Source organism: Jaculus jaculus, chromosome 14, assembly GCF_020740685.1.
Source record: "Jaculus jaculus isolate mJacJac1 chromosome 14, mJacJac1.mat.Y.cur, whole genome shotgun sequence".
NCBI classification, from domain to species: Eukaryota; Metazoa; Chordata; class Mammalia; order Rodentia; family Dipodidae; genus Jaculus; species Jaculus jaculus.
Genome location: NC_059115.1, coordinates 10212828 through 10284916, shown reverse-complemented (window position 1 = coordinate 10284916; position 72089 = coordinate 10212828). Strand labels below are relative to the sequence as shown.

Genomic DNA, 72089 nt, shown 5'->3' with positions numbered 1-72089 from the left:
CCGGGGCCTGAATGCTTTGCAAACATTTGCCTTTAACTGCTGAGACACCTCCATGGCCTCCTGTTTCTTTCTTTCTTTTATAACAATAGTTTATTGATTGTTTGATTGATTGATTTGCAAGTAGAAAGAGAATGAGAAAAGAGAGGGATTGGGCATGCCAGGGTCTCCTTTGCCAGAACCTCCTGACTGCAAAGAAATTCCAGATCTATGTGCCACTTTGTGCATCAGGTTTACATGGGTACTGGAAATGGAACAGGGAGAGGGGCGGGGTGCTGCAGGCTTTGCAAGCAATCGTCTTTAACCGCTGAGCCATCTTCTCAGCCTCCTGTTTCATGTTCTTTTATAAAAAATATTTATTTAAAGCCGGGCGTGGTGGCGCACGCCTTTAATCCCAGCACTCGGGAGGCAGAGGTAAGAGGATCACTGTGAGTTCGAGGCCATCCGGAGACTACATAGTGAATTCCAGATCAGCCTGGGCTAGAGTGAGACCCTACCTCGAAAAACCAAAAAAAAAAAAAAAAATTATGTATTTATTTGCAATCAGGGAGAATAAAAGAAGAGAGGGAATGGGCGTGCCAGGGCCTCCTCTGCCAGGATCTCCTGCCACGGCAAATGCCGTCCAGATGCAAGTGCCACTTTGTGCATCTGAGGAATGGAATGTGGGCTGTCAAGGCATTGCAAACAAGTGTCTTTAACGGCTCAGCCATCTCTTCAGCCCCCCTTCTGCACCCCTTTCCGCAGTTTTACTTTCTTTCCTTTAATCTTTCAATGAAACTTAACAAAGAGACATCCGGTACTCAGCCCGCTCTCAAGGCTGATTGTAGCCATTATGATTTACATTGTTTAGTGAAGGAAGAGTTAGGGAGATGGCTCAGCAATTAAAAGGTACTTGCTAGCAAAACCTGGATTCAATCCCCCGGTTATCCACATAAAGCTAGATGGGCATTTATTTGCAGCAGCAAGAGACCCTTGCACACCTATAAATAAAATAAAATAAATTTAAATAAAGGTTGAGAGCAACTGAGGAGAAAGACAACATTGACCTGTGCTCTGCACACACACACACACACACACGTGCCTATTCACCTGCCCACACACATTGAACACACATACATGCATATACATCACACACACACACGCCAAAAACATGAAGTTGAACAATTAAATACTTTGGACTGGGAATGTGGCTTAGTCAGTAGAGCCCTGGATTTGTTTGCTGCATAAATTGGTGTTAGGTGCCTGCAATCCCAGCACCTGGGAGGTTTAGGCCAGAGGATGACGGTGAAGGATAGCCTACATAGCAAGTTAGAGGCCAGCCTGGGTCATGTGAAACCCTATCTCAAAAATGAAATTTGCTGGGCGTGGTGGTGCGCATCCCTTTAAATCCCAGCACTTGGAAGGCAGAGGTTGGAAGATCACTGGTGAGTTTGAGACCAGCCTGGAGCCATGGAGTTCCAGATCAGCCTGAACTAGTGTGATAGTCTACCTCAATAATAATAATAATAATAATAGTAATAATGATAAAACTAAATTAAAATAAAACACATTGCATTCTATGTTGTCAAAAAAATAAAAGCAAACAACGGAAGCATATAAGGATCTTAAAAATCTCAAAAGAGGGCTGGAGAGAGAGGGCTTAGCAGTTAAGGTGTTTGCCTGGGAAGCCTAAGGACCCAGAACCCAAGTAAGCCAGATACACATGGTGTGGCACATGCATCTGGAGTTGGCTTGCACTGACTAGAGGTCTTGGTGTGCCTGTTTGCTTGCTTGCTTGCTTGCTGTCTGTCTGTCTGTCTTGCTTTGTGTTTTTTTCAAGGTAGGGTTTCACTCTAGCCCAGGCTGACCTGGAATTCGCTATGGAGTCTCAGAGTGGCCTCAAACTCATGGCAATCCTCCTACCTCTGCCTCCTGAGTGCTGGAATTAAAGGCAGGTGCCACCATGCCTGGCCTCTCCCTCCCTTCCCTCCTTTCTCTCTTTCTTTCTCTCTCATAGAAGCCAGTGTGGTGGAACACGCATTTATTCTCATTACTCAGAAGGCAGAGGTAGAAGGATTACTGTGAGCTCAAAGCCAGGCTGTGACTACAGAATGAGGTCCAGGTCAGCCTGAGCTAAAGTGAGATCCTACTTCAAGAACAAACAAAAAAAAAAAAGTGAAACAATGTTATATAAATGTTTTTCCTTTTTTAAAAAAGCTATTTATGCATTTGCAAGTACAGAGAGAGAGCAAGAGAATGAGAACTGGCCTGCAGGACCTGGTGCCAATGCAAATGAACTCCAGACACATTCACCACTTTGTGCATCTGGGTTTATTATGTGAGTACTGGGAAATCAAACCGGGGCCTTCAGGCTTTGCAAGTAAGCTCCTTTAATCCTTTAATTCTAGTCTAGGCTGACCTGGAACTCACTCTGTAGTCACAGGCTGGCCTTGAACTCTTGGAGATACTCCTACCTCTGCTTCTCAAGTGCTGGGATTAAAGCCTATACCACCACACCCACACAAATAAACATTTGCATTTATTTTTTTGGGGGGGGGTTTCAAGGTAGGGTCTCACATCAGCCCAGGGTGACCCGGAATTCATTATGTCGTCTCAGGGTGGCCTTGAACTCATGGGATCCTCTTACCTCTGCCTCCCACATTATGGGATTAAAGGCGTGCACCACCGCGCCCAGCTTGTATTTATTTACTTTTAAAAACGTTTGTGTTGGGGCTGGAGAGATGGCTTAGCGGTTAAGCGCTTGCCTGTGAAGCCTAAGGACCCCGGTTCGAGGCTCGGTTCCCCAGGTCCCACGTTAGCCAGATGCACAAGGGGGTGCACGCGTCTAGAGTTCGTTTGCAGAGGCTGGAAGCCCTGGCGCGCCCATTCTCTCTCTCTCTCTGTCTGTCTTTCTGTCTGTCTGTCACTCTCAAATAAATTAATTAATTAAAAAACGTTTGTGTTTATTTCTGTTTGCTTGTTGGTGTGGGTGTGTCCCTGTCAGTGCGTGTGCAGTGGGGGCAGAACACCAGGTCTCTTGCAACTGCAAATGAATGGCTGTCCAGCCTTCCATGGATTAGTAGGGCTCTGCAAGCAAGCACCTTCCACCAGGGAGCCTCTTCCCCAGTCAGTGGCTGGGGAATTGAATCCTGGCCATCATGCTTTGCATGCAAGTACCTTTAACCTCTGTGCCAGCTTCCTGAACCCCCCCATAAATGTTTTCTGATCCTACTAAAAATAACTATTTTCAAACCAATTGGTAAATCTGCCCATTTCTCCAGGCAAATGTAGCTTTACTTTATGAAAATATGAAACTTGATCGGTCGGAAGGAATACCAACACAAATAACATTTTTAAACTGAAGTATTTGCTGTTGACATATTTTACAGCCAATCCTTTCCCCAGAATTTTACTGTCTAGGTATGCAGGAAACAACGCACACTAGAATTTGGCTTTCAACCCCTTCTGTATAGCTTTCCCCCCCAACCCCCCCCACAAGACTTGGAGGATTTCAACATTCAAAATTTTGTCTGTGAGATGGAGAGATGGCTAAGCAGTTTTCCTGTGAAGCCTAAGAACCTAGGTTCCATCCCCCAGTACCTGTGTAAGCCAGATGTAAGGAGGCACATGTGTCTGGAGTTCGTTTTCAGTGGCCGGAGGCCTTGGTTTGACCCATTTCCTATGTGCTTCTCTCTCTTTTCCCCTCTATGTATCTATCTCTGCCTCTTTCTCTCTCAAATAAATACCTTTAAAAAAAAAATGTCTGCAAGATTTTGTTGTGACTTGGGGATTTTTAGATGTTAGGACTTCCTATCTTTGGAGATTACAACCTTTGGGACTATTAATTATGACTGTGTCTGTTGGGATTATGATGAACACTGGTTCCAAATATGATCACATTCTAAGATCCTGGGGGCTAAGACACGCTCGTATGGATTTCAGAGACCAGAATTCAACCTGGAACACCAGTTTGCCAGCTGTGGCAGCACATGCCTATAATGCCAGCATTTAGGTGATAGATAAGGGAAGAGGAGTTTAAGGCCAACCTGAGATACAGAGTGAATTTGAGGCCAACTTGGGCTACATAAGTACCTGTCTTAAAAATAGAAGTAAAATACTAACCTGGCAGGGGAGATGCTAAGATCACGAAGGTGGTTTTTCCAGGGCGAGGCTTACCCATTGCACTCCGGATGTGCCGAGCCCCGTGATTTCCCCAAATGCGGGAAACTTGACTGCATAATTCGTGCTAGTGGGGGACTGCGTTCGTGCTCTCCCCTGAAAAAAGGGAAAAAATAAAAAGGAGAGGTGGGGAGGGCAAGAATAAGAAGAAAAGGAAAAGAGAGAAGGATGAAAGAAGGAAGACAGTAGTTTGGTGTGATGGTGCGCGGCCGTTCCTGACAGTACTCAGGAGACCAGGCTAGGAGGATCGCTGTGAGCTGGAGGCCAGCCTGAACTAAAGCGAGACCCTATCTCAGAAGAAGTTGTAACTGCATCTGGTATTCCCAGTATTCAAAATGTTGAGGCAAGGGCTGGAGAGATGGCTTAGTGGTTAAGGAGCTTGCCTGTGAAGCCAAAGAACCCAGGTTTAATTCCCCAGGACCCACATAAGCCAGATGCACAAGGGGGCGCATGCATCTGGAGTTCATTTGCAGTAGCTAGAGGCCCTGGTGCGCCCATTCTCTCTATATCCCTCTTTCTCTCTATTTCAAATAACTAAATAAAATGTAAAAGAAATATGGAGGCAAAAGGGTCAAATTCAAGGTCGTTCTGGACAACATAATGTAATCCTGTCCAAATAAACAGAAAATAAATTACATAAAGAAATTTAGGCCGCAACAGGAGGGTTTTTTAATTTATTTACTTATTTTCAAAGAGAGACAGGGTGGGAATGGGCGTGCCACGTTTAGCCACTGTAAACAAGCTCCAGATGCATGCGCCACATTGCGCAGCTGGCTTTCACGTGGGTGCTGGGAAATCAAACCTGGGTCGAGAGGCCCGGCAGGCAAGTGCCTTAACTACTGGGCAATCTGAAATCCTGCTTATTTTTTAGGCTGCGCACTCAAGTAGACCGGGCTGACCATCTCACTGTGTAGCCTAGGCCAGTGTGGGACTCAAACCAGCCTGCCTCTGCCTCGAGCACTGGGATTACAGGGTCAGCTGCCACACCCAACCACGGGCACGCCTGTGGTGGCTCCCGATCTAACCACGCCTTTAACTGAATCAGGGACCCTGGTCCTATAAAAGGGAGACACACTTTGGGAAGGTCTCCAGATCAACCTGGAGTCGAGAGCCAGGCACATCTTAGCTCAGCATCCTCCCTGGAAGTGCGGATTTAAAATTCAACCGAGCAGGAGGTAAGCTTCTAGAACCTTCTGTAACAGCGAGAAATATCCCACCTTTAAGTGTGGATATGTGTGTATAGGAATAGTTGTGCGGGAGGGGGATTTCTTGTTAGAAATGCACAGGGTCTCTCAGGGTTCCAGAGTGTGGACTTTCGTGGCAATTAGTCCTCTTAAAGGGCCTGCTGTTTAGAAGATGGTAGGAAGGTCTAGACTTACTGCAGGAGACTTCTGTGTCTTGTTAGGTAATGTACTGAGCTCAGCATACAGTTTGTTTGCTTTGCTATTTATAATATTTACTGGAGAAAATGAGAAAGTATGGTGTGTTGGGTTAAACGGCCACTACAAACAAACTCCAGACAAATATGTCACTCTGTGTGTCTGGCTTTTTGTGGGCACTGGGGGATTGAATCCTGGTGTGAGACTCTGCAAGCAAGTCTTTAGCCGCTGAGCCACCTCTCCAAGCCTTGCTTTGTTTTTGCCTTAGATTTTAGCAGCCTCCGAATGCTATTTCTTTTTTCTTTTTCTTGTTTTTCCCCCCAAGGTAGGGTCTCACCCTCCAGCCCAGGCTGACCTGGAATCCACTCTGTAGTGTCTGGCTGGCCTCAAACTCACAGCGATCCTCCTACCTCTGCCTCCCGAGTGCTGGGATTAAATGATTCCCACGCCTGGCCTACTCTTTCTCCTTTCATTGGCAGGGTAACTGAACCTAGCCTGTTGGGTTGCACTGAGGCATCTCCCCAGACCCCTCTTGATTATTTTATATCTTGTTTTTTGAGGTAGAGTGTTGCTCCAGTCCACGCTGACCAGGAGTTCACTATGTAGTCCCAGTGTTACCTCAAACTCATGACAATCCTCCTACCTCTGCCTCCCGAATGCTGGAACTAAAGGCGTGGGCCACCACACCTGGCTTTATTTTTTGACAATTATTTGCTGCAATGCTCTTAATCCTCAGCCTCTTCAGGGCTGGGATTAAAGGTGTGGGGTACGTTCCCTGGATTGTTGTTTGTTTGTTTGGGTCTTTAGCCCAGGCTGACCAGAAAACTCACTCTGTAGCCCAAGCTGGCTTTAAAATCATAAAATCCTCCTACCTCAGTTTCAGTGCTACGATTAAAGGTGTGTGCCACCACATCCCATCTACTGATATTTTTCAAATGTTGACATTTGATGTATTGAGAATACTGATATTTTCCATTAAGTTTTTGAAGACCATGGTTAACCTTGGGTAATTTAAATTGGAATCCAGGCCCAAAGGTAGTACAGAACTGTATTTTTATTTGTTTGTTTATTGTGTTTTGTTTTGTTTTTCAAGGTAGGGTCTCAGTCTAGCTCAGGATGACCTGGAATTCACTATGTGGTCACAGGGTGGCCTTGAACTCATGATGATCCACCTACCTTTGCCTTCTAAGTGCTGGAATTAAAGGCGTGCAGCACCACACCCAGCCATAACTGTACTTAGCATTGCCCCACTGAGTGCTTAGCCTGTGTCAGTAACTTGCCCATGTGCTTTTTGTTTTGGTTTGGTTTGTTTTTATTTTGTTTTGTTTTTCGAGGTAGGGTCTCACTCTGGCTCAGGCTGACCTGGAATTCACTATGTAGTCTCAGGATAGCCTCGAACTCACGGCGATCCTCCTACCTCTGCCTCCCGAGTGCTGGGATTAAAGGCGTGCGCCACCACGCCCGGCGCAAGTATATTTTTGTATATTATTCTGAGCTCCCACAATTCCGGTAGCTGGTTGGATTTTAGAAATTAGAGCTCCCAACCTGGGTGTGGTGGTTCACACCTTCAATCTCAGCATTTGGAAATCTGGAGTAGGAAGATCACCATCACTTGTAGCCAGCCTGGGCTACAAGTGAGACCCTATCACAAAAAAAAAAAAAAAAAGAAAGAAAGAAAGAAACAGAAATCAGAACCCTCACAACTTAGATAAGGCCTGATGGGTAATGTACCTGGGTCACATGTGTTTTCTTATTTGCATGCAGAGAGGCAGAAGAGAACAGAGAGAGTGCAGGTGCTTTAGGGCCCCTAGCCACTGTAAACCAACTTCAGATGTATGCCTCTCTTTATGCATCTGACTTTACCTGGGTATTAGGTAATCGAACCCAGGTCATTAGGCTTTGTAGGCAAGCCCCTTAACCGCTGAGTCATCTCTAGGCCTTGGGTCACATGTCTTATAATGTTAGAAACAAAAGTAAAACTCTTGCCAGCTTGTTTTGGAATTCCAAAATGTCAGCCAAAAAGGCTATTCAGCCTTGTCCATGTGGGACTGAGGGGCCTTTCAGAGTATATGCTCTGTGGGTTACTAGGTACAGAGCCAAGTTATTTCAGGAGGAAAGAACTCTTTGAATAGAATAAGATGAATTCCTTGTAGCACAAAGAAAAGATGATTACTTTTCCCTGAAGCAAGTAATAGGTGTGACATGGGCAGTTAATATTTTGTGGCTGTTTTTCAGGACAGCCTAGATGAGAGTGAGACCCTACCTCACAAAACAAATCTCACTTTAGCAGGGTGTATGTCTTTCACCCCAGCTCTTGGGAGGCAGACGTAGGAGAATCACTGAGTTCCAGGCCACCCTTAGCTACCGAGTAAATTCCAGGTCAGCCTGGGTTAGAGTGGGATCCTACCTCAAAAAAATGTATATATGTATGTATACAGATAGATGATAGATAAATTGACTTTTTTTGTTTTTTAAAGGTAAGGTCTCACTCGTATCTAGCTCAGGCTGACCTCAAATTCACAGTGATCCCCCTACCTCTGCCTCCCAAGTACGTGGATGAAAGGTATATACCACCATGCCCAGATGAAAAATAAATTAAATAATTTTATTTATTACAGAGAGAACAGTAGATATAAAGAGTGACTATATGCTTGCCAGTGCCTCTTACCAGTGCAAACAAATTCCAGCTGTATGTGCCACTTTGTCAAACCCAGGTCATCTGACTTGACTTCCCAAGCAAGCCCTTGAGCCATCACTCCTTCCAATTTTCTGCTCTTTTTCAAGGTAGGGTCTCACTTTAGCTCAGGCTGACCTGAAATTCACTATGTAGTCTCAGGCTGGCCTGGAACATATGGTGATCCTCCTACCTCTGCCTCCTGAGTGCTGGGATTAAAGGTGTGTGCCTCCACGCCCAGCTTAATTTTTTTTAAAGGTTTTTCTTTCAAGGATTAAAGATTATCCCCTCTCTTCCACCCCCATTCAATTGAGGGCTCTTCTCCATGATCTCATCCCTGCTGTGGTTAAAGGCACTTGCTTACGAGCAGGACAGCCTGAGTTCAATTCCCAAGCACCCATGTAATGGTGAATACAAAGTGGTATACTCATCTGAGATCCCAGCATACCTAACCAGGAACTAGGAGAATCTTGTGGGTATAAAGTATGACATACATGCGGAGGCAAGACAGTGAGACACACTGCCTCATAAGGAAGAAGGTTGTCCTGACCTCCATGGTGTGCATGTACACACATCATAAACACACACACACATGCACACACAAGTAAACAAAAAGTGTAAGGCTGGTTATCAGGAAAGTACAGACCTTCTTAAGTTGGGTAGTGTTTTTTTCTATTCACTGAGAAATTTTGAGTGAAAGTAGAGTGATTTATTAAATGTCTGCACTGGGCCAGGCGTGGTGGCGCACGCCTTTAATCCCAGCACTCGGGAGGCAGAGGTAGGAGGATTGCCATGAGTTCAAGGCCACCCTGAGATGACAGAGTTAATTCCAGGTCAGCCTGGACCAGGGTGAGACCCTACCTCGAAAAACCAAAAAAAATAAAAATTTTAAAAAAATGTCTGCACTGGCTTAGCAGTTAAGGCACATGCCTGCAAAGCCAAAGGACATAGGTTCAATTCCCCAGGACCCACATAAAGCAGATGCTCAAGGTGGCACATACATCTGGAGATAATTTGCAGTGGCTACAGGCCCTGGCTTGCCCATTCTGTGCTTTTCTTTTTTTCCCTCTCTCTCTCAATTAAGTAAATAAATAAAATATTTTTCAAAAATTAGAATGCACCCCTGAAGCCATCTGTGACTAAAATTTTAGTTAATTTGTTTATCTTTAAGCATATGTTTCTTCTATTTGTAGCTTCCAGATTTTAATCACCCACCAATTGCTGAAAGGATCCCAGAGACACAAGAAAGCAGTCATTGAATGGTCGCAGTTGAATCTTTCTGAGAGTTCTTGCTAAGAATGGCTTTAGACCTTAGCAAATCCTTTGATTGTGGCCCATCTTCAAGTGATGTTAAATCAGAATGTGTGGAGTCCGAGCCCACCCCAAGTTCTCCTGTACAATCCCCATCAGGAGTAAAGGTGTCTGAGTTCCCAGGTGCTCAGCTCAACTCATTTCAACCTGGGAATGGCTCATGTGCAAAACAGGAGCTGCAAAGACTCTGTGAGATCTTTAAGGCATGGTTGCAGCCAGAAAAGCACAGCAAGGAAGAAATTATTTCTCAGTTGGTCATGGAGCAATTTCTTCTTACTGGACATTGCAAGGACAAGTCAGCTTTGAAGGCAAAGTGGGAATCTAATGGAAGAAACATGAAGAACTTCATGGAAAGTCTGACTGATGATTGCATGACGACCCCTGTCTTGGTGAGTGTGGGGTTCTGACCTGGGGTGGGCACCGGAGAAATACTAACTCCTCTGTGGGAGCTGCCTGGACGTAGAAGGAAAAGGTACCATACTAGTCAGATCTCACTTTTCATATCACTCTTCCTCACTAGGGAGAATTTCTACTCCCAAGTAAGCAAGAAAAGAAACAAATCAAGAAAGGCACTGTTGATTATTTGGAGCTAATTAAGTTCAGTTTTCATAGTTGCAGACGGCCTAGCTGAAAAGTTAATTTAAATTTAAGCAGAGTAGGCCAGAGAGACAGCTTAGCAGTTAATGGGCTTACCTGTGAAGCCTAAGGACTCTGGCATGACTCCCCAGAACCCACCTAAGCCAGATGCACACAGTGGTTTATGCACCTGGAGTTTGTCTGCAGTGGTGTACCCGTTCACTCTCTCAAATAAAAAAATAATAAAAAATAAAATTCTTAAAAATAATTTCCTTGACAAAGGTTTGTTTCTTCAGAAAACTACTGTACAATTTTTTATGTTTTTTTGCAAGCAGAGAGAGACGGAGAGAGAGAGGGAGAGAGAAGGAGGGAAAGGGAGAGAATGGGTACCCCAGGGTCTCTAGCTGCTGCAAATAAGCTCCAGATACAGGTGCCACTTTGCATGGGTTTACGTGGGTACTGGAGAATCAAACCCAGGTTGTTAGGGTCTGCAGACAGGTGTCTTTACCACTTAGCAATCGCTCCAACCATACAATGTAATTTTTAACAATCAGGAAAGATATGCTATATATATATAGGTAATTGCAATGGTGATTCAGATTCAGATCTTTGCAAAACTCAGTCACATGACACATCGTTGGTCATTTACACATGTGTTCATCTGAGGTCCATTGCCCCAGCTGAGGCTGAACACATACACGCTCACTTCCTGTTTTAGTTCCCTCACTCTAAGCGAGTTGTCCAATTAATGGTATATTTCATCCTGCATTTTCAGAGTCTGGATTTTTTGTTGTTGTTGTTGTTGTTGTTATTGAGAATTACATTGTTGGGCTGGAGAAATGGCTTAGCGGTTAAGCGCTTGCCTATGAAGACTAAGGACCCCGGTTCGAGGCTCGGTTCCCCAGGTCCCACATTAGCCAGATGCACAAGGGGGCGCACGTGTCTGGAGTTCGTTTGCAGAGGCTGGAAGCCCTGGCGCGCCCATTCTCTCTCCCTCTATCTGTCTTTCTCTCTGTGTCTGTCGCTCTCAAATAAATAAATAAATAATTTAAAAAAAGAGAATTACATTGTTAAAACGGACATCCAAGGGTGGGAGAGATGAGTTGGTGGGTAAGAGTGAGAACTTGAGGGCCTGAGAGGGCCTAAGATAGCCTAGCCTAGGTTCAGTCCCAAGCGCAAACGGTTAAAACAAAATGTTCCCGGGCGTAGGGTGTAGTTGTGCACGCCTTTATATCTCAGCACTTGGGAGGCAGAGGTAGGAGGATCACCTTGAGTTCAAGGCCACCCTGAGAAGACTACCTAGTGAACTCCAGGTCAGCCTGAACTAGAGTGAGATTCTACTCTGAAAAACCAAAAAAAAAAAAAAAAAAAAAAAAACCAAAAAGTTGGTGTAGCCACGCAAGTCTGTAATCCCGGTCCTGGAGCCCAGAAAATCTCTGGGGCTTGATGGTCTGCCCCAGCAAAACAATGAATATAACGAGAGCTCCGGGCTTGGTGAGCAGTAGAGGAGGACACCCGATGTTCTTTAGCCTCGGCACATGCATGGGCCTCTTCACACTCACGTAGACACACCATGCACTTTCTGGCAATATAATCAATTAATTAATTAGAATGGCATCCAAATATAGCGATGCTTTGCGGTTTACAAGTGTTCCTAAGTGAGAGGAAGTTGTTAGGTCCCTTATGAATATATCGTGCGTTGGGTATGTTTCATTCAGGCATGGGTTACAGCACTGTTGGCCATGAGTTCTGTGCTAGCTAATCAATCATACCTAAGTAGAGACACATAAACTAAGGCCAGTTAATGACAAGGTTGTGGGCAGAATCTCCAAGAAAGCTAACTTTATGAATTGTGAGTGCCATGAGAAACAAAGGCTAGATTAGAGGTGACTGCTCATATTTGAGGGACTCCTGTATACGCATGCTGAGGCTAGGTGTTCAAACCCATTTTCTGATAAAACAGTTATCTGGCTTTATTTACAGGTCCATGTCTGCATGCAGGGACGGGAGGCCCTTTTTTCTGAGAACATGTCTTTAAAGGAAGTCATTATGCATTTTAAAGAAGAGCCATCAGAAAAAACAGGAGAGAATGAAAGACCATTTTTCCTGACTCAAGATGAGCCCATGGAAACAGGTAAGTCAGGTACATCTGTAAACAGGGGTGTTTTGTGGAAATCCCTTCTTGGGCATAGCTTTATAGATTGGCTTATTTCCACTGTTTCCACAGGAGATCAAGATAAAGAAGATGGCTGCAGTGGATCATGGAAAACTCCCAAACTAAGTGATAGTATCGGTGCTCAAGAAAATCAGATAGATTCCCTGCTCATTATCCAAAAAACTGATTATTCTAGTCCAGAAGAGGGAGATGTTTCTTGTGGAAACCCACCCAGCTCCAAAATGCCCAGGGAAAACACCTTTGGGTCCCAGGAAAAGCCCGTAAATCAATATAGGCCTAAGGAGGAAAAACCAGAATCTATCGCCAGACCAGACCAGTTTTCCTCTGAGCTTGCCCCTATAGCAGATCCAAGCAATCAGGCAAAACCTGTACATGAGGAATACCAGAAAAAAGTCCTGATAAGCAAGCCATACAAATGTGAAGAATGTTCCAGGTTCTTTAGGTATCCTTGTAACCTTTTAGCCCACCAGCGAAGACATAGAAATGAGAAGCCCTTTGTCTGTACCGTATGTTCCAAAGGCTTCTTTCAACCGTCAGACCTACGAGTTCACTGCAGTATTCACACAGGAGAGAAACCTTTCACATGCAGTACATGTGAAAGGGCCTTCAACCACAAGACCAACCTCCATGCTCATGAGAGGATTCACACTGGAGAAAAGCCCTACAAATGTCCCGTGTGCAAAAACCGCTACCGCCAGTCATCCACATACCACCGTCACCTGAGGTCTCACTACAAGAAGAAGTAGAAGACGTTCCTTCCACACAAGACGCTTCTACAGCAGTCCTTAATGTAACATCTGTCAATATATTTTGACAGATCCATGTGTGTTCTTGATTCGTGAAGAATATGCCAGATATTTTCTGGTTATATTTCTGCTTAATGTCCTAGGCCACTAACATGCCAAAAATGGCCTGAAATTGACCATTTTTGTTTAATAAAGTGTTCCAACTACCAAAACCATGCCTGATACTTTTTTGTGGGTGGGAAAGTTTATTCTGCTTTTATGTATGATTTTTTTTTTTTTTCTCTAAGCAGGTTCTCACTATCACCCAGGCTGGCCTTGAATTTGGCAATCCTCCTACATATGCCTCCTGAACGCTGGGATTAAGGGTCTATACAACTAGCAACACTGAGTTTTTAAAAACTGGAAATGGGGCTGGAGATTGCTTAGTGGTTCAGGTGCATGCCTGCGAAGCCTAAGGACCCTGGTTCAGTTCTCCAGGTCCCACATAAGCCAGATGCACATGGTGACGCATGCATCTGGAGTTCATTTGCAGTGGCTGGAGGCCCTGGTGTGCCCATTTCTCACTCTCTCTCTCTCTCTCTGTGTCTCTAATAATAAATAAAAATAAAATATTTTTTTTTAAAAAACTGGAAATGATGGCAAAAAAAAAATGAGGTGACTGTAAGTGACTAAAACCTGCAGAGTGCCATATATTAGCAGTAAGCCGGGTTCTTAGGATTTGCAGGCCTTACCTACTTAAACTTCTGTTGGTCCTCATCTCCTGAGTGTTGGGATGAAAGTTGTGTGTAACCATGTCTGGCTCATTTCACCTTATCCTAAGTCTCTTGAACTACTCTCAGTGAGACTTTTGCTCAACATCACTATAGTTTTTAAGAATGTTTAAATTAAATTAAAAATATTTTACTTATTATTTATGAGAGAGTGAGTATGGGCACACCAGGACCTTCTGCCCTTGCAAACAAACTCCAAAGCCTGTGCCATCAGGCTTTACAATCAAGCGCCTGTAACCACTGAGCAATCTCTCCAGTCCCTAAATTAATTGTTTTTTGTATTTGACTAGTTGCATTGCAGAAAATACTTGAACACTAGTATTACTTTATTCAGCTGTTTAACAAATCACAAGTTTATGAGATAGTAATTAATTTAGAAATCTAAATCACTACATGGAAGCTTGAGAATTAAAATAGAAACTTATTAAAGCCACAAAAGAATATATATGGGACCAATGACATTTTCTCCTGATAATCTAGCTAGATTAAGACAAGACAAATATTTCGCCTCATCCTGGTGTGTATTTTTTTTCAATAAAAACGTAGCCCTTAACTTGATATATCCCAATTTACTTGTCACATACAAGGCTCACAGATGTCACCTGTGATGTGGAGACGTGTGCCTCATCTACTTCTGCAAAATATATGTGAATATAGACCGAGACCTTACCTTGAAAAAATGCCTTTAAACTTCCAACTATGTTGATTAAGTGGTAATTTTTTAAACATCTGCCAGAGGTTTATTTGTACAAACATCACAAGAAGACACTGGCCTAATGTCACATTATTTCTTTGTCATCATATTAGCAAGACAGGCATTTATTATGGGACCATCATGGTTGCCTGGGCACCCTTGTGTGCCTAATTCAGAGTCAGGACTGAAGAGTATATGGACTTGCCACCTGGTTGTGCATCTTGCCTTAAACTTTGGCCTTAGTCTTTGGTCAACAGGACCTGAGGCCCTTGGCACTGCAGCTATGAGTGTACTTCCTGAGCTTGGGGCAGGTGATGTAAGTAAGGGATTATTGAACTTGATGCTAATACTCTCTGGGAATTTGGGCCTAATCTCCTGGGGCTTTAGGAGCACTTTGGTGGCTTCAGCATGTGCCCTCATGGAGTTGACACAGTTCTCCAGAGCCTTCTCCTTATTCTCCATGGAAAAGTGAATTTTCATCAGTAACGTAGAGTCTACACACCCAAGGGAAACATGCCTTTGTGATCAGGGTTTTTGGTGACACCATTTTACCATCTTTGGGACTTGTATGCAGTGTGGTTCTTGGATTGTCTGTCTTCACGGGTTACTCATGGGTCCCAAAGTGCCTGGTCGGAGGCATGATAATTTTTTTTTTTTTTTTTTTTACATATCTACTATTTACTTACTGTTCTCTTGCTCACAAACATTTTTATTTTCAGCAACCCTTGCATTTTGACTGTATCTTTTATATGGCAGGATCTTTAAACAAATACTATAATCATTTGTTATAGATGCAAAGGTGTGTGAGAGAGAGATTTTATCATTGTTCCTTAGAGAAATGAGTCTATGAATAATATTTTGATTTGATTAAAAAAAGAAAAGCTGAGCCAGGTGTGGTAGCACATGCCTTTAATCCCAGCACCCAAGAGGCAGAGGTAGGAGAATTGCTGTGAGTTTGAGACCACCCTGAGACTACATAGTGAATTCCAGGTCAGCCCAGGCTAGAGGGAGACTACCTTGAAAAACCAAAGAAAGTGGGAGTGGCTGGACCAGAGATGTGGCTTAGCAGTTAAGGCACTTGCCTGTGAAGCCAAATGACCTCTGTTCGATTCCCCAGAACCCACGTAAGCCAGGTGCACAAGGTGGCCCTTGTGTGGTGGGATGATTCAGGTGTCCCATATAAACTTAGATGTTCTGAGTGCTATGTTCCCACTGGAGGCAGTGTGTTGTTGGGGGTGGGCTTATGGATGCTATAGCCAGTGTCACCTTGCCAGTGTTTGGCACATTCTCCTATTCCTATTGTTTACCTTACATAAGCCAGGGGGTGATGTGCACCCTCTGCTCATGCTATCAGTTTTCCTGCCATCATGGAGGTTCCCCTTCGAGCCTGTAAGCCAAAAATAAACCTCTCTTTTCCCCACAAGCTGCTCTTGGTTGGGTGATTTCTACCCGCAATGCAAACCTGATTGCAACACCATGCATCTGGAATTTGTTTGCAGTGGCTGGAGGCCTGGCATACTCAGTCTTTCTCTCTCCTTCTCTACCTCTTACTCTCTCAATAAAAAAAGGAAAACTAAGCTGAATGCTGTGGCACACACTTTTAATCCCATCACTCCGGAGGAAGAGGTAGTGTATCACCAGGAGATCGAGGCTGCCCTGAGACTGTATAGTGAATTTCAGGTCAGCTTGGGCTAGAGCCAGATCCTACTTTGGAAAAAAAGAAAAAAGAAAAAACTAAAATATATAAATGTATGACAAAAATATTTGAATTAATAGAAATTTTAAAACAAGAGTGAAATGTCTCCATTACTAAACCTCATGAAATATATAATATGCATGATTGATAACATAATGTGTATTGACACAAGCAACAAACATTTAGAATATATTTATCTTTAGGAAAGTTTGTAAATATGATGAAGAGATAAACATATTTGAGACACCTTAGAAAAAGTAATATATACTTGTAATTTGCTGTACTGCGCCTGACAACCATACAATATGATTCCTAAGAACTTGGCTATGGGATTTTATTCTTCTCTTAGATTTCAGTGGGCATGCTAGGAAATTTTCACTTCCCTTTCATTTCTTCTCTGTATTCACTGCAAAAAACTGGAGGCCCAAATACGTGATTAATAAGCACTTGACTTTGTCCAACACCATGCCTATTATTTTGGCAAGAGGAATTTTTCAGACAATATCAGAATTTGGGTTGAAATATTTCCTGGGTAACATTGGGGTGTAAACTTATAGTCTACCTTTATTGAAGAGTCTGAGGAATTTCCCTGTGTAGCATTTGTCTCATGAGTTGTCTCTGAGCAATCACCATTAGCCCCAGCCAGAGGAAGAGGATGAACCTTCAACACAGAGGCACCAAGTGCATCAGTCCCTCCTCCCTCAGCTGGCTTCTAAACATCATAATTACTCTGAGAGTGACTGGCTCTTCTAACAACAGGAATGTAATTATGGCAGTAAATTTTGGCAGGTGCTCAGGGCTGGCTTCTGATAAAAGTGCAGCTTCATTGGACATATTCTTGCTCACTTTCACCAATGTTCTGTGTTTAGGGCTCATGGCTTGGACCGGAGGCTCCATGGTGAGCATCCTCCAGTACCTCCACAGCACCCAGCACTCACCCAGAGTCTCCCCTGAGACCAGAGCCACCCATACCATCCTGATCCTAGTGTGTACATATGTCACCTTGAACCCACTTTTATTTTCATCGCAGTGCTTTATTCTGCATTCTTCAGCAGTCCAGTTATGGATGGTAACCACCTTTGCATTTTTGGAAACATGCTTTCCTACTTTTTGCCCCTATGTTCTTATCAGTAACAACTGTGGCTAGTCTCTTATTTCCTTCCTTGAGGGTGGGGGGAGGCAAGTGCTTTACCACTAAGCCATCTCTCCAGCCATAGGTCATTTCTAAATTTGTCATAACTTCTGATGATTCCCTGATACATTCTTATGTTTTTCCATCTATTATGTAAATCTAAGCCTCACTATGGACCATAAACTATTATGCAATTCAGTGGCATCAACCTGTTAGACAATTCATGATCGTAAATTCTGTCTGTTTATGTGAGAGAACCCCAGCAGCCCAGCACTGAACTCATCATTCTATTCCTATGGCAACAGAAATAATACGCTCATGAGGACAGGATCATCAAAACCCTCTTAAGAGTCACCATTCCTGGAGTGTTCACCGCTAAGTGAGAGCACACCCTCCAAGGCTCAGGGACCATTGCAGACCAGGTGGTGGAAAGAATGGAAGAGCCAAAAGAAGGGGAGGATTGCTTACAATGCTGTAAACTCAAATGTAGGAAATTTTATAAAATTTAAATCATGAATCAATACATCTTAACTTTTTGCATGTGCGTATGTGTGAGGTATGCATACATGGGTGTGTGTTCATATGTTCACGTGCAGGTGTTTGCCCCTCCAAAACTCTTGTTGAAATTTGTCACTGTGATGGTACTGTGTGTGAGTTGTCTCTTCCCGTGGGAGACAAAAACACACATCTGTTCACTCCAGATAGGGCGCAGACAACAGACCAAAGCACGATCGCACCAAGACCAATTCTAGTGAACCAGTGAGTTTACTGAAGTTATTTGCAGAGCACAGTGAGGGTTGCTGCCAAGAGCATAGGGGACCCACTGGCAACTGCGTTACCAAAAAGCCTGCTTCAGCACAGGTAGCGACTCAAGGAAGATGCATCACTGGAGCACAGGGCAGGACTTGTAGTTGCACTGGCCAAGCCCCTTCCTGCAGCTGTTGTTTACTTCAGGGAGGCATATTGCAACCTTTCAAATTTCAGCTCTCCCAGACATGAACTTAGTCTCCTAATCCCACCCCCAGGAAGGAATGTTTCAGTTCAGAGAAAATGGCTGCGCAACGCTGGTCAGAGAAAGTCTGTCCTCCGACAATTGTTTACTGCTCCTATAACCTTGGAGAGCTGTCCTGTGACCTTCTAAGTTGAAGATTTCTAAGACTTACTGAACTTCTAACTCCTCACTCCAGCAGAGAATATTTTATTTTTATTTATTTATTTATTTTTGGTTTTTTAAGGTAGGGTCTCACACTAGTCCACACTGACCTGGAACTCGCTATATAGTCTCAGGGTGGCCTTGAACTCTCAGCGATCCTCCTACCTCTCCTCCCAAATTCTGGGATTAAAGGCAGACGCCACCACACCCAGCTCAGCAGAGAATATTTTAATTTTGAGGCAATTTCTGTAAAACAGAAGTGGTTGGCTCTTGTTTTGTTTTGTTTTTCGAGGTAGGGTCCCACGCTGGCCCAGGCTGACCTGGAATTAACTATGTAATCTCAGGATGCCCTCATACTCACAGCAATCCTCCTACCTCTGCCTCCCTAGTGCTGGGATTAAAGGCATGCACCACCACACTTGGCCCCTTTTTAAAACCTTTTTTGACAACTTCCACAAGTATAAGCAATATTCCATGATCATAATCTTCTCTCACCACCCTCCCTTTTCTCTTCACAAGTCTCCTTTCCAGTGAAACCCTTCTTTCCAACTGGTCTTTCTTCTATCATCATCTTTGTGTTTTTGTCTCCTATTATGCAGGTCTTTTGTAGGTGTCATCAGCCACTGTGAGGCCATGAATGTAAGCCACTTTATATGAGGAAGTCAGCATTGTAAGCAATCCTCCCCTTCTTTTGGCTCTTCCATTCTTTCCACCACCTGGTCTGCAATGGTCCCTGAGCCTTGGAGGGTGTGCTCTCACTTAGTGCTGAACACTCCAGGAATGGTGACTCTTAAGAGGGTTTTGATGATCCTGTCCTCATGAGTGGATTATTTCTGTTGCCATAGGAATAGAATGATGAGTTCAGTGCTGGGCTGCTGGCGTTCTCTCACTCAACTCTGAGCTGTCTCTCCTAGAAACTTTCTTTCTTTCTTCTTTATTTTTATATTATTTATTTTTGTTTTGTTTTGTTTTGTTTTTCTGGATAGGGTTTCATTCTAGCCCAGGCTGATCTGGATTCACTATGTAGTCTCAAGGTGGCCTCAAACTCATGGCAATCCTCCTACCTCTGCCTCCCAAGTGCTGGGATTAAAGATGTGCGCCACCATGCCCCGCTCTCTCCTGGAAGCTTTCTCTGGGTGCTGTGGTGGTTTGAATAGAATATATGGCCCCCAATATATTCAGTTGTTTATTTGTTTGTAGTTTGCATCTTTAGCCACCTGGCTGGAGGCAGTGTCACTGGGTGGATCGTAAGGTGTGGTGGTGGGTTTCAAGTTTCAATCTAAAGATATGCAAAGTGTGCCTAGCTGGAGTTTCTGAAGTGTGCTGTGGCTTTTGAACTTTTGGCTTATATTTCTCTCTCTCTGCTTGGTCCTGTGAAGGCAGGCCAGCTTCTTCTGCCATTTATGGAACTTACCCTGGATCTGTAAGTTTCAATAAATATCCTTTCCTCCATAACTGTGCCTGCTCTGGAAGTTCATCTCAGTGAACCTGAAGCTGTCTGCTACAGGTACTTTCCACTATGTTAGGGTTGTAGCAAGAAGACCGTCAGCAGATGCAGCCTCTTGATATTGAATTTCCCAGACTCCAGAGCAGGGGCCAAATGCACTTGGATTTATTATTTTCCCAGTTTAGGGTATTCTGTTATAGAAGATGAAAAATGGACTAAATGACCTCAGGCAAACTTCTTTGTGTTGCATTTGTATTTCTGACAACACCAGGGTTTTAAACACTTATTTATTTTTTATTTGCACATATATTTGAGAGAGAGAATATGGGTATGCCAGAACCTCTGGCCACTACAAAGGAACTCCAGATGTATATGCCACCTTGTGCACTTGGTCTTACGTGGGTACTGATAATCAAACCTGAGTCCTGTGGCTTTGCCAACAAGTGCCTTAACCACTAAGCCATCTCTCCAGCCTGAAGTTGCTTAAGTTGCTTGTTGTCAAGTATTTGGTTACAGTAATGGGAATAGCAACTAACACAGTAGGTCTTTTGAAATACATATATTATTTATTTATTTATTTATTTATTTATTTATTTGAAAGATAACAACTGTCAACCAAGGTTACTTAATCCTGCAAAGCTATCCATTCAAATAGATGGAGAAATAAGGACATTCCACAACAAAAGCAGGCTAAAGGAGTATTTGAAGGCAAAACCAGTTCTACAGAAAATACTTGAAAGAATCCTCCATGCTGAAGAGAAAGAAAAGCAGACATATAAGGAACCTGGAAAAAACAAACAATACTCAAATACTAGTTAACACAAGAGAGCAAAGGTAAAACTGGAAGAACTACAAAAAAATAGCAAAAATGAATACACTCCTATCAATAATATCTCTTAATATCAATGGCCTCAATGCCCCAACCAACAGACATTCATTTGTAGACTGGGTTATAAAGCAGGATACTACAATTTGTTGCCTCCAAGCAACCCACCTTTCTATAAAGGATGGACACTATCTTAGGGTGAAAGGTTGGAAAACGGTGTTTCAAGCAAATGGGCCTAGAAAACAAGCAAGGGTTGCTATCCTAATATCTGACAATGTAGATTTCAGTCCAACATTAGGTAAGAAAGATAAAGAAGGTCACTTTATATTGATTAAAGGCACACTCCAACTAGAAGACATTACAATCCTAAACATATATACACCTAACATAAGGACTCCAAATTCATCAAACAAATGCTATTAGAACTAAGGTCACACATAACACGAAACACAGTTGTAGTGGGTGACTTCAACACCCCACACTCATCAATTGACAGGTCATCCCAGGAAAAAATAAACAGAGAGGCATCTAGACTAAATGAGGTCATAGAAGGAATGGACCTAACAGATATATACAGGACATTTCATCCAAATGCTGCAGAATATACATTCTTTTCAGCAGCACATGAAACATTCTCTAAAATAGACCATATATTAGGACACAAAGCAAACCTTAACAAATACAGGAAAAGTGAAATAATTCCTTGCATTCTATCTGACCACAATGGTATTAAACTATCAATCAATATCAAGAAAAGCTATAGAGCATACACAAAATCATGGAAACTAAACAATATACTACTAAATGATGAATGGGTCACTGAAGAAATCAAGAAGGAAATAAAAATATTCATAGAGTCAAACGATAATGAGAACACAACATTCCAAATTCTCTGGGACACAGTGAAGGCATTTCTAAGAAGTAAATTTATACCTTTAAGTGCCTATACTAACAAATTAGAGAAGTTGCAAGTAAATGACCTAATGCTTCAACTTCAAGCCTTGGAAAAAGAACAAGACAAACCAAAAATCAGTAGATGGCAGGAAATAATAAAGATTAGGGCAGAAATTAATGAAATAGAAATTTAAAAAAAAACCCAGGCTGGAGAGATGGCTTAGCAGTTAAGCAATTGCCTGTGAAACCTAAGGACCCAGGTTCGAGGCTTGATTCTCCAGGACCCACATTAGCCAGATGCACAAGGAGGCACATGGGTCTGGAGTTCATTTGCAGTGGCTGGAGGCTCTGGTGCGCCCATCCTCTCTCTTTCTCTCTCTCTCTGCCTCTTTCTCTCTGTCACTCTCAAATAAATAAAAATGAACAACAAAAAAACTTAAAAAAAAATCCAAAGAATCAATGAAACAAAGAGCTGGTTCCTTGAAAGGATAAACAAGATTGATAAACCCTTAGCAAATCTGACCAAAAGAAAAAGAGAAGAGACACAAATTAATAAAATTACAGATGAAACACAACAGACAGCAGAGAAATTTAAAAAATCATAGGGACATACTATAAAAACATATGCTCCACTAAGTATGAAAATCTGAAAGAAATGGATGATTTCCTTGATTTATATGACCTACCTAAACTAAATCAAGATGAGATTAATCACTTAAATAGACCTATAACAAACATGGAGATCCAAGCAGTTATCTAAAATCTCCCAAGTGAAAAAAGCCCAGGCCCAGATGGATTCACTGCTGAATTTTTCCAGGCCTTCAGGGAAGAACTAACACCATTGCTGCTTAAGCTTTTCAATAAAATAGAAAAAGAAGGAATCCTACCAAACTCCTTCTACGAAGCCAGCATCACCCTGATACCAATGCCAGGCAAAGATAGAACAAACAAAACAAAAATAACAGACAAATCTCACTCATGAACATAGATGCAAAAATTCTCAACAAAATGTTGGCAAATGGAATACAAGAATATATCAGAAAGATCATTCACCCTGACCAAGTAGGCTTTATACCAGATATGCAGGGATGGTTCAACATATGCAAATCGATAAATGTAATACATTATATAAATGGACTGAAGGACTACAATCACATTCATCTCATTAGACACAGAAAAAGCATTTGACAAAATCCAACCTCCCTTCATAATAAAAGTCCTACAGAGACTGGGAATAGAAGGAACATATCTCAATATAATAAAGGCTATTTATGACAAGCCTACAGCCAGCATATCACTAAATAAGGAAAAACTGGAAGCTTTTCCACTAAAATCAGGAACAAGACAAGGGTGTCCACTGTCCCCACTTTTATTTAATATAGTACTAGAAGTCTTAGTCATAGCAATAAGGCAAGAGACACACATAAAAGGGATACAAATTGGAGAGGAAGAGATCAAGTTATCATTATTTGCAGATGACATGATTCTATATATAAAGGACCCTAAAGACTCAACTAGCAAACTGTTAGAGCTGATAAACACCTATACCCATGTAGCAGGATACAGAAATCAGTAGCATTCCTGTATGCTAACAAGAAACACACAGAGAATCACTCCCATTCACAATTGCATCAAAAAAAAAAAATAAAGTACCTTGGAATAAACTAACCAAGGAATTTTTTAAAGGATCTCTACATTGAAAACTTTAAAACACCAACCTAGAAGTCCTTCAAGTGATGAGTGGATAATGAAGATACGGCACATTTATACAATGGAGTTCTACTCAGTGGTAAAGAAAAATGAAGTTATGAAATTTGCCAGAAAATGGATGGATCTGGAAAGGATTTTATTAAGTGAGGTAAACCAGGCCCAGAAAGCCAAAGGTTGCATGTTCTTTCTCATATGTGGATCCTAACTACAGATGATTGGGCTTCTATGTGAGAAGAAAAAAACTCAGTAGCAGAGGTCAGTAAGCTAGAAAAGAGATATAAAGGGAAGAGAAACAAAGGGAGAGGAGTATTTAATGGGATGGTATTGTATATATGTAAGTAGAAGAACAGATTAATGGGGGTGATAAGGCTGAAAGTGAGGTCAGGGGAAGAGATCAAGTAAAGGAATGGTGGAGGAGGGCTAATCAAATTCTAAGAGGATATAAATACATCATCCTACTTTTGGGGGCAATGGAACACTGAGGAGCCATAGACTGTTGCTAGAAAATTTTCAGTGCCAGAAATGGGATACTTTCCACTGAGTTGTTGGCCCCTGATGTCCCCAAAACGTTATAGGCCATTGCCAAAGCCCTTGGTTTCCCACCAGAAATCGATGGTAAGACCCTATTGCTGAAGACTCCACATACTTGGGCTGCAAGGCCACTGAGAAATCCTGCTGGAGCTGAGCTTATAATTCCTCCATGTAGATCAGCTGACAGAAAGCTGGAAAAAGCCATTCTATATGCAGTTCAATGGGAGAGAGAAATAACCAGTGAAGATACTCCACAGTGGACACTGCAAGCTTTATATTTGGCCAGCCATGAGTGCAATAGTGGACATCTGTTATGGGGGAACCCAACTGCCCTCTAATTGGAATGGAGGCCTGCTCCATGGGAGGAAATACATCCCTGCTACTGAAAACTTAAAACTGGGTTTGTCATGAGCCCTAGGGGTATAACATCTGCTGCCATCTGGCTAAATGTATGAAATACGCTTATCCAACTGCACAGTAATCACTTCTATTAATGTTCATACACTTATATTAATGTTACTCTCACTTTTGGTAAAGAATCTTCTCTTTTCAGATGGCAGTGACCTTGGGACGACTCAGAAGGCATCATGGTGCTGGAAAGATGTGACCACAGTGGTCAGTACTACAATATCTCTATCACACCTTCCAAGCACAGGGTCTAATGTAGAAGAGGTGGCAGAAAGAATGTAAGAGCCAAAGTAAGGGTAGGATTCCTTACAACGTGCTCCCTCCAGACACAAAATGGCCTAGTCCATGACCTCACAGTGCCTGATACTACCTACACAAGTTCATCATAAGAGAAGGAAAAGAGCATGACATCAAAATAAAAGAGAGACTGATTGAGAAGGGGAGAGGATATGATGGAGTTTCAAAGGGGAAAGTGGGGGGAGGGAGGGTATTACAATGGGATATTTTTAATAATCATGGAAGTTGTTAATAAAAATTAGAAAAAAAATCTTTTTAAGTACTAATATCTGGAAAACTTACTTTCATAGTTTCCCATTGAGGCAACCAAGTCAAGAATAAAATGAAAAAATCAAGACCTGGTGAGATGACAGCAGTTAAGGAGGCCTGGGTACAAAGACTGACAGCTGGGGCTTAATTTCCAAGCCACACACATAAAACTGGAAAGGCATTTGATTGCAGTAGCAAGAGATCCTGTATATATATATATATATACACAATATATACATACACACATGCAAAGAAAGAAGACAAGTAATGAAGGAAGAAGGAAAGAAGAAAGAAACAAAGACAGACAGAGGGAAGAAGAAAGGAAGGAAGGGAGGGATGGAGGAAGGAAGGGATAAAAGGAGGAAATGGGAAAATTTAATGCTACATTTTAAAAAAAATTATTTATTTTTTATTTTGAGAGAGAGAGAGAACGGGCATGCGTGGACCTCTAGCCTCTGCAAATGAACTCCAGATGCGTGTGCCACTATGTACATCTAGCTTTACATGGGTACTGGGGAAGAGAAAATGGGTTGTTAGGTTTTTGCAGGCAAGAGCCTTAATGCTGAGCCATTTCACCAGCACTATGGTAGATCTTTTGCAAAGATTAAATTTTTCAGTGGCCAAAGCTAATAAAGAAACCTTGCAGCTTCATAATATCTCAGGATAATGCCTATGAAAACAGGATGAGCTTAATTTACCCAACACATAAACAGAAATAATTAAAAATCCCGCTGTCTGGCTGGAGGCATGGTTTAGCAGTTAAGGAACTTGCCTGTGAAGCCTAAGGACCCAGGTTTGACTCTCCAGATTCCACGTAAGCCAGACACACAAGGTGACACAAGCCCAAGGTCGCACGTGTACTAGATGGAGCACGACTCTGGAGTTCAAATGCAATGGCTGAAGGCCCTGGCACACCAATTCTCTGTCTTACTCTGTCATAAAAAGACAAACTTTAAAAAAATATTTTAAAACAAAGAAAAAAAAGTTATGTCATCACCATATGCCACAAGGACACAGATCCATGAGAACCTGCTGATGTTGCTACTGAAAGTGCTGCTGTGATCAGTTTCAAAATCTCTGCAGGGATAGACGTCCCAAAGCACAGCAATGCTTCATGCCTCCCTTGCCTTCCAAGTGCATGCACGGATGTACCAATGTGCAACTACAAGACAGCTCATAGTAAGTGCCTTCATAAGCGCTTCTATTATGAGGAGGCCACCAGTCATCTCTGTAAAATTTTATGTTTTGGGCTGGAGAGATGGCTTAGCGGTTAAGCGCTTGCCTGTGAAGCCTAAGGACCCCGGTTCGAGGCTCGGTTCCCAGGTCCCACGTTAGCCAGATGCACAAGGGGGCGCACGCGTCTGGAGTTCGTTTGCAGAGGCTGGAAGCCCTGGCGCGCCCATTCTCTCTCTCTCCCTCTATCTGTCTTTCTCTCTGTGTCTGTCGCTCTCAAATAAATACATAATTTTTTTTTAAGTTTAAAATTTTATGTTTTTCTATATACGTATTACTGCTATATTTAATATATAATATTTTGTATATTATTGTTAAATAAATGTATTTTATTCTGTATTGTGGTAATATACTAATATTTTCTTATATATCATTACATGTAATTATAGGTTTTTATTATTGAAATATGTCATATATGTGATTGTTTTATTGAGTCCTTCACAGCATGAAAGTGAACAAACAAGCTATACACCAAAGATGGATGAATCTTTTGGAGCGTGTTGGTAGGAAAGATGAAAAACAGGAAAGATCCATGGCATGTCCTTCCCACCTACCCCTTAGTATGGGATTTTTTTTTTTTCAGATATTTAACTTCCTCCGTTTTAGACGGTAGGGAAAGGCTGTCTCAAGATGGAGTCATGTAACTATCTCGTCCTTTTGTCGCACTGGATTTCTCTTTCTTCTGCACTCCTCTCTGTGACACTTTGAGCATCCTCAAGACTCAGAAAAGTTCTCATCCCGACCCCTAATTGCGTCTTCCCATTTGTTCATGTTATTTTATACTTGCTTTTGATGACAGGAAATTGGAACACCAGTGATTAAAAGTTTGCTCTCAAGCCCTTGTGAAAATGTTGTCATGGGTCTGGGATTGAGTTGAAAATCACTAGTCTGCTGGGAAACGGAGCCAGGGAATCATTACCCTGCAAGACAGGGAAAGTGCCCGTCTCAGTTCTGCACCAGCCTCAGCCTCTCATCGTGCCCTTCCATCGCCGTGTCGCAGAAGTGAGTGTCTTCTCCCTTCAGAGCCCTGCACAGGTAACAAGAACTCAAGACTCATAGACAGGTAAGGAAGACGGAAGTTGTTGCTGGTGTTAGAAGAGGGAACCTGAATGGGATTTTGTTACAGGAGTGTGTGTGTGTGTGTGTGTGTGTGTGTGTGTGTGTGTGTGTGGTCAAGTGCATGGCGCAGTGCATGTGGAGGTCACGGGACAACTTTGGGTGGTGGTCCTCACTTTCCACCTTGTTTGAGGTAGGGTGCTCATTGTTCACTACCACATTGGCTAGGCTGTCTCACCTGTGAGCCGGCTGGGATTAGTCTCCCACCACAACATCCAGCTTTTATGGATTCTGAGGATGTGAACTCAAGTACTCATGCTTGCATGACAGGGGCTTCATCTACTGAGCCATCTCCCCAGCCATTAATTGGCCTTCACATGGTATCAGCTGTTTTCATCTCGGGGCAGCATGGACTGTGTCTGACCTTCACACGCACTGTAAACCTGATTTCTCTCAAACACTGCGAGAGATTCTCCATTATAATTAAATTTCCTTCTTTTCTTTCTCCCTTCCTTAACTTAGTCTCTTAATTCTTATCTTTAAAAAAAATGTGTTTACTTGAGAGAGGGCTGGCAGGGGAAAAGAGAGAGAGAGAGAGACAGAGAGAGAAAATGGACATGTCAGGGCCTCTAGCCACTGCAAACAAATTCCAGACACATACACCACCTTGTACATCTGGCTTAAGTGGGTCCTGGGAAATCCAACCTGGGCCCTTTTGCTTTGCAGGCAAGCACCTTAACTGCTACAGCCATCCCTCCAATCCTGAACTCTTACGTTGATTAAACATTGCTAGCCATAAAATTACTAGGAGAAATTTGCAAATTTTTAGATTTTTAAAATATTTTCTTATTTATTTATTTATTTGCAAGCAGATACAGAAAGAAGAGGGAGAGAGAGGAGGTGGGCATGCCCGGGTCTCTAGCCACTGCAAACACACTGCAGTCGCCTGTACTCCTTGTGCTTCTGGTCTGGGGAATAAAACCTGGATCCTTTGGCTTTGCAGGCAAGTGCCTTAAACACTAAGCCATCTCCACAGCCCACACTGAGTCATTTTTACCACTCTATTGTGATGATTCTCTTTTAACAACAATCTCTTTGTCACTGTGCCACAAAAATTATGGCTGTTCTATTATTGGCAAGCAGTAAAGTCAGGGTTTCTCCTTGAACTCACAGAACTCCTCCTACCTCTGCCTCCTGAGTGCTGGGATTAAAGGCGTGTGCCACCGTATCCACCTACTTCTTTTTTTAAATATTTTTTGTTCAATTTTATTTATTTATTTGAGAGCAACAGACACAGAGAGAAAGACAGATAGAGGGGGAGAGAGAGAATGGGCGCGCCAGGGCTTCCAGCCACTGCAAACGAACTCCAGACACGTGCACCCCCTTGTGCATCTGGCTAACGTGGGACCTGGGGCACCGAGCCTTGAACCGGGGTCCATAGGCTTCACAGGCGAGCACTTAACCGCTAAGCCATCTTTCCAGCCCACCACCTACTTCTTAATCTCTATATGTTGAGGAAAAAAATTGAACTGAAATTTGATTTTGATCAGAAAACACAAATCAAGCCTGGATAATATTGAGCTCATCTACATTTGGACTTTGCTGAAGGAGAGAGGACAAAAAAGTTATCATATTAAGAGAGAGGCTACGTAGAAAGAAGAATGGGGTTTAGTAGGAGGGGGCAAGAGAAAGGGAAAAGAAAGTCATAGAAGAGCATTATGACAAAATTACACTATGCTCCTGTGTGAAAAGTCTCAATAAACAGAAAAAGGGGCAAAGGAGATGGCTCAGTGTTTAAAGATGCTTGCTTGCTTATAAAGCCTGGTGGCCTGGATATGATTCCCACATAAAGTCAGGTGCACAAAGTGATGTAGGTGTCTGGAGTTTGTTTGCATGAGCAAAAGGTCCTGGTGCGCCCAATGTGTCTCTCTCTTTGCAAACAAATAAAAATATGTTTAAAACAAAGAAAAGGAGAAAACTCAACTCATTAGTGCTTTCCAAGTAAGTAAACTATCATTGTAACAAGGTCTCAAACATAGGAGTTCTAGAAATATGCTAAATTTGAAAGCTTATATCAATGATCTAACACAGTTCATGTTTTGAGTTCTTCTGCTTTTCTTCTGTCTTCATGTTGGTGGACTGTATGCTTCTCTTTTACTTTGCATTACTCCTTTGTTCATTTTCTTGACCTGCACTAACAGCTAATCACAAAAGAGGTGTTAAATGAGTATGCAGCCTTGTACTAACCTTCCATTTATTGAGAAGGGAATCTGCAGTCATTTCTTTTTTGCTTTTAATTATTTTAATTTTAACTTGTTATTCATTTATATATTTAAGAGAGAGGCACATGAGGGAATGGGCAAACCAGATCTCCAGCCACTGCAAAGGAACTCCAGATGCATGTGCCCCCTTGTGCATCAAGATTCTGTGGGTTCTGGGGTCCTTTGGTTTTGCAGGCAAACTCCTTAGCTACTGAGCCATCTTCTCCAGCCTGCAGTTATTTCTTGGATTGCATTCTTCTTCATGTAGATTGGCTTGTAGCAAAGTGATGGGGTTTTTCATTGCTTTCAGGAGGGTAGCCTGGATGTTACAAACACACCTTCTCTCTCCACATATAACATAGTTTATGTAGTTGACGTCTCATTTCTTGAGTGTGCCAGTTTTACCAAACTTATCAAACCTAGCCTTTGTAACTCACTTACAAGCATGCACATTTATTTAACCACTGAGAAATCTCCCCAGCCCCAGTTATAGACTGTGTTTTTGTATTAATTATATGTGTATTACTATATTCTAAAAACTCTTGGTTATGTCTTCACCTTGCAGAGATCTGGAAATGATAATACATGTGGCCCATATGGGAGAAGTTCTCTGTTCAGACACTACAAATTGCATGGAAGACGGTGAATGTTTAATCTGTGACAGCAAACATGTTGTGAACTTGGCATCTCTATGGGGAAAAAAATCAAAGACGTAGAATAAGATCTAAAGATACTTTGTCCTCTCTTTTCGAATATAAAAAGGTAAAAAAATAAATGATTGTAGATATCAACTGATTTGTTTCAGAACTGAAATACGCTTTTTGATTTATTTTTCCCAATTTATGCAGCTGCCATGTAATCTAAAATATCTTTTTAGGCTCAGGATGACACTCAGGGCCTTGCATATCTAGGCAAATACCATCTTGCTGAGCTACATTTTCCTTACTGAGCTACATTAACATGATTAAGGTTTTTATTTGGTATATATGTGAGCGATGTGTGCATATGTGTGTGTCCCTGTGTGTTAGTGGGGGCACAGGTCACATTGTGTGTGGGGCACTGCCAGTCCCAGCCTTCCATCCTGTATGAGGTAAGGTCTCTCACTGTCTTTGCTAATCACAGCTTTGTGTGCCAGGCAAGCTGGTCCACAGGCTTCTGAGAAATACTACTGTCTTTATCTTCCTCCTCAATGTAGGCACTTGGGATCCTAGAAATCTGCTCCAGCTTCTAGCTTTTACATAGGTTCTGGGGCTCAGAGTTACACAGCAAGCACTTTACCCATCGAGGTACCCCCAGGCCCTTATCTTAGATATCTTGAAGTAAAATACCTTTACTCTTTTCATTCCACTTAGTTGCTAGCCATGTGCTCCTGGAACCCTTTTACATTCTATTTTTGTGTCTCAGTAACTGGGTCACAGGCTGGATAATAGTTAAATAAATTATTTCACACATGGTAGAACCATAGGAAGATTATCCATTACATTATTAAATAGAGAATTTCATGTAAGCTGAGGAATTAGACTGAATAGCTGTACAAGTTATTTAAAAGGTCTTAACAGGTCAGGTATATGATTTATATCATGCTACATTAGCTCTTCTGAGATATGACTGACATTTTGCTCACTCTACTTTATTTTCACTAAAATAAACCCCTGTAGGTTGATATAAAGATCCTAATTTACTTGTCATCTGCAAGAGCACACAAATATTGCTTGTTATGGTATGGGGCCATCAGCTTCTAAAAAACACAAGTGAGTATGTTTGGCTTTTGTCATTCCTCATATTACGGTCAAGATTCATACTTTTAGCAGCTCTCATATGGCATTATCATGTCAGGCATTACTGTGGCTAAATGAAAGTCAAACTCTACCATAGTCCTACCTAGTTGCTTTCTAAGAATTTTCTACAGACAAAAATCCAGTTCATCATTGTGACCCACAGTTTGGTACCACTAATGGATGAACCTCAGTCAGAATCATCTCATTTGTCATCATTCTGTGGTATGCAACACAGCAAGACCTCTCAATTATTTACCCAGTTGTCATAGATTTTGAAATTGTACCATGAAATTGAAATCATCATGCAAAACATTTTTTTACTTTTTATTATTTAGTGTGTGTTTGTGTGTGCGTGTGTTAAGTCAAGGCTCCTTACCACTGCAAACTGAATTCTGGTAATCAGTGTCACTTTTTGTGTCTGTCTTGGGTATTGAACCAGAGCCAGCAGGCTTTGTAAGCCTTTAACCCCTGAGCCATCACTTCCCAGTGTCCTCTTTGTACTTTGGATTTGCATTCCCTTAACTGTCAGTGACATTAAGCCTCATTTTATATAGTTTCAGGCAAATTTTGTCTTGTATGAAGAAATTTAGGTAAGTCATGTGTCCACATCACAGTTTTTAAGTTTAGTTTTAAATATTTGTTGCACATTTTGAATGTTGACCATTCAACAGAACCATTATTTTCAAATAATCCCAGCAGTTACTCTTTTTTAATATTTTATTCATTTATTTATTGGATAGAAAGAAAGAGAGAGGGACAGGCACATAGACAGAGACAATGATGTGTCGGGGCCTCTAGCCACTACAAATGACTCCAGACGCATGCATCACCTTGTGCGTCCACTTTATGTGGGTGCTGGAGAATCAAACTCATGTTCTTTGGCTTTTCCAGAAGCACCTTAACTGCTAGGCTATCTCTCCAGCCCCATTATTCTCTTGATAAATTTTTATTTCTAGCTCATATGAATTTCATATATAATTGGATATTTCAAAAAAAGCTTTGAGAATTAATTTGAGAATTTCACTTAATGTAGAGAATAATTAGTAATACATTGAATTATTGATAAGAATGATGGGCCAGTGAGATGGCTTAGTGGTTAAGGCATTTATTTGCCCGCAAAGCTAAAGAACTCAGATTCTATTCTCCAAGACCCACATAAGCCATATGCACAAGGTGACACATACATCTGATGTTCTTTCAGAGTGCCTAGAGGCCCTGTTGTGCCCATTCTCTCTCTTTCTGTGTCTCTCTCTTTCTCTCAAATAAAGAATTAATTTTTTTATCATTTTTTGAGGGAGGGTCTCACTCTACATCAGGCTGACCTGGAATTCATCATGTAGTCTCAGGGTGGCCTCGAACTCACAGCCACCCTCCTACCTCTGCCTCCCGGGTCCTGGGATTAAAGGTGTGTGCCAACACAAGTGGCAAAAAATAAAAATTTTTAAAGCCTTAAAAAGAATGAAATTTCATATCCAGTAATATGGCATGGTACTTTGTTTCCTTCATTTCTCCTTTTATATTTTAAATAATACTTACATATTTTAAATAATACTCTAAATGACAGACATATTTATTTTACTCAGAATTTAAACAATCTGTTTAAATTGATGTACTGTATTGATTTACAGTGAAATATATTCATACCAATACTAAATTTATTAATTTCAACTGTTAGTTAATTGGATTTAACAGTGAAATTACATAACCAGTGTGGCAAATTAAAAATATATTAGTTTAAAACATTTAGCTTTACTTACTGCTTTCCATAGTTATGACATGGAAACATTAGTAACTAACTATAGTTTCAACAACTATTTTGTTTCCTACGTACATTAGTTATTTCCTTCAAAATCATGATATAGAAAATGTCTTGAACCCTATAAAATATTTTTGATAGAAAGTCTTTAAATTTGTAACAGGCTGGAGAGGTGGCTCTGAGATGATGGCACTAGCCTACAAAGCTATGACCTCGATTTGATTCCCCAGTACCCTTGCAGGGCCATATAGACCAAGGGGTGATTCCCCAGGTCGTTTGTAAACCAGATGCACAAAGCAGCACATGCATCTGGAGCTCATCTGCAGCAGCTGTAAGCCCTGTCAGGCTCATGTTCACTCATTCATTCCTTCTCTCTCTCCTTGGAAATTAATAAATAAAATATTTCTTGAAAACTTGTAACCATAAACATAAAAATGTAAAAATTTATTTTGTATCATGGGCAATGAAATAGTAAGTACAATTAATGGCATTTTAAATCTTGTCACAAACATTTGTTTTAAGGGGCAAGGAATGAAAAAAAAATTTTTTTTTTGGTTTTCCGAGAGTGGGTGTCACTCTAGCTCAGGCTGACCTGGAATTGACTTTGTAGTCCCAGGATGGTCTCGAACTCATGGAGATCCTCCTACCTCTGCCTCCTGAGTGCTGGGATCAAAGGCTTGGGCCACCATGCCTTTCTCAAATTTGAAAATTTAATGTCATTTATTTAACTTTCAATTAGGTTGGTGTTATAGCTTGGTCAAAGAGGGTTTTCGAGACCACATGAATTCTTTGTTTATTTTTATTTATCACTTGTTTATTTATTTATGAGGGGGGAGAAAGAATCGGTGCCCCTGCTCATCTAGCTACTGGAAACAAACCCTAGATCCACGTTTCACCTTGTGCATTTGGTTTACAGGGGCTCTGGGGGATCAAACTTGGGTCTTTAGGCTTTGCAGGCAAGTGTCTTAACTGCTAAGCCATTTCTGTAGCCACTATGTCAGTCCTTCTCTTCAACCAAATTCAATGAAAATATTCAAAGTCCTTTTTGTTAATTTTAAGATCGATTTCATTATTGACAGCTTCCATAATTATAGACAATAACCCATGATTATTCGCTGTCCCACCTCACTTTCCCTTTCACAACTCCACTTTCTATCATCAACATTCTTCAATGTACACAAAATAATCTATTGGACTAACATAGAATATGTACTGATGTAAACTAGCTTTTAGATAATATTTATCCTAGGAATGCTATGTAAAGATAATGACATAATAAATGTTTGATTTAAGCTACCTTTTAAAACTTTGTTTGCAAGAATAGTGAAAATGAATGATAAGAGTGGACACAGGAGGACCTCGATCCACTGCAAAAAAATCTCAGATGCATGCGCCACTTTGTGCATCTGGCTTTACATGGACACTGGAGAACTGACACTCAGTCGTTAGGCTTTGCAAGTAAATCCTTCAACCACTGAGCCAAGTTAAGCAAACTTTCATAAAGATAATTAACACTCACAATAGTCTATCCCAAGTCTGTTGATGAAAATAAATTTATTTATTTGTTGAATAGGAATGAAAATGCTTCCTGAAAACATGGCAATAGGAATTTTCTTATCTTTGCAGAATGCATTAGGGATCCTGGGCAATTCCTTAATACTTTGTCATTATGTCTTCTTGGTGTTCACCAGAAAGAATTTGATGCCCAAAGACCTCATTATCCGACATCTGGCTTTTGCCAACTTCTTCTTGATTATCTCTAAAGGAATTCCACAGACAATCTCAGAATTTGGGTTGGAATATTTCCTGGATGACATGGGGTGTAAATTGGTAATGTACATTTACCGGGTGTCCCGGGGGGTTTCCCTGCACAACACGGGCCTCCTGAGCTGCTTCCAAGCCCTCACCATCAGCCCCAGCAACAGCAGGTGGGGGAACCTTAGATACAGCGCCACAAAGCACATGTCTCCCTCTTGTTTGCTGAGCTGGCTCCTGCATCTGCTTCTAAACGCCATGACTCCAGCTAGAGTGGCAGCCCCGAGTTACCACAAAAATGGCACCAACACAGGGGATTATGGGTACTGCTCATGGTTTCATTCTGGCACCATGGCAACGATACTGTACATGGCTGTGCTGTGCATGTCTGATGGTCTGTGTCTGGCTCTCATGGCCTACTCTAGTGTCACCATGGTGAATATCCTCTACAGACACAGGAGACAAGTCAAATATATTCAAACTGCCCAGCACTCCCCACGAGTCTCCCCTGTGGCCAGAGCCACCCAAGCCATCCTGATTCTGGTGTGCACCTTCGTCTCCTGCTACTTTGTCTCTTCCATTCTCTTAGTCTTTATGACATACTCCAATGGTCCAGGGAGAAGAGCAATAAACATGTTTACAATTATAGAAATATGTTTCCCTACACTTTGCCCCTTTATTCTCATCAGTAACAACAATTCTGCCACCAGGCTATTTTTACCTACTTCTGGGAGGAGATAAATTATATAAATGTGTGACAAATCCTGATAGTTTTTTTTTCTTATGTATGGATATGATATTTGTCCATTGTGTAAGGGTAAGATTTGTCTCTGAACAAGACACTACAGTCACAACATAGGCAGACAGTCTTGTCAGCCATGATAGAGCCTACAACAGATTTTGTGATGGTGAGTGATGTCTTTGTGTTCTTGCTGAACCTCTAACATCAGCAGGCACCACACAAAGAATAACACCAAAATTTTATAGCTGGACTGGTGACAGCTTTGTTATACATGTTGTGGGCCTGCACAGGACTGAATGTGGTGCTAGTACTTCACTTTAATGGGATAAATGAATACAGGAAGAACTATCAAGATTGACTTAAGCATGGAATTCTACACGGCAGCAAGGGAAACTGACACAATAAAATTTGAAGAAAGCTGGTCAAACTTGGAACAGATCACTCTCAGTGAACTCACCCAATCGCAGAAAGATAATCGTCGCATGATCTCACTCATCTGTGGATACTGACCTGCATCTGCCTGAGATGCTGGCATGCCTAATAAGCATCTGGAAGATCAGACAATAGGGAGGGTGGGGCAGGAAGGGAGAGTAAGGGTGGGGGCCACAAAATTGGACCCAAATGATAATGGTGCCATAAAATTCTATATCCTAAAGACAGACTAAATGGCTGAACCTTCATCAGGTCCTTAGAAGGAACACCTGAATCACAGGGCCCTGGAGAGGGTATGATGAAGTCTAACCTCAATCTTCTCCTGCTTATCTCTCTCTCCCTCTTCTCTCTATCTATTTTATATGATCTATCTTTTCCTTCCTTCTTTCCTTTGGCACTGGCCTATAACTCCCAGTACCAGAATGTGGTTAACATCCACAATGAGCTGTTGATCAGAGAGACATACAAGGTTTCCCAAAGGAAGACAGATTTCTGTCAGAGTACTTGAGGACCCACCAAAGGTTAGTGGTAAGACCTACTGCCAAAGACACCATATGCTGTTGGTATGTAACATAGAGTGACCTTGCAGGAATCTGGAAGAGAGTCAGTCCACAGACAGCTCATCTAGTGCCAGAAGGTGGTACATGAGCAACTGGGGGAATATTACCAACATCTGTCCAAGCAACTCATGGTCTAAGCTACTCAGCAGTGTGATGCCCACACAGTGCAATGGTGGCACACAGCCATGGTGGGTAACCAACTGTTTTTGGCTTGGCTAATTGAACCACTCAGTGGAATGGAATCCATACCTGGAGCTGGGTACCAAGTCAGAACCATATCCATAACACAAACCCACTCTCCATTATCAAGCCCCCACCAATCGTAAGCTCCAAAAGCGACTATACCTATTAAATTCTCTCTAAAACAATAATGGTTATCCCATTTATCTGGTACTGACTTCACTCTCTGTGAGAGAATTTGCTTCACTTTTTCAGATGGACACAATCCTGAAGAGAGAATCAGCCCATGGCACTCACCAGGACCCCAGATAAACCATACAGTAACTGGGGAAATGAGCAAGAGTGCTGCTTTCTTTGTGTTCCTGGTACCAGCATAAGGGTGAAGGAGATAAACACAGAGAACACTCACCTCCTACCAAACCAGATATGCAGAGACACAGAGGGTCTCAAGACCTCATCACTGAAGTCCACCTAAAATGATCCCAACATGGCTCAAGGAAATTTGTAGAAGAGGGGTCAAAAGATTGTTAGAGCCACATGTTGGGACATTATGAACAGAGACACTGCTTCTTACCCATAAGTGATGGCTAACTCTACAGTGCACAATCTACATTCCCCAACATAGAGGGTCCCTGCAGAGGGGAGAGGACAGGGAGTAGGCTCACAATGGTACCACCATGACTGTATACACACTGTGTACATCACCAATACATCATACATACATACATACATACATACATGCATGCATATATATATATATATGGGATGCAAAACCACAACAACATAAAATTAACTTAAGCAGTGAAAAAATATCAAGAATCCCTATGACTTACTCCTGTATTATAGAGGATGGTGAAGGCACTTTTTTCCTCTTCCATAATTTCCTATCCAATATAAAGAATTTTATTGGTACACAGACATTTTTTAAGGTAGGGTCTTGCTCTTGCCCAGGCTGACCTGGAATTCACTCTGTATAGTTCCAAGCTGACCTCAGACTCACATCAATCCTTCTACTTCTGACTCCCAGGTGCTGGAATTTAAGGTGTGCACTACCACATCCAGCCCAGACATCTTGTTTTAGAAATTATTATGTAAATTGAAGTATTATAAATGATATCAAGCCACATTTAGGTGTCCATGAGAAAATACATCTTGTGAACAAGACTTTATCTGAAGACTCAGCAAAAGACTTCCTGATCATCATGTGCATATGTATGTAGATATGTATGTTTGTATGTTTAAAATAAATATCCACGTCAAAACATTGTACTGTACAGACATAAGTAATTCTGGAAATCTATCCTAATATAGGAAATTTATAAATTTTATAGCATCAGAAAGAAAACCTATGTCTCAAAAAAAATTGATAGAACAGTGATAATATCATTGTTCATATGGGTTCAAAATCAGCAAGAAAACATAATTCCTTGGATTGAGGAGATTGCTTGCCTCACAAGTGTGAGAATCTGAATTCAGTCCTCAAACCCAAATGAAATTGCTGGCCTTGTTGTTGCCATCCGTGATCCCAGCGTAAGGAGAAAGTGGACAAAGGATCCCTGGAGCTTGCTGGCTGCCAGTCTATCCTGATTGGTGAGCTCTAGGCTGACGAGACTCTGTCTCAAGAAAAGGTGAATAGCACACTGTAGAGATGGAGTAGTGGTTGAGGCATTTTCCTGCAAAGCCAAAGGGCATAGGTTCGATTCCCCAGCACCCACGTAAGCCAGATGCACAAGGTGCTGCATGCACCTGGAGTTTGTTAGCAGTGGCTGGAAGCTCTTGAATGCCCATTCTCTCCCTCCCTCCCTCTCTCTCTCTCTCTCTCTCTCTCTCTCTCTCTCTCTCTGTCTCTCCAATAAATAAATAAGTAGAGCATGTTTTTATAAAAGTGGATAGTAGGGCAAGTGGCTCAGTGGTTAAGAGCCCTTGTTGTGCAGCCATAAGTGTGCGAGAGGACCTGAGACCCCCCGCCCCCCCAAGTTTGCCTCTTTGGCACCAACCTAAACAGCCAGCATGGCCACACACAACAGGAACTCAAGTCTTGATGAGGCGAAGACCAGAGAAGTGCTGGGTCTTGCTCACTGAAAAAGCAGTGAAAGCAGCAGTTCTGAGCTGAGTGAATAACTCTGCCTCAGGGAACAGGCAGCTGAACCAAAAGTGGAGAACACCCAACATTTTCCCCTGGGCGGCACACACGTGTGACAGGGCATGTGCATCTGCATGCATGCACGTACATGCAGATGCTACACCCACATCACACCACACCACACCTACTGCTATTACACACACACACACACACACACACACACACACACACACACACAATCAATCAATATAAAATTTAAAAATAAGAAAAAATTAAGTGTTCTTAAAGAAAAAGTGGACAGCATCCTTGAGAAGAGGCTATGTGAATCAAACCACCACATTACACTCCTGCCCCCAATAAAGTGATTAACATCCTTGATATAAAATTTAATGCATTCAGCCCAACTTTAAAATTCTCCATAATTTTTAATAATCACAGTGATGTTCAAACACCCCCATAGTCCAAAGTCATTTAACTCAGCCATAATGTCTAAATCTCCCTAAAAAACCCATAGTAGCACAGAATAAATATTCACACTGCAAAACATGGTATTGGGCATATCAAAGAAATATTCAACCAGTGCATACACAAGATTTAAAACAACCAGGTCAAACATAAACTCTGTAGCTCTATGTCCAGCAACTCTACCAGTGACAAATATCTAAGTCTGATAATTCTAACCAGCAACAAGTCTCTGGAGTTCCAATTCCGCCCCCCACCCTACCCCCAGCTAGGCTGCTTCAGAGTCCTAGAAAATTTCATCCAGGGCCAGCAGCTCTCCTTAGAAGCCATCTCATTGTCCTGGCAGCTCCACTGGGTCTCCACTGCACCCTAAAGTCTCATGGGTCCATGGTGTCTCCATGCAGGAAACTCTTAGCATACCTGCTTCACACTGCCCATGGCCATTTTCAAAACGCAAGACCCTGTTGCAAATTCAATGACCATCTCTTTCTGGCATTTCCTATACTCTGTAATATCAGGTGGGGTGCCAATTTGTTAATTCCTGTTTCTTCCTGTTGTCCCAAAGCATGTCAGCTCACCAATCTCAAAGGCTGTAATCGCTCACACAATTGCAGCTGAATGGCAGAAGTTTCAGCCCAAAGATTCCTTTCTGTGCCATATCATATCCTTCTGCTCAGGCCCATCCATTTCTACACAATGCAGCCCTGCATAAATTATGGGCACAACAGCAAGCCTCTCACACAGACTTCTTTTAGCCCAGTCCAGGCAAAACTCTTTCTCACAGTTCTTAGTTCTTACTACATTCAGGTCTTTTAACTCTGACCAGAAGAGTTTATCAAGCTGTACTTACAGCACTGCAAGACATCTCTTAGGCCAAGGTTTCAAATCCTTCCATAGTCCTCTTGAAAGTCATCTCCAAAAGGCCACAGCCATACAGTCAGGTTTCAAGCAGCAATGACACCACACCTTGATACCAAGTTTACTGTTTCAATCAAGTTCACATTGCTGCCAGAAATCACTCGACCAAGAGCAACTTGTGGGGAAAAAGTTGATTTTGGCTTACAGAGTTGAGGGGAAGCTCCATGATGGTAGGTGAAAACGATGGCATGAGCAGAGGGTGGACATCACCTTCTCACCAACATTTGGTGGACAACAGGAACAGGAGAGCATGCCAAACACTAGCAAGGGGAAACTGGCTATACACTCATAAGCCTGTTCCCAACAATACACTGCCTGCAGGAGGCGTTAATTCCCAAATCTCCATCAGCTGGCTGCCTAGCATTCAGAACACCTAAGTTTATGGGGGACACCTGATCAAACCACCACAGTATCGCTTGTGTCTGGAGTTCATTTACATTGGCTAGAGGCCCTAGCATGCCCATTCTCTCTCTCTCTCATAAATAAATGAACATAAATAAAAACATTTATTTAAAAGTTCCCATGGGGCCTTTACCCCCTCCTGCCTTCTCATGGGTAGGAGTCTCAGTACTCTGGGCTTTGCCCTGCATCCCCTTCTCCACCTTCCCAAGGCAGTCACTCTTTATAATGTCTCCTCTTTCCTTCTCTTAATCTAATAAAGTTTCTCTAAACTTAAAAATGTATATATTCTACATCCTTAGCCATCATGTAATGCATTTAAATGCCTTGGAGACTCAGTCTTACTCCTGTCATAAATGGCTACCATTAAGAAATAAAATGACAGTAAATGCTGTCTAGGGTGAAAGGAAAGAGAAACACTTCTCCATTGATGGTGGAAATGTTAACTGGTACAGCCATTGTGGAAATCAGTGGGAAGGTTCCCTAGAAACCTAAAACTGTATTTATCATATGATACAGGTATGCCATTCCTTGGTGCATACCCAAAAGAATCTATATATTTCTAAAGAGATATTTACAAATTCATGTTTATTGCTGCTCTATTCACAATGACAAGGAAATGGAACCAACCTAGATGCCTGTCAACTGCTTGAATGGAAATGGAAGATGTGGTACATTTACACAATCAAATTTTATTCAGATATAAAGAGCAAACAATATTGTAGGGAACTGGATGAATTGGAAAAGCTTATACTAAATGAGGTAAGCCATGCTCAGAAAGTCAAATTCTTCAAGTTCTCTCTTGTATGTGGATCCTAGCTACAAATGCTTACATTTGTTTGTGTGTTGGAGTAAAAGCAGCAGAGACCAGGAAGCTAACAAGGGCTTATGAAGAAGGGAGGTGAAGGGAAGGATTAAGGGGGGGTTTAATAGATATGTAATTAGAGGGGTGGAATACTGTGGGTGAAGTGGTCTAAGTGGGGCCAGTGGAGCTAATGCAGGAGAAGAGTTTATAAACATTAAAGATGTTATGAATGAGCCATGAGTAAACATCTTCACTAGCTAAATAACATATATGATTAAAGAGAGAGAGAGAGCCAGGTATGCTGGCACATGCCTTCAATCCCAGTACTTGGGAGACCAAGGTAAGAGGATTGCTCTGAGGCTATGTAGTAAATTCCAAGTCATCCTGGGCTAGAGCAAAATGCTACCTCAAATCAACAGCAACAACAACAGAACAGAAAGCTATTATATTGAAGTACCCTGTGTGGGTGGAGAATGTTCCACCCAGAAGTCACAGATTGTTACAAGAAAATTCCATGCAAAGAGTGGGATGTTTTTCAGTGAGTTGTTAGTCAGGGAGGACCCTTATGTTCACCCCCTACCCCAAGCATTACAGACTGTTACTAAGGCTCTTTGTTTCCCACCACACCTAGAAGATAACATTGTATTGCTTAAGGCATAACATGCTTGGGCTGCAGGTAACTGAGAAATGACACTGGCTGGGGCTGAGCTGAAAGCCTCCTGCCTAGTGGCTAGCTGTCATGATGCTGGAAAGAGCTCTGCAGTCTATGCAGTCAGTTGAGGGGGGGAAGTCATGGATGGTCCTAACCAGCAGTGGACTCTGCAAGCTTTACAGCTGGACAGCTGTGCCAAATAGTCCAACAGATATAATAGTGGCATTTCGTATAGCAATGTGAACCTGATTGAAACAGTAAACTTGCTATCAAGGAGTGGTGTCATTGCTGCTTGAAACCTGACTGTGGCTGTGGCCTTTTTCAGATGACTTTCAAGAGGAATATGGAAGGATTTGAAATCTTGGCCTAAGAGATGCCATGCAGTCCCCTCTGATTAGATTTGAGGCCAGCTTCATGGAAGGGCATACATGCCTAGTATTGAAAACCTAATCAAAAGCCTGTGGCTAGGGAGGTCATAAGCCACAAGAGGGCAATGACTACTGTTATCTGGCTAAATGGACATATCAGCCCACCAAACTGCCCTTTAAGTACTTATCTTTATTCCCATATATTAATGATATTCTCATTTTTGGTTAAGGAAGCTTGTTTTCCAGATGGCAGTGATCACTGGAGTTACTCAAACTCCAAAGTGTTGAGAAGAAATGACATTGGTGCCTTTAGCACTATATGAGACATGACTGTTGCAAAAGAGGTGTCGGAATGAACCTAAGAGCCAAAGGAAGGGCAGAGTGATTTGTAATATTCTCTTCCAGACACAATGTGTCTATGGCATTCATGACCTCACAGTGGCTGGTGCTTCCTACACAAAGGATGCATAATGAGATAAAAATGATTTCAAAATAGGTAGTGACTACTTGGAATGTGATAGTGAGTACAGACTATGAATCAGGTAAGAGGCCACAGAGGGGAGCAAGGGGTGATGAGTATGGTGGTTGGGGAAAGAACAGTAAGTAATAAGTGTAATATTAAAGCAGAAAGGCTATGGTGGGGGGGGGCACATGTAGGAGGGGTAGATAATGGGGGAAAGGGAAACAAAAATGTAAAATCACCAAGATGAAGTCTAACTGTTAGCTAATAAATGTTTTTAAAACTGACAAAATCTGAAATTCAAACATAAAAGGTATGAGAGAAAATATTTCCTAATCGCATCTGTTGAGGTTAACATAATGTTAGTGCATAAAAATTGTACTATAACAAAAAATAAATTTAAGAATGGGAACAAGATTTGAATATATTTCTCCAAGATAAATAGTAAAATCTTCAGTAGTTGTATGAAGCTATCTTAATGCCCCAAATCACAGAAGTAAAGGGGACAGCCACAATGAGGTCTCATACCCGGGAGGATGAATGCCAATGGAAATGGACAAAATAAAACAATGGAAAATAAAAAGGCGAGTTTGTGGAGAAATTAGGACAAAATGGCACAGCCACTATGGAAAACAACATGAAGTTACATCAACCCATTGAACAATAGAAGGATTTCCTTGTCATCCAGCAATTCTACTGGATCCTTCTGCACATACTTTCAGCAACATTACTCTCAATACCCATAGAGTGAGAGCTAATTGTCTGCCTATCAATAGATCTATGTGTGAGTATAGTGTGGTACATGCACTCAAAGTGATATTGTTTACTTTAAAAAGAGGTTTTTGCAAGGAAATGGCTAAAAATGGAAACTATTAAAAATGGAATAAACTAGACTCAAACCACACCCCAAAAAATATTTTGACACATTCACACTAAAAGAGAAGAGGCAATAAGTATCTGTAGAATGATATTAGAGCTATGGATGTGTCCTAAATACGAGATGGGTGAATAAATCATGTTTACAATTTTTTTTTAAGTTTTTAAATTATTTTATTATTTACTTGACAGAGAAAGGGGGAGAGAGAGAGAGAGAGGTACAGAGACAGAATGGGCGCACCAGGTCCTCCAGCCACTGCAAATGAACCCCAGACACATGTGCCGCCTTGTGCATCTGGCTAACGTGGGTCCTGGGGAATAGAACCTGGGTCCTTTGGCTTTGCAAACAAGCATGTTAACCACTAACCCATCCCTCCAGCCCTAAAACAAAAAAAGTTTTTAAAGTAATTTCCCATCTAGAGAATGACTTCACTGGAAACATGAGGAGGGGAGAGCTAGAAAATGAAATGTAGAACAAGGCTTAAGACCCACAGCAAAGTACTTTGTCTTCAATAATGAGAAAAATACAGACATGAAGGTAAGCAATTGAACAGACATACATTTTCTAATACAATTTCAAAAGGTATTTAAAAGTAGAACAATCTGACAATATTCTCATACAGGTTAAGGCAAAAGCTATCTCTGAGGGCTGGGCATGGTATCACACACCTTTAATCCCAGCACTTGGGAAGTAGAGGTAGGAGGATTACAGCGAGTTTGAGGCTAGCCTGAGATTTCATAGTGAATTTCAGGTTGGCCTCGACTAGAACAAGACCCTACCTCAAAAAAAAAAAAAAAAACTATCTCTGAGCCCTGGTGACACAGAGGTAGTGTTAAGCAGAGTAGTTTCATGGAAAGAGGAATATTAAAATAGAGGAGTTACACCAAAGTCTTGCTATGCCCCTCACTCGGTGCCCAGGGTATACAGTGTTTCCACTGACGGATGGGACAGGAGGCCAGTGTCATACCCTAGGGGTCTGAATATGACCTGGACCGGCAACATTTCTCCTAGAATCTGGGCTTTGTATCCAACACTTCCGATTTGGCATACAGCAAGATGACCATTAATTCAGTGACCAGTGCAGATTTCCAGCAGGTGATCCATTTTCATGACAAGTACAAAGAAGAGAAATTGCTTCCTACACTCATGACCCAAGAGGACAGTGCTAAAACCATTCCTAAACGTTCTTCTCTTCTACCAAAAGGAGGACGTCTTCGCTGCCAACACATTTGCACATTAGCTCTAGCCGAGTCAAAAGGGAAAGAAATATCCCCTTCACATGTAGTTTATTCTCCTGAATATGCCCAAGGAGTTTGGGATGTAAACTGTAGAAGACCCTTTGTCTGATGGAAATTTTAACACACCTAATTGATTCACACTATCCCAGGCTGACCAGAAACACACTCTGTAGCCCCAGGCTGGCCTCAAACTCTAAAAGATCCTCCAACCTCAGTCTCCCAAAGGGCTAGGATTAAAGGTGTGGGCCACCATGCCCAGTTAATGCATTTGAATTTAAAAAGATGCTTCTCAAGGCAAACTTTAAAATATGGTTTGTAATAATGAACTAATTTCTGGGTTATCAGGGAAGAAGTAGAAAACACATGCAATTTTGGCAACTTTAGGACTATTTGATTTATGTTTAGAAGTGTGTATAAGTTCTGGTCTTGCCCTTTAACAATGTAGCCTCCTCAAGATGACTTTTTGAACAAATAAATTGACAATTTTAACTACAAAATAAATTAAACTTTTCTCATTTTACTATCATATCAACAGGCTTATCATAAAATGTAGTTTATATAAGATTAAGACTTTAAAAATTTCTGAATTTCCTACATTGGGACTGTTAGCTAAGTTATTACTTCCATAATTCATTGTATTTGCTTACTTCAGTTTCATGAACTGCTGTCCATTTTTTCAAAGCCCTTTCCCTTGGTTTTCCAAATTCTCATATTTCCCAGGCCCTAAAACTTCAAAATCACCTCTTTCTTTCTCTCTCTCTCTCTCTCCCCCCCTCTCCTTCTCTCTCTTTCTTTCTCTTCCCCTCTGTCTCTCTCCCTCCCTCCCTCCCTCTCTTCCCCCCCTCTTCCTCTCTCTCTCTCTGCTTAGAATACTGTTCTCAAGGCTCAGAACTTAAAAATAATCACCACAGGATCATCATTCCAACATTAAAAATATCTGGTCATGAAAACTCCCTGAACTTTCAGACAAGGTCAAATCCACTGGGTATATTTCCTCCTATACTAGTTTAAACTTGACCTAACATCATTTACAAGACTTCAAATTATGCAATAATTTGTAAAAACTTTATGGTTAAAATTTGGGCAGGAGCTAATATTGCTTATATTACATAGGTAATTATGAGAGTGTAATGCTGTGGATAAGGTGGTTTAATTAACATTGCATTTGACTCAGGTGTTAGTAATTTTCAAATTTCTTACATTCCTGAATACTGGGAAGTATCTTCTGTCCTCACTTACCTTCCTCAATGGAAGCACTAAGACTGGAATCATGCCTGTGTATGTAGTGAGATCTACATCACAACTACCACTTGTCCAGTTGCAAAATTAAAATGCTATTCCACTATAGGATATGTGCTGATTTCAGGCTTCTTAGAATGAAAATAAAGGACACTTTAACATCAAGCACTCAAGGAAAATATCATGGCTAAACCAAAGAAATAAAGATTCTAGAGATAAAATTAGACATGCAAAACCCAGTTGCAAACTCAGTGAGTGCTGGGATGATGGTGTCTGACTAATGTATGAGGCCAGTGTGCAAAGGAGCTTAGCCAAGCTCCCTGAATACAATATACACGAAATAGTTTTTACTACTATTATAACTATTTATATTTGCATTATATTTACTCTGCTATGTGTATGACATAAAAATCATTGCCTGTCTCACAAGACTTCCTATGGAAAATTAAATAATACATATTAAATTCTTTTAGTGCTCATCATAGTAACCATTTGGTTATATGCTTGTTTCATATATATATACATATATATATACACACACATATATATATATATGTCTATTTTTTGACATAGGGTCTCACTGTAGCCCAGGCTGACCTGAAACTCACTCGGTAGTCTCAGGCTGGCCTGACTTCATCCAGCTCTTCCTACCACTATTCCCCAAGTACTTGGATTAAAGGCATGTACCATCAAACCTGGTTTATTTTTTTAAATACAGTAATGTTGGCCTGTAGAGATTGCTTAGTAATTAAGTTGCTTTCCTGCAAAGCCAAAGAACCCAGGTTCTCTTCCCCAGGACCCACATAAGCCAGGTTCACAAGCTGGCACTAGTATATAATTTCATTTGCAGAGGCTGAAGGCTCTGGCATTCTCTCTCTCTCTCTCTCTCTCTCTCTCTCTGTCTTTCTCTCTCTGTCTCTCTCATCTGCTCTCTCTCAAATAAATAAATAAATAGTAATATTTATCCTTTATGGTTTGTCACTTAAGGACCAAACATTGTTGTAACATAACCTCAAGTACTTCCAAATCCCACAACTGAGATATAGCATTTGGTAACTGACATCTTATAAACTTTAACCTTAAAGCTATAGTGAAATGATGTCATTGTTGTATACTTACAGCATTAAATCTAATGTGTAATCATAAAAGTGTGATGCTACTGAATTTCCAAATAGTATCTGGTCCAAGTTGAGGCATAGCCTTGCATAATAGTTGAGAAAAAGTATGAGCATATCAAAGAATATGCACCATCAATAATTGTGACAAACTCAGAGAAAATTATCTTTTCCCCCAGTAGGGAAAATAGAGCTTGGCGGCAGAGTTGTTGTTACTGAAAAGGACAAATGGGCTCACCGTGGGAAAACATGTTTCTAGTAATATGAATGTGTTGATTAGCCAGAGTTTTGGATTGCTAAAGAATGCTGTGTAGAGTACCAGGATGGAAGACATTGAGTAGAAGGCAGCATAAGTGCACACTAGGATCAGGATGGTTTGGGTGGCTCTGGTCTCTGGGGACAGTTGAGAAGAGTGCTGGGCACCGCGGAGGTACTGAACTTGCCTCTTGTGTCTGTAGAGGAGGCTCACCATGGAGCCACTGGCCCAGGCCATGAGCCCCAAACACAGAACATCAGTGATGCAGAGTATGGACATATACAGTGGAGTGGCCACAGTGCCAGAGACAAAGCCAGAGCAGTACCCAAAAGTGAATCTTTTTGTACCATTCCTGCTGTTAGCAGAGCTGGTCACTCTCATGGGGATCATGACGTTTAGCAGCAGATGCACAAGCCAGCTGAGTGAGCAGGAGAGGCGGATGTACTTGGAGGCTCTGTGTTTAAGCCTCACCCACCTGGTGTTGCCCCGGCTGATGGTGAGCACCTGGAAGCAGCTCAGGAGGCACGTGGTGTACAGGGAGATTCCCCGGGACACCCGGTAAACATACACCACAAGTTTACACACAAGGTCATTCAGAAAATATTTCAACCCAAACTCTGCCATGGTCTGAGGTATTCCTCTTGAGATAATAGTCAAAAAGTTGGCAAAAGTCAAGTGGTTTACAATCAGGTCTTTGGGCATCAAATTCTGTCCAGTAAATACAGAGTAAAAGCAATAATGAAGTAGAAGCAGCCAGTTGACTAGGATTCCCACAGCAGTCTGGGAGAAGAAGAAAATCGCCATTACCAAGTTCTCAGGAATCATTCTCTTTACATCTAAAGAAAGGATAAATTGTGCTGGAGAGATGGCTCAGTGAATAAGGCATTTCCCCGCAAAGCCTAACGGCCCAGGTTTGATTCCCCAGTATCCAGGTAAAGCCAGATGCACAAAGTGGCGCAAGCATCTGGAGCACCTTTGCAGTGGCTGGAGGTCTTGGCACACACCCATTCTCTCTCTTGCTCTGGCTCTCTTCTCTCTGTTTCTCTCTCTGCATGCAAATAAATAAATGTAATACTAAAAATAATAAAAGGGCTGAGGAGATGGCTTAGCGGTTAAGGCACTTGCCTGCAAAGCTAAAGGATCCAGGTTCCATTCCCCAGTACCCACATAAGCCAGATGCACAAGGTGGTGCATGTGTCTGGGCTTCGTTTGCAGTGGCTGGAGGTCCTGGCATGTCCATTCTCTCTTTATCTGCCTCTTTCTCTCCCTTTCAAAGAAATAAACAAATACATAATTGTTTTAATTTTTTGTTCATTTTTATTTATTTATTTGAGAGTGATGGGGAGAGAGAGAGGCAGATAGAGAGAGGGAATGGGCGCGCCAGGACCTCCAGCTACTGCACACAAACTCCAAACGCGTGCGCCCCTTGTGCATCTAGCTAACGTGGGTCCTGGAGAATCGAGCCTTGAACCGGGGTCCTTAGGCTTCGCAGGTAAGCGCTTAACCGCTAAACCGTCTCTCCAGTCCCCTTACCTCCAGCCTCATAAATATTTTTTTAAAGTTTAAGAGTAAAGGAGCTGGAGAAACGGCTTCGTGGTTAAGGTGCTTGCCTGTGAAGTCTAAGGGCCCATGTTTGACTCCAGATCTTGTGTAAGATGAACAAAGGTGAGACAAAGATAAGGTGGCACATGCCCAATAGATGGCTCAAGCGCCTGGAGTTCGCAGTGGCTGAGACCCAGGCACAACCAATTCTCTGTGTGTGTCTCTCTCTCTAAAATTAAAAAAAAAAAAATTAAAAATAAAGATACTTTTATTGACATCTACAGATCCAGGAGATAAAACTTAAAGTGGGAATAACTTTCATTAAATTAGATTAAGTTAAATAGTAATGCCTTCATTAACTTTATAAATATTTTCCAAAGGTAAATACATCATCCAAACATTTGCTGGTTGTATTATTAATGCAGATTTATGGTGATCCCAATGGTTCTTATATGCATTCGATGAAATTTAATGATAAAGACATTGCATTGCTCTCATGTTTTAAATTTTCTGTCGTTTAATCTTAATAGTTTCTGTTTCTTTGTTTGTTTGTTTGTTTGTTTTCCAAAAGAGTCTCACTCTAGCTCAGACTGACCTGAAACTCACTATGTACTCTCTGGGTGGCCTCCAATTCACAGTGATCCTCCTACCTCTGCCTTCCAAGTGTACCACCATGCCCGGCTCTTAATGGTTTTATCACATATTTTTATACACAAGGTTAGGTCTATTTCTTTTTTTTTAATTCAGTGGAAACTTCGTGTGGACACATCATGTGTTGGTACCATCATTTCCCTCCTCCCTTCTCCCATTCCATTCCACTGAGAAGTCTCCTCAGCGGGGTTGCTGGTGTTCCGCATGGGGCTGTGGGTCATGAGTTGCGAGAGCAGCCGTCATCACTGTGGTGCAGGCAATGTGCTGGATACTCCGTGGCTCTTACAATCGTTCCAGCCCCTCTTCTGTCATGTTCCCTGAGCTACAGGGGGTGACTTTTAAGTCTATTTTAGTGTTTTATGTAACGTCTATTTCATAGTCTTACTTTGTAACATATTGTTCTTTTCTAAATATATTTTCACATATTTATTTCAAGCAGAGAGAGAAAGAAACAGAGGAAATGGCCTTGCAAGGGTATCTTGCTACTTCAAAGAAACTTCAGATGCACGCACCGGCTTGTGCATCTGTCTTTACAAGGGTACTGGGGAATCGAACCCAAGCTTCCAGGCTTTGCAAGCAAGAGCTTTTAACCACTGAACCGTCGCTCCAGCCCAAAGATTATTCTTATATTCTAATCTATCCTTAAAAATAAAGATTTAAATGTTTCATATCTAATGGAAACAAACTGCTGATGTTTGTTTCACAATGCTTTTTATAAAAGAATTCTGATAGCATATTATGATAAAACTCATACTTAAGTCAATCATTTCATTAATCTGTGGGAAGTGACAAGCAATTCATCCAAAGACTGGGGACTAGCATGCCACACGGTGAGAAAGTAAAAATCTAGATTCATTAAAATCTAGATTCTCACAAGTGGGCATTGTATTTAGCAATGAGGGAGAAAAATTGACATAATTCCTGTCCAGCAATGAAAAAATTGCACTACAACTTGCTATCATTGAAATTATATAGGCATTAATAAGAAGAAATCAAAATTACTCTAATAAAGGTTTATTTTGATAACATGAAGAAAAAGTTTCAGGGCTGCAGAGATGAGTCAGCCATTAACACGCTTGCTTGCAAAGCCTAATGGCCTGGGTTCAATTCCCTAGTAGTGGCACATGCATCTGTAGTTCTTTGCAGTGGCAAGAACCCTGGCATGCTCATTTTTTAATTTTTATTTTATTTATTTATGAGAGAGAGATGAAGGAAGGAAGAAAGGAGGAAGGGAGCAGGCAGAAAGAGAAAGAGAGAGAATGGGCATGCCAGGGCCTTTAGCCAGTATTAATGAACCCCAGATGCATGTGCCATCCGGTGCTTCTGGCTCGCGTGAGTACTGGGGAATGGAACTTGGGTCCTCAGGGTTCGCAGCAAGCACCTTACCCACTAAGCCATCTCTCCATCCCCTGGCATGCTCATTTCCAATATCATGAGATGTGCAGAAACCATGTCCAGAAGCACAGTGGAGCTCTCAGTGACCTGCCACGGTGCTCCAGAGGTGACGCTCTTCGCTGAACTCAGACTCTGTCCCCTCTGCGCCTGGTACTTTTCCTGCTACATGAGTTGCCTTCAGAAGACTCCCTGGCAATATTCATTGTTAAGCAGAATGATCGGGGCTATTCCTTCAGTTTCCCAACATGTATCTCTCACCTCCCTTCTAAAATCCTGGGCTCATATCCAAATATACTCCATTGATTCAGGATATACCAGCGCTGATACTTAATTACTTTGCATTTCCTGAATGCCTCACAGCTTTTCTGGAGTTATTAAAAGAAATCATCTAGATGATCTTATTTTTTAAATCCATTCTCATGAAGAGCCAAAAGAGAAAAAAAATAATAACTGGGCGCTGCAAGCAAGTCAGGAATCCCAGAATTCTGAACGGTGAGATGCAAAGATAGGAAATTTGAGGACACTGGACTGAGACATCTCTATCTTGCCTCTAAGACTCTCAAGCCATTCTGGAAGAGGTGGTGGAAAGAATGTAAGAGCCAAAGAAACAGAGAAGTGCCAGGGAAAGCACACCTGCAGGTAACCGTGAGAACTGTTGCCTCTAAGGGACTTTCCTCAGGACAGCAGAAACTACCTACCTAAGCCCAGCATTGCATGAGGGCAATGGGGACCTCGAGATATGAGAGATGCTAGGTGGAAATAAGAAAGGATTCAGTGGAGGGAGGGTCAGGGAGGGTGAAAATCAAGGGTGTGGGGAAAGGTTATACGATCATGGCATATTACCTATGTGTGTAGAAGTTGTGCGTAAAAAGTTAAGAAAGAATTTGAGTGCAGCATAGGCTACACACGCTAAGACCCTGTTTCAGAATCCATGTTCCTATACTGTGTACATTGCCCCATTCAGTTTTGAGAGTTAGTGATCACAGTGCTATGACATCTACTTCAATATATCAGCACTTGAAATACTTGAAATGTACTTGAAACTTACAAGAATATAGATGTAAACAATTGTTGTGTGTGTATAATTTAAGAATAGTCCTTTTTGCTTGTTTTTGGAGGTAGGCTCTCACTCTAACCCAGGATGACCTGGAATTCACTCTGTAGTCTCTGGCTGGCCTGGAACTCACAGTCATCCTCTTACCTCTGCCTTCTGAGTGCTTAGATTAAAGGCATGCACCACCATGCCTGGCCAGAATAATCTATTTTAAACAAGAAGAGAGGGAAGAAAAGAGTGGTGGTAGAAAGGGAGATTTCCATCCTAAGAAGCAGGCATGGTACCACATGCCTTTAATCCAAGCACTTGGGAGGCAGAGGTAAGATTGATGTGAGTCTGATGCAAGCCTGGGACAACATAGTGAGTTCTAGGTCAGCCTGAAATAGTGTGAGACCCTGACTCAGGAAAAAAAAATCTGGGGCTGGAGAGATGGTTTAATGCTTAAGGTATTCTCCTGCAAAGCAAAAGGACCCAGGTTCAATTCACCAGGACCCACATAAACCAGATACTCAAGGTGGCACATGCATCTGGAATTTGTTTGCATTGGCTGGAGGCCCTGGCGTGACCATTCTCTCTCTATATATGCCTCTACTTCTCTCTCTGTCATAAATACAAATATATATATAAAAAAAAACCTAAGCACTCAGGTCCAATTCCCCAAGACCCACGTGAGCCAGATGCACAACAAGGTGGCACATGTGTCTGGAGTCTGTGCAGTGGCAGGATTCTCTGGCATGCCAATTCTCTCTCTTTCTCTCCCTCTCTCTCTCTCGTAAATAAGTAAAAAAAAAAAAATAATTAAATTCTGGTAGCTTGTGAAAGAAATTGGGTTTGCCCAAGGTGAGGCAAGATGGACCCAGTCCCTCTGCACGCGGCAGGAAATAGGTTTCCAAAACCAGGCACCACTCTCCCTTCCCCTCCTCAGGGTATGTTACAGCTTCAAGATCGCCCAAGTCGTAGTGTGAAGGACAAGACTTACCTGCGTGGCGTGTGACGCCCTGAGGGCGGCTCCCACGGAGACGCTGCGTCCTCTCGGGGGCCGCGGTTAAACCATCCCTCACCCACAGCTGGACTAGTCCCTGGTCCCCTTCACCACTACACTGGTGATTTGCCAGCTCAGCTCGAGACCCATGATAGCATCCACGTGGGGCACTGAGGGCAAGTTTTAAATACTGTTGCCCCGATTACCTGTGAGGAAAACCAAGTACCAATTACATGAGTGAATGACTACAACGATTTACAAACAGTAACACCTAAGCATCTTGGTCAGTATTAACTGTTCTATGTTCACAGTGCTAGAATACTTACCTGACAAAATTGGGTTGTGTTAATGATCTTATTCCATTAACCTGTGCACTTACTTAAAATTATGAAATTGGGTAAGTCTCTTATGATTTTTGTTCTTCAAATTGTTTATTTTTGTTAAATAATCCAGCAAAAGGCCTTGCATAGTGGCACATACCTTTAATCCCAGCACGCAGGAGAATAAGGTAGGAGAGTCACTGTGAGTCCAAGGCCAGCCTGAGACTACATAGTGAATTACAGGTCATCCTGGGCTAGAGAGAGACCCTACCTCAAAAAAAGGAAAAGTTTATCTTTTTGTGCTGGAGAGATGGGTTAGCTGTTAAGAGGCTTGCCTGCAAAGCCTAACAACCTTGGGTTGGTTCCCCAGTATCCATATAAAGCCAGATGTACAAAGTGGAGCATGGAATTCTCTCTTGCTGAAGGCCCTGCCGCACCCATCCTCTCTGTCTGTCTCTCTTCTCTCTACTCTCTATCTCTATCTCTCTCTCCCTCTCTCTCTACTTGAAAATAAATGAAAAATATTAAAAAAATAATAATAATCTAGCAAATGTCTATTTCCTTAGGATTACTTGCCTTAGTGAAAAATTTGTGTGTGTTTGTGTTCTATTTTATGTTTAGCAGTATTTTTTAAATATTATATTTGACAAACATTTTCCCTAGATTGAAAGCCATTTTGCTTCACGTAACAAGTTACAATTATATTCCATTGTTGTTTGTGTTCTTTCTAAGTGTGTTTAAATCAGGCTACAGTTTGACATAATTTCAATCTTACAGAAAAACCACAATCTCTATATACTTTAAACCAAATTCTCAACTTTTTGAAAATATTTTATGTATTGTGTAGGTCATATGTTTCTTTTTGAATAATTTACTGTACATTTCTTAAAACCAAGGGCATCATATTAGAAAAGTATGGAACAATTGTTAAGGCGTTAGTTTTATACAGTCTATTCTAGTTTATAGGAACTATTCAAAATTTGCCAACAATCCCTCCAATAATAACAAGGCCATTTATGACATAAAACAAAACATCAGGGTTGTAGAGATGGCTCAGCAGTTGAAGGTGCTTGCTTGCAGAGCCTGGTGACCCAGGGTTCAATTCTCTAGTATCCATATAAAGCCTGATACACAAAGTGACATGTGCATCTGGAGCTCTTTTGCCCTCTCTCTCCCCCTCTCTATAATCTATCTATCTCTAAAATAATTTAGAAAAATACTTTAGGAAAAGAACACATTGTAGTCAAGGTTCAGATTAGGATCACATCTTGTAGTCAGCGCCCACTTCCCTTTAAAGAATAACAACATCCAAAACCATGTTTTCAAAATATGCTCCAATAAAATATGATAACTAAAGCACTCAAGAAAAAAATAATGGATACTAATAATATACTAATAATATATGCAAATGGGTTTTAGTTGATAGCCAAGGGATGCTTTCTCTAGTATGCAAAGAGTTCCCAGTAGAACTCATTAGAAACAGACAGAACATTGTAGCAGAGAAGCCCCAGGAAAACCAACCTGATCAGAAAAAAAAATACTGAGAAACATCCAGTTTCATGATGTTATCAAGAAAAGAGTAATGATAACAATGTGACTTAATAATAAAACACATGAATATGAACATTTTTGTGGTGTCACAGTACATTTTCTAAAAAGGATGTGAGAAATGGTATTCATGGTAAGTGTTTTGTCCATACCTCAAAGAACATGCAATTATCATCATGAAACTCCATTGAGAATATATTTCTATTAAAATAAAACTATACTTGTGTAAAAACATATGTGAAAGAAAAATTGTTGGTACCATGTTATACAGAGGGGTAAGTAGAAGGCAGAGGGCCCATTTCTAACTCATGACTGGAAAACATAGGAGGATTACTATGAGTTTGAGGCCAGCTTGGGGCTACAGAGTGAGTTTCAGGTTAGCCTGGGCTACAGTGGGACCCTACCTTGATAAACATTAAAATTAGAGCTGGAGAGATTGCTTAGTGGTTAAGGAACTTGCCTGCAAAACCAAAGACTGCAGGTTCAATTCCCCAGATGCACAAGGTGGTGCATGCGTGTGGAGTTCGTTTGCAGTGGATACAGGAGCTACTGCACCCATTCTCTCCCCTGCCACACACACTCTCTCTCAAATAGATAAATAAAACTAAACTAAGATAAAATGCAATGAAGTCCAGATTATAAGAGATGGCAGGATATGCATCTTCATCATTATGGGAGAAAACTAACAGAATTGCAGAAAATGACTTGAATAATAGCAATTTTCTACCATATTTTTAAAGAAATGGATTTCAAAGGACATTAGCCACAGAATTCTAATAAAGATTCGTATTTCTAAACATAAAATAATCTCTGAGTCATGATGTCAAGAGTGCGGGCAAACAGGAGCTGAGTCTATTCTTTCAACTATATCACTTCCCTTAGACTAACATGTACAATTCCAATGTGAGGTAGAACAGAGGGCAAGAGCAATGAGTTTAGGGCTTGAATATGACCAGGACCCCCCCCTGATTTGCTTCTGGAATCCTGAGATCATAACCTAAAGCTCCCTTCAGAGTCAGCGTCCACCAAGAATGACAACTAGTCAATAGTTTTTCCCTGTTTGGATTTCTAGGGAAAATACTAGGCTAGGAAAGTGGCCCAGAGGGTAAAGCGCTTGCTACACAAGCATGAGACTGTGAGTTCAGATCCCCATCACTCATGTAAAAATATGAATGTGGCAACGCATGTCTGCAATCCCAGCATGGAGAGGCTGGAGGTACAAGAATGAGCACATCGGGACCTCTAGCTACCGCAAATGAATTCCAAATGCATGTGCCACCTTGTGCATCATGCTTTATGTAGGCACTGGGGAATTGAACCTGTGGCCTCTGGTTTTGAAGGCAAGCACCTTAACTACTCAGCCATCTCTCCAACCCTGAAAAAACACTTTTAATCACTGCAATTTGGAAAATTATTGTAGTCTTAATGAAGATTTATTTTTTAATTTGTTTTCTTTTTCAAGATAGGGTCTCACTCCAGCCCAAGCTGACCTGGAACTAAGTCGGTAGTCCCAGGCTGGCCTCAAACTCACAGCGATCCTCCTACTTCTGCCTCCCAAGTGCTGAGATTATAGACATGTGTCACACGCCCACCCTACTGCTGAATGATCATATGATTTAATAGTGTCTATGTAAGAATTGTTCCAAGTCAAGATATTGAAACAGGGCCTTCAACTTAAGACTACACTAATTGTCAAAACTGCAAAGATTAGAAGGGTGAAGTTGGGCTGCAGAGATGGCTTAGAGGTTAAGGTATTTGCCTCTGAAGCTTAAGTACCCAGGTTCAATTCTCCAGTACTCACTTAAACTAGATGCACAAGGTAGTACATGCATCTGGAGTTCGTTTGCAGTGAAGAGGCCCTGGCACACCCTTCCTCTCTATCTGCCTCTTCTGTTATCCACCCTTTCTCTCTATCTGCCTCTTCTGTTATCTCTCTCTCAAAATAAAATATAGTGTGCAGTTGATTAATAGAAAATTTAAAAAGCAAAATATTTGGACATATAAGATTATCATTATTGTTAAATCTGATTTTTAAATATACCTCTAAATATAAGTGAATCACAATTAAAATTATATTCAAATTTAATATTTTACATATGAATAATAGATATAGAATACATCACTGTAATGTCAACCTATCAATTTAAACTTAGTTTTGAAATTTCAAGGAAAACATGGAGGAATTCAAACTAAAAAACATTTAGCTTAATGTAATGCAGTATAAGTTCAACATATAAATTTAAGGAACATAAAAAGATATATGGAGCAATTCAAACTCATAAATACATTTTAGGACAACGAAACAAAAATAAATGTTAAATAGATAAAGAGACATACCAATATTTCTTAACTATTCTTCACATCAAATGAAATTCTAGTTAACCTTTTGAAATTAAAATTTATTTTATTTATTTTATTATTTAATTTATGCAAACTTGCCAGAGAGAGTGTAAGAATGGACGTGATAGGGCCTCTAGCTACTACAAAAGAACTCTAGACACATATGCCACCTTGTGCATCTGGCTTAAGTGGATAACGGGAAATGCAACCTGAGCCCTTAGTCTTCACAGGGAAGCTTCTTAAACATTAAGCCTTCTCTCCAACCCTATTTAAATCTTTTTTAAAGAATTTTTTTAAATTGGTCTCTTCTTAAAGTCACACTGAAAACTCAAGAAGAATTTGGGCAGAGATTTTTATATCGTTTATCTGATATAGAGTCATAAAAAAATCAAGTATACCTACATTAGCTAATTAATTATTTTACTTATTAATTAATTATTTTAAAAATTATAAACTTATTAACATATAGGTACAAGCCCTGAATATATTTCCTTCCTCAGCAAAAATCACAGACAGCAATAAAAATATTAAAAACATTCAAAAATCACCCATAACTAGGAAAATATAAGTCAAAATATCTAAAGTCCATCTCATTCTATCCACTAGACAGATACTAGCCAAACAAACAAATGAAAATAAAGAGTGGCAGAAAGGACTTGGAGAAATTGGATCCCACATGTGACTTGGTGGGAATGAGAGCTGTAGACTCTGTAGGACCCATTTTGGAAACTTCTCAACAGTAGTAAAAATAGTTTCTACATTGCCATACAGCTAGTCTATTTTTTTTTTTTTTTTTGAAGTAGAGCCTCTAGCCCAGGCTGGGCTGACCTGGAATTCACTCTATAATCTAAGGCTGGCTTTGAACTCACTGTGATCCTCCTACCTCAGCCTCCAAAGTGCTGGGATTAAAGGCGTGTACCACCCATCCAGTTCACTTCTACTTCTTTGCATGTCAATCCAGTAACTTGGAAGCAGGTTGTTAAGGAGATGCTTCTTTTACCTTCACATGTCAGCATTATTCAAAATAGCCAAAAGCAAATCAAGTGTACATCAATAGATGAATGGTTAAACATAATGCATGAATACACATGTAATATTGTTTAGTATTAAAAGGGAAAAAATTGACAACTGCTACAAAATTCAATTTCTGTTGAAATAGAGACCTTTCCATACACAATGTTGCTTACCTTTATCTTCTGGGGTGTGTTATAATGTTTGTGGCTCTGAAACCTGAAGAAACAACATAAAATGTGAAGAAAACAGGCATAAAAGTCAGTTTTAAAAGAGTCAGTAATTATATTCTAAAAATTGCTTTATTTATTTATTTTCTTTTAAAGTTTTTTTTCAAGGTAGGGTCTCACTCTAGCCCAGGCTGACCTGGAATTCATTCTGTAGTCTCATGGTTGCCTTGAACTCATGAAGAACCTCCTACCTCTGCCTCCTGAGTTCCTGGATTAAAGGTGTGGGCCACCACACCCAGCTTAAAATTGGTTTTAAAAACTACATAGAATTTTTTCAGGCTGGAGAGATGGCTCAGCAGTTAAGGCACTTGCTAGATGCCAGATGCACAAGGTGATGCATGCATCTGGAGTTCACTGATTGCAGTGACTAGAGGCCTTGGTGCACCTATTCTCTCTCTCAAATAAATATTTTTTAAAACTTTTTTATGGCTGGAGAGATGGCTTAGCGGTTAAGAATCTTGCCTGCAAAGCCTAAGGATTTAGGTTCAATTCTTCATTACCCAAGCAAGCCGGATGCACAAGGCAACACAATGTACCGGGGTTCCTTTGCAGTAGTTGTAGGCCCAGGTGTGTCCATTCTCCTGTCCTCTCTTTCTCTCCTCTCTCTATCTCTCAAAGTAAAATGAGAAAAAGTCAAAATAGAGCTGGGTGTGGTGGCGCACACCTTTAATCCCAGCACATGTAAGACAGAGGTAGGAGGATCACTGAGAGTTCAAGGCCACCCTGAGACTACATAGTGAATTCCAGGTCAGCCTGAGCTAGAGTGAGACTCTACCTCAAAAAAAAAAAAAAAGGCAGATAGAAAGAATGGGCATGCCAGGGCCACGAGCCACTGAAAACAAATTGTAGGCACATGTGCCATCTTATGCACCTAGCTTTATGTAGGCACTAGGGAATCAAACCTGTATCCTTTGGCTTTGCAGGCAAGTGCCTTAACCACCAAGCCAACTCTCCCACCCTAACATTTTTCTTTAACATTTATTTATTTATTTGATAGAGACAGACAGAGAGAGAGAAAGAGAATGGGAGCATCAGGGCCTCCAGCCACTGCAAAATGCACGTGCCACCTTGTGCATCTGGCGAAGGTGGGTACTGGGAAATTGAGCCTCGAACTGGGGTCCTTAGGCTTCACAGGCAAATGTTTAACTGCTAAACCATCTCTCCAGCCCCAAGTTTGGTTTTTTGAAAGAAAAACTATATAAAAAATTTTAACAACTCCATCCTTGACGGGGTAACTGCAAAATATGACATGGAGCAAGATAAGAAAGAAAGAGAGCACTTGTAAAAAAGAGGGAAAGAGGAGCCAAGCGTGGTGGCACACACCTTTAATCCCAGCACTCAGAGACAGAGATAAAAGGATTGCCATGAGTTTACTACCCTGAGACTACATAGTGAGTTCCAGGTCAGCCTGGGCTAGAGTGAGACCCTGCCTCAGAAAACTAACTAAAAAAAAGAGGGAAAGAGGGAAGGAAGGAGAGAGAGAATGAGAAATGAACATAAGACTATATCTGGTTTATGTTAATGTCTTTAAAGAAAGAAGGTTTCTATCTAAGATCTCCTGACATCAACATGAATCACTATCTTGTCATGAATAAAGAAGAAAGCCACATGAAGAGAACAAGGACAGAAAGACACTCAAGTGACTGGACTGAGGTGTCTTGTACAGGAAGTTCAGGAAGACACTCTGGAGACTCCCTCATGGAAGTTTGTTACAGACACACAGTCATTTAAATAAATCTTATGAGACTGAGTATTACTAAGGTGTTAGGAAGATAATGAATGGCTGACAGAGTATAAGACAGGAGAGACTAACACAGCACTCCAACATGAAGTAGGAGAGGGAGATAGAAATAAGAGCAAACATGGGGCTGGAGAGATGGCTTCACTATTAAGATGTTTGCCTGCAAAGCAAAAGGACCCAGGTTTGAGTCCCCAGGACCCACATTAGCCAGATACACAAGGTAGCACATGTATCTGGAGTTCATTTGCAGTGGCTGGAAGCCCTCGTGTGCCCATTTTCTCTGTCTCTCTCTCCCTTTCTCTCTCTCTCTCTCTCTCTCTCTCTCTCAAATAAATAAATAAAAATTAAAATTAAATTAAAAAAAGAGCAAACATGGATCATATCGGGTCACAGGTTAAAACCCATCAAGCTATGGCACATTGCTAGAAAATTAGATGAATAAAGTTATAGTCATGGTGTTCAAGCATAGAAAGTGGGCTGGAGAGATGGCTTAACAGTTAAGCGCTTGCCTGTGAAGCTTAAGGACCCCGGTTGGAGGCTCCATTCCCCAGGACCCACGTTAGCCAGATGCACAAGGGGGTGCATGCATCTGGAGTTCATTTACAGTGGCTGGAGGCCCTGACGCGCCCATTCTCTCTCTCTGTGCCTCTTTCTCTCTCTGTCTGTCACTCTCAAATAAATAAATAAAAATAACAACAAACATAGAAAGTACCAGTATATCCTATTTCATAATAAAAATCATATTTGAAGTCAATTTCCTCCTTGGCCTTTAAAATAATGACAATCCATCCAAAAGAATGGGAGGGGCCAGGTGTGGTGGCTCCTGCCCTTAATCCCAGCCCTGGGGAGGCAATGTTAGGAGGATCACCGTGAGTTCCAGGCCGGCCGGGAACTACAGAGGGAGGTCCAGGTCAGCCTGGGCTATAATGAGACCCTACCTGGAAAACAAAGCAAAAAAGTTTTATTTTGAAGAATGGGAATGGGAAGGTAGAAAGACGAAAATTGAAATCTAGCTTCAAAATTCTAACCTTACACAGCTGGTTCACTGCAAAAAGACTTTAACAAAAATGGAGAAAAAAAAAAATGACAAAAGCCCATATTAGAAATTAACCACCAAATACTTTATCTGAGGTCATTGAAATTAGATGAGTCCTAGAGAATAATCACAACAGAATTCTCATAAAGCACCGTTTTACAAAGCCAGAAAAGTGTGCAGCCCAGGTGTCAGGTGTCATGAGAGCTGCCAGGAGGCAGAGTGGAGTCACACAGAGAAAAAGAACTTCAGAGGAAGTGGTCCCAGGCACACCCTGTTGTGTGCTGTGCTCAGTGATCCTCACTCAGCTCGAGCTCCTGCCTGGCCTGGCTTTTCTTTTCTTTCTTTTTTATAATATATATATACATTTATGTATTTGACAGAGAGAGAGAGAGAGAGAGAGAGAGAGAGAATGGGCATGCCAGGGCCTCCAGTTGCTGCTCCAGATGCATGCACCACCTTGTGCGTCTGGCTTACATGGGTTCTGCGGAATCGAACCTAGGTCCTTTGGCTTTGTAGGTAAGGACCTTAACAGCTAAGCCATCCCCCCAGCCCTGGCCTGGCTCTTCTACCTGTCTTGTGTTTTTTGTCCTCAGGAACCTATGAAAGTCAATTGCTGGACAGTGAGCAAGGGGAAGGGCTCTTTCAGTGGGTCAGAATGGGACAGCCCCCACTTTTGCTTTCCATCTGTAATTCTGAGCTCATGTTCTTAAAGTCTCCGTAATTTCAGGGTTCACAAGAAATGGTCATTAGTTAACAGCTAGTTTTCTCAATTTGAATTTCCATCAATCCTTGTTTTCCTAGTTCTCACTGTAAGGTTAAAGATAACTCTTTTTCCCTCTGATATCCCTTAAAATGATTGAAGAAGGTATTTAACTCCCTAAAAGGTGGGTTTTTTTTTTTTGCAAAACTAACTGAAATAATAATTTTACACACACACCAATGCAGTCTTCAAATAGCCAATCACACTCATTATATCAGTTCAGTATTCTAGTATGCACCTTTTCGCATTTACTTACATAAAGCCTTCTGATACAAAATGTGCAAATCTCTTTTTTGAGATAAAACATTTATCTTAAAGAAGAGATTTTTAACAAGGAATCATGTAAAATTCATTCTTATGCCTGTGGTTATAAGATTGGTGAATATTAATCCAGAGAACAGAGAAGAGAATAAGATAAGAAGGGAAGAACAACTTGGCCTTAAAGAAGGATGAGAGCAACTCTGGAACTTGTGAAAGGAATGGGGTTTGTGCTAAGCAGGGAGTGTTGGAGACAATCTATGCTGTGCCTGGCAGGAAATAGCTCCCATTTCATGAGAAAGCCTTCTTGGAGTCTCACTTCCAAAACCAGCAAGATAGTCATTTTCCCTTTCCACATCTATCTCTAATTCTCTACCTGTGTCTTGGCCAGAAAGGAAGTTACTCACCTATACACCCTCTCCATAGAAGACGGTTATAGTGAGAAAGGTTGAAACTCTCCTGTCATTGGGGCTCTGGCCCCTGACTTAATGGGTTTATTATTCTACAGTCTACTCCCCTACCTGACCACCAATTTTCAGCTCAACTTTGCATCTATGACAGCATCTACATAGGGGATTGGCGGTAACTTGTAAACACTTTGTCCCAATTACCTATCCGTTCTAAAAAGTAATAATTACATGTGCAAATCCAGAGACACAATTAGAAGAAGTCGGGAGCAAAACTTTTGCAATTCCCTATAGTGCACAGGGTCTAACAGGGAGGGGCCCAATGGAACAGATGCCCAGTGCTAAGAAAGCAGATGAGAGTTGCATGGTCTTGTCGAGATTCAGAATAGCACTAGGAACTTTCCCCACCATATCCATTATCCTGTGAAATTCAACTGTTTGGAGGAAAACCAGAATTGAGGGGAAACAAACAGAAGCCATATTTTCAGTATCTCCCTTCTCCCTAGTTCTTCCTGGCCCATTAATGTGTTGTGTAGCTCAAGACCTTTCATTTTCACCATTATGTGCACACGAAACAACTTATATGGAGGCTTGATAGGTGGTTTCCTATCCAAAGCTATTATGAAGGAGACTACTCTGTGCTTTCTTATAAGGAGATCCCAGTACACACATGCACACTTTGAAAATATAAACTTAAGGTTAGAATCACTCAGTGTAGGGGTATGCTTTCTCAAGATAATAGCAATCAGTTTTCTAACATAGTTACAATTGACATTCCCAACATAGAGATTTAAGGAATTCTTGGTGATATAGTTCTTTTTCTTTATCTTTTGATATTTTTTATTAACAAATTCCATGATTGTAAACAATATCCCATGGTAATGCCCTCCCTCCCCCAACATTATGCTTTGAAACTACACTCTCCATCATATCCCCTCCCCTCTCAATCAGTCTCTCTTTTATTTTGATGTCATGATCTCTTTTCCTTCTATTATGATGGCCTTGTGTCAGCAGCATCAGGCACTGTGAGGTCATAGATATGTAGGCCATTTTGTGTCTGGGGGAAGCATATTGTAAGGAGTCCTACCCTTCCTTTGGCTCTTACATTCTCTCTACCACCTTTTCTGCAATAGACCCTGAGCCTTGGAAGGTATGATAGAGATATTGCAGTATTGAGCACTCCTGTCATTTCTTTCTAGCACCATGATGCCTTCTGAGTCATCCCAAGGTCACTGCCATCTGAAAAGAGGTTTTCTACAACAGTGAAAGTAGCATTAATATATGGGTATGAATATTAAGAGAAGTGCTTACTGGGCAGTGTGAGAAGCATAGTATATACATGTAGCCAGACAGAAGCAGAAGTTACACCACTAGGGCTCATGACTACCCCTGTTTTAAGTATTCATTATCAGGGATGTCTTCTCTCCCATGGAGCAGGCCTCCAGTCTAATCAGAGGGCAGGTGGTTTCCACCATGATAGACATGCCACTATTGCACCCATTGACTCATTTGGAGTGGCTAGCAAAAGTTAAGACTTGCAGTGTTCATTGTTGAGGATCCTCACTGGTGGTTGCTCTCTCTCCCATTGAACTGCATGCAGGATGGCTTCTTCCAGCTTTCAGTCAGCTGGTTTACATGGAGGAGGTTATCAGCTCAGTTCTAGCAGGATTTCTCAGTGGCCTTGCAGCCCAGGTATGTGGAGTCTTCAGCAAAAGGGTCTTACCATCTATTCCTGGTGGGAAACCAAGGACCTTGGCAATGGCCTATAGTGTTTGGGGGGCATCAGGGACCTTCCTGCCTAACAACTCACTGGAAGGTATCCCATCCCGAGCACTGAAACTTTTCTAGCAACAGTCTATGGCTCCTGAATGTTCCATTGTCCGAAGTAGTAGGTTCCAATATAATTTATTTATATCCTCTTAGGTTTTTATTACCCCTCCTTCCACCTTTACTTTTTTTTTCTTCCCCTGACCTCATTTGGGCCTTTTCACCTCCATTAGTCTATTCTCCTACTTACATATATATGATACCATCCTATTAAATACCCCAATCCCTTCCTTTCTCTTCACTTTATATGTTTTTCCTAGCTTACTGGCCTTTGCTACTGAGTTTTCTTCCTACTCACACAGAAGTCCACTCATCTGTAGCTAGGATCCTCATATGAGAGAGAACATGTGGCACTTGGCTTTCTGGGCATCGGTTACCTCACTTAGTATAAGCCTTTCAGATCCATCAATCTTCCTGAAAATTTCATAACTTCATTTTTCTTTATCACTGAGTAGAACTCCATTGTATAAATGTGCTACATCTTCATTATCCACTCCTCAGTTGAGGGACATCTAGGCTGGTTCCATTTCCCAGCTATTGTGAATTAAGCTACAATAAGTATGGTTGAGCAAGTATCTCTTAGGTAATGAGATGAGTCCTTAGGATATACGCCTAGAAGTGCTATAGGTGGGTCATATGGTAGATCAATTTTTAGCTGTCATAGGAACATCCACAGTGATTTCCACAGTGGCTGGACCAGATTGCATTCCCATCAACAGCGTAGAAGAGTTCCTCCTTTTCCACATCTGTCCCTCTAATTACATATCTACTATACCCCCTCCCTTAATCCTTCCCTTCTCCTGCCTTCCTCATAAGCCCTATCTAGCTTCCTGGTCTCTGCTGTTTGTACTCCAACTCACATACAAATGGAAACATTTGTAGCTAAGATCCACGTACAAGAGAAAACATGCAGCATTTGACTTTCTGAGCATGGCTTACCTCATTTAGTATAAGCTTTTCTAATTCATCCAGTTCCCAATATTGTTTGCTCTTTATATCTGAATAAAACTTGATTGTGTAAATGTACCACATCTTCCATTTCCATTCAAGCAAGGTTGGTTCCATTTCCTTGTCATTGTGAATAGAGCAGCAATAAACATGAATTTGTAAATATTTCTTTAGAAATATATAGATTCTTTTGGGTATGCACCAAGGAATGGCATACCTGTATCATATGATAAATACAGTTTTAGGTTTCGAGGGAACCTTCCCACTGATTTCCACAATGGCTGTACCAGTTAACATTTCCACCATCAATGGAGAGGGTTTCTCTTTCCTCTCACCCTAGACAGCATTTATGGTCATTTTATTTCTTGATGGTAGCCATTTATGACAGGAGTAAGACTGACTCTCCAAGGCATTTAAATGCATTACACGATGGCTAAGGATGTAGAATATATACATTTTTAAGTTTAGAGAAACTTTATTAGATTAAGAGAAGGAAAGAGGAGACATTATAAAGAGTGACTGCCTTGGGAAGGTGGAGAAGGGGATGCAGGGCAAAGCCCAGAGTACTGAGAGCTCCTACCCATGAGAAGGCATAAGGGGGTAAAGGCCCCATGGGAAGTTTTAAGTAAATGTTTTTATTTATGTTCATTTATTTATGAGAGAGAGGATGGGCATTCTAGGGTCTCTAGCCAATGTAAATGAACTCCAGACACAAGTGATACTGTGGTGGTTTGATCAGGTGTCCCCCATAAACTTAGGTGTTCTGAATGCTAGGCACCCAGCTGATGGAGATTTGGGAATTAACACCTCCTGGAGGCAGTGTATTGTTGGGAGCAGGCTTATGAGTGTATAGCCAGTTTCCCCTTGCTAGTGTTTGGCATGCTCTCCTGTTCCTGTTGTCCACCAAATGTTGGTGAGAAGGTGATGTCCACCCTCTGCTCATGCCATCGTTTTCACCTACCATCATGGAGCTTCCCCTCAACTCTGTAAGCCAAAATAAACTTTTTTCCCACAAGTTGCTCTTGGTTGAGTGATTTCTGGCAGCAATGTGAACCTGATTGAAACAGTAAACTTGGTATCAAGGAGTGGTGTCATTGCTGCTTGAAACCTGACTGTGTGGCTGTGGCCTTTTGGAGATGACTTTCAAGAGGACTATGGAAGGATTTGAAATCTTGGCCTAAGAGATGTCTTGCAGTGCAGTAAGTACAGCTTGATAAACTCTTCTGGTCTGAGTTAAAAGACATGAATGCAGTAAGAACTGAGAACTGTGAGAAAGAGCTTTGCCTGGACTGGGCTAAAAGAAGTCTGTGTGAGAGGCTTGCTGTTGTACATAGTCCCTGATAATTTATGCAGGGCTGTATTGTGTAGAAATGGATGGGCCTGAGCATAAGGATATGATATGGCACAGAAATAAATCTTTGGGCTGAAACTTCTGCCATTCAGTTGGAATTGTGTGAGAGATTACAACCTTTGAGATTGGTGAGCTGACCAGCTTTGGGACAACAGGAAAAATGTAGACTCTTTTGAAGGAACCTGAATGCTCAAGGGGTGTCCTGTTCTTCAAAGTCTACTTTAGTCTCCCCTGAATTAACAAATTGGCAACCTACCTGGTATTATGGAGTATAAAAAATTCAGGAAAAAGCTGGTCATTGAATTTGCAACAGGGTCTTGTGATTTGAAAATGGCCATGAGCAGTGTGAAGCAGGTGTGCTAAGAGTTTCCTGCATGGAGATCCCATGGGGCCATGAGGATGGACTTTAGGGTGCAGGGGAGACCCAGTGGAGCTGCCAGAACAATGAGATGGCTTCTAAGTAGAGCTGCCAGCCCTGGATGAAATTTTCTAGGACTCTGAGTAGCCCAGCTGGAGGGGCGGAATTGGAACTCCAGAGACTTGTTGCTGGTTAGAATTATCAGACTTAGAGATTTGTCACTGGTAGAATTGCTGGACATGGAGGCACAGAGTTTTATGTTTGACCTGGTTGTTTTAAATCTTGTGTATGTATTGGTTGAATATTTCTTTGCTATGCCCAATGCCATCTTTTGCAGTGTGAATGTTTATTTTGTGCAACTATGGATTTTTTAGGGAGATTTTGACATTATGGCTGAGTTAAATGACCTTGGACTACAGGGATGATTGAACATCTTCGTGATTATTAAAAGTTATGGAGACTTTTAAAGTTGGGATGAACATCTTGCACTACTATATACTTTTATAAAAACATGTTCTACTTATTTATTTATTGGAGAGAGAGAGAGAGAGAAAGAGAAAATGGGCATTCTGAGCCTCCAGCCACTGCTAACAAACTCCAGGTGCATGCAGCACCTTGCGCATCTGGCTTACGTGGGTACTGGGGAATCAAACCTATGCCCTTTGGCTTTGAAAGCAAATGCCTTAACCACTACTCCATCTCTACAGTGTGCTATACACCTTTTCTTGAGACAGAGTCTCGTCGGCCTGAAGCTCACCAATCAAGATAGACTCGCAGCCAGCAAGCTCCAGGGATCCTTTGTCCACTTTCTCCTTACGCTGGGATCACAGATGACAACACCAAGGCCAGCAATTTCATTTAGGTTTGAGGACTGAATTCAGATTCTCACACTTGTGAGGCAAGCAATCTCCTCAATACAAGGAATTATGTTTTCTTGCTGATTTTGATCCCATATGAACAATGATATTATCACTATTTTATCATTTATTTGAGACTTAGATACGCTTTCTGATGCTATAAAATTTATAAATTTCCAATATTAGGATAGATTTCCAGGATTTATTATGTCGGTACAGTACAATGTTTTGACATGTATATTTATTTCAAACACACACACATACCTCTCTACTTGCATACACACATAATGATCAGGAAGTCTTTTGCTGAGTCTTTAGACAAAGTCATGTGCACAAGATGTATTTTCTCATGGACATCTAAACATGGCTTGATGTCATTTATAACAATTCAACTTACATAATAATTTGTATAATAAGATGTCTCGACTGGGTATGGTAGTGCACGCCTTAAATTCCAGCACCCAGAAGCAGAAGTAATATGATTGATGTAAGTCTGAGGCTAGCTTGGAACTATACAGAGTGAATTCCAGGTCAGCCTGGACAAGAAGGAGACCCTACCTTAAAAAAAATGTCTGTGTACTAATAAAATTCTTCCTATTGGCTAGGAAATTATGAAAGAGGGGAAAAGTGCCTTCACCATTCTCTATGACACAGGAATCAGTCATAGGGATTCTTGATATTCTTACACTGCTTAAGTTAATTTTATGTTGTTGTGGTTTTGTATTATGTGTGTGGAGATATATATATATATATATATATATATATATATATATATATATATATACATACACACACACACACACACACACACATACACACACATACATATACATACATACATACATACATATATATACATATAATATACATACATATATATGTATATTAGCAATGTTCACAGTGTATATACAGTCATGGTGGTACCATTTTGAGCCTACTGCTGTCCTCTCCCCTCTGCAGGGACCCTCTCTGTTGGGGAATGTGGATTGTGCATTGTGGAGGTAGCCATCACTTATGGGTAAGAAGCAGTGTCTCTGTTCATAATGTCCCAACATGTAGCTCTAACAATCTTTCCGCCCCCTCTTCCACAAATTTCCCTGAGCCATGTTGGGATCATTTTAGGTGGACTTCAGTGATGAGGTCTTGAGACCCTCTGTGTCTCTGCATTTCTGGTTTGGTAGGAGGTGAGTGTTCTCTGTGTCTATCTCCTTCACCCTTATGCTGGTACCAGGAACACAAAGAAAGCAGCACTCTTGCTCATTTCCCCAATTACTCTATGGTTTATCTGGGGTCCTGGTGAGGTGCCATGGGCTGATTCTCTCTTCAGGATTGTGTCCATCTGAAAAAGTGAAGCAAATTCTCTCACAGAGAGTGAAGTCAGTACCAGATAAATGGGATAACCATTATTGTTTTAGAGAGAATTTAATAGGTATAGTCACTTTTGGAGCTCACGATTGGTGGGGGCTTGATAATGGAGAGTGGGCTCATGTTTTGGATATGGTCCTGACTTGGTACCCAGCTCCAGGTATGGATTCCATTCCACTGAGTGGTTCAATTAGCCAAACCAAAAACAGTTGGTTACCCACCATGGCTGTGTGCCACCATTGCACTGTGTGGGCATCACACTGCTGAGTAGCTTAGACCATGAGTTGCTTGGACAGATGTTGGTAATATTCCCCCAGTTGCTCATGTACCACCTTCTGGCACTAGATGAGCTGTCTGTGGACCGACTATCTTCCAGATTCCTGCAAGGTCACTCTTATCTTCCATACCAACAGCATATGGTGTCTTTGGCAGTAGGTCTCACCACTCACCTTTGGTGGGTCCTCAAGTACTCTGACAGAAATCTGTCTTCCTTTGGGAAACCTTGTATGTCTCTCTGATCAACAGCTCATTGTGGATGTTAACCACATTCTGGTACTGGGAGTTACAGGCCAGTGCCAAAGGAAAGAAGGAAGGAAAAGATAGGTCATATAAAATAGAGAGAAGAGGGAGAGAGAGATAAGCAGAAGAAGATTGAGGTTAGACTTCATCATACCCTCTCCAGGGCCCTGTGATTCAGGTGTTCCTTCTAAGGACCTGATGAAGGTTCAGCCATTTAGTCTGTCTTTAGGATATAGAATTTTATGGCACCATTATCATTTGGGTCCAATTTTGTGGCCCCCCCACCCTTACTCCCCCTTCCTGCCCCACCCTCCCTATTGTCTGATCTTCCAGATGCTTATTAGGCATGCCAGCATCTCAGGCAGATACAGGTCAGTATCCACAGATGAGTGGGACCATGCGACGATTATCTTTCTGTGCTTGGGTGAGTTCACTGAGAGTGATCTGTTCCAAGTTTGACCAGTTTTCTTCAAATTTCATTGTGTCAGTTTCCCTTACTGCTGTGTAGAATTCCATGCTTAAGTTAATGTTGATGGTTCTTCCTGTCTTAATCTGTCCCACTAAACTGAAGTACTAGCACCACATTCAGTCCTGTGCAGGCCCACAACATGTATAACAAAGCTGTCGCCAGTCCAGCTATAAAATTTTGGTGTTATTCTTTGTGTGGTGCCTGCTGATGTTAGAAGTTCAGCAAGAACACAAAGGCATCACTCACCATCACAAAATCTGTTGTAGACTCTATCATGGCTGACAAGACTGTCTGCCTATGTTGTGACTGTAGTGTCTTGTTCAGAGACAAATCTTACCCTTACACAATGGACAAATATCATATCCATACATAAGAAAAAAAAAACTATCAGGATTTGTCACACATTTATATAATTTATCTCCTCCTAGAAGTAGGTAAAAATAGCCTGGTGGCAGAATTGTTGTTACTGATGAGAATAAAGGGGCAAAGTGTAGGGAAACATATTTCTATAATTGTAGCCATGTTTATTGCTCTTCTCCTTGGACCATTGGAGTATGTCATAAAGACTAAGAAAATGGAAGAGACAAAGTAGCAGGAGACGAAGGTGCACACCAGAATCAGGATGGCTTGGGTGGCTCTGGCCACAGGGGAGACTCTTGGGGAGGGCTGGGCAGTTTGAATATACTTGACTTGTCTCCTGTGTCTGTAGAGGATATTCACCATGGTGACACTAGAGTAGGCCATGAGAGCCAGACACAGACCATCAGACATGCACAGCACGGCCATGTACAGTATCGTTGCCATGGTGCCAGAATGAAACCATGAGCAGTACCCATAATCTCCTGTGTTGGTGCCATTTTTGTGGTAACTCGGGGCTGCCACTCTAGCTGGAGTCACGGCGTTTAGAAGCAGATGCAGGAGCCAGCTCAGCAAACAAGAGGGAGACATGTGCTTTGTGGCGCTGTATCTAAGGTTCCCCCACCTGGTGTTGCTGGGGCTGATGGTGAGGGCTTGGAAACAGCTCAGGAGGCCCATGGTATGCAGGGAAACACCCCGGGACACCCGGTAAATGTACATTACCAATTTACACCCCATGTCATCCAGGAAATATTCCAACCCAAATTCTGAGATTGTCTGTGGAATTCCTTTAGAGATAATCAAGAAGAAGTTGGCAAAAGCCAGATGTCGGATAATGAGGTCTTTGGGCATCAAATTCTTCCTGGTGAACACCAAGAAGACATAATGACAAAGTATTAAGGAATTGCCCAGGATCCCTAATGCATTCTGCAAAGATAAGAAAATTCCTATTGCCATGTTTTCAGGAAGCATTCTCATTCCTATTCAACAAATACATAAACTTATTTGCATCAACAGACTTGGGATAGACTGTTGTGAGTGTCAATTATCTTTATGAAAGGTTGCTTAACTTGATTCAGTGGTTGAAGGATTTACTTGCAAAGCCTAACGACTGAGTGTCAGTTCTCCAGTGTCCATGTAAAGCCAGACGCACAAAGTGGCGCATGCATCTGAGATTTTTTTGCAGTGGCTCTGACTGAGGTTCATCCATTAGTGGTACCAAACTGTGGGTCACAATAATGAACTTGGTTTTTGTCTGTAGGGAATACTTAGGAAGGAACTAGGTAGGACTATGGTAGAGTTGGACTTTCATTT

The 72089-nt window shown here is 41.4% G+C and overlaps 4 protein-coding genes, 1 non-coding gene and 1 pseudogene across 5 annotated transcripts; 4 read left to right on the top strand and 2 right to left on the bottom strand.

Moving 5' to 3' along the window:
• The first annotated feature begins 4090 nt into the window (after nucleotides 1-4090).
• LOC123454980 lies at nucleotides 4091-4254 on the top strand. Its single transcript, XR_006633616.1, has one exon. It is a non-coding gene; the product is annotated as a U1 spliceosomal RNA (small nuclear RNA).
• A 5252-nt stretch (nucleotides 4255-9506) lies between these two features.
• Zscan4 (zinc finger and SCAN domain containing 4) lies at nucleotides 9507-13017 on the top strand. The gene is made up of 3 exons (XM_004672738.2): nucleotides 9507-9908; nucleotides 12079-12238; nucleotides 12326-13017. The coding sequence occupies exons 1-3, from the start codon at nucleotides 9507-9509 to the stop codon at nucleotides 13015-13017; spliced, it is 1254 nt and encodes a 417-aa protein (XP_004672795.2).
• Nucleotides 13018-14764: 1747 nt separating this feature from the next.
• Nucleotides 14765-17324, top strand: LOC101614855 (annotated as a pseudogene).
• Nucleotides 17325-34462: 17138 nt separating this feature from the next.
• Nucleotides 34463-35404, top strand: LOC123454843 (vomeronasal type-1 receptor 4-like). The gene has a single exon (XM_045134410.1). It carries the CDS (start codon nucleotides 34484-34486, stop codon nucleotides 35402-35404), a length of 921 nt encoding a protein of 306 aa, XP_044990345.1. The 5' UTR covers nucleotides 34463-34483.
• Nucleotides 35405-47356: 11952 nt separating this feature from the next.
• LOC101615142 (vomeronasal type-1 receptor 4-like) lies at nucleotides 47357-48274 on the bottom strand. Its single transcript, XM_004672739.1, has one exon. The coding sequence runs from the start codon at nucleotides 48272-48274 to the stop codon at nucleotides 47357-47359; it is 918 nt and encodes a 305-aa protein (XP_004672796.1).
• A 22558-nt stretch (nucleotides 48275-70832) lies between these two features.
• On the bottom strand, nucleotides 70833-71753 carry LOC101615426 (vomeronasal type-1 receptor 4-like). The gene has a single exon (XM_004672740.2). It carries the CDS (start codon nucleotides 71751-71753, stop codon nucleotides 70833-70835), a length of 921 nt encoding a protein of 306 aa, XP_004672797.2.
• Nucleotides 71754-72089: the final 336 nt, after the last annotated feature.

Excerpts from the sequence above, each read along its gene's own strand:
- Zscan4 (XM_004672738.2), top strand. The coding sequence starts at position 9,507 with ATGGCTTTAGACCTTAGCAAATCCTTTGATTGTGGCCCATCTTCAAGT. Across the intron at positions 9,909-12,078 it reads GCATGACGACCCCTGTCTTG|GTCCATGTCTGCATGCAGGG; the intron begins GTGAGTGTGGGG and ends CTTTATTTACAG. Across the intron at positions 12,239-12,325 it reads CATGGAAACAGGTAAGTCAG|ATCAAGATAAAGAAGATGGC; the intron begins GTACATCTGTAA and ends TTTCCACAGGAG.
- LOC101615426 (XM_004672740.2), bottom strand. The coding sequence starts at position 71,753 with ATGAGAATGCTTCCTGAAAACATGGCAATAGGAATTTTCTTATCTTTG.
- LOC123454843 (XM_045134410.1), top strand. The coding sequence starts at position 34,484 with ATGAAAATGCTTCCTGAAAACATGGCAATAGGAATTTTCTTATCTTTG.
- LOC101615142 (XM_004672739.1), bottom strand. The coding sequence starts at position 48,274 with ATGATTCCTGAGAACTTGGTAATGGCGATTTTCTTCTTCTCCCAGACT.